This window comes from Polyodon spathula, chromosome 14, assembly GCF_017654505.1.
Source record: "Polyodon spathula isolate WHYD16114869_AA chromosome 14, ASM1765450v1, whole genome shotgun sequence".
NCBI lineage: Eukaryota > Metazoa > Chordata > Actinopteri > Acipenseriformes > Polyodontidae > Polyodon > Polyodon spathula.
In genome coordinates, this window is record NC_054547.1 from 18,559,750 (window position 1) to 18,631,838 (window position 72,089).

Here is a 72,089-nt window from a genome sequence, read left to right on the forward strand (position 1 = left end):
GATAAAGTTCATCCATACGTGCTCATGATAGATGACTTATGTCTTGAGTAGTCTGCCGCCTGTCCTTGTGACTGTGGCACCTGCTACCATGACTCTTTCAAATGCTGTTATAGCTTTGCCTTTCCGCATTTCAATTAGACAATTTGCGATTGTGCTGCTTTCACAGCTTTATAGCAATAACAGCTTTATTAGTGTACAGTGGGGGTGTCCAGTTTGATTAACCACATGATAAGTCTAATTTACCATTTTTTTTTTACAAAACTAAATCTGATAAAATTTTTCCTTTTAAAATGTGTATATATATATATATATATATATATATATATATATATATATATATATATATATATATATATATATCATCTATATGTCGAAGTATATATGATATATATAGTTATAATGATCCAGATTTTTTTAGGGATCCTTTAATATTTCTAACTTCAGTATAATGAACCCTTCTTACAATGAATCCCCTTTTTTAACGATCCAAGCAGCAAGAACCATTTTTTTCAGTGGAAATTAGCTCTTTCAGAATGATCACTTTTAAAAAATCTACCCAGATAAAATAATCTCGGTAATGAGTGACATTGAACTTTCTCCAGTGTGAATGTGTTATTTTCCCAGTGAAAACAAAGACCTTGGTAGGCTATTCGAAGGTAAGGCTGATTCATAGATAACCTGTTGTAGTGCAAATCATGTGTGACGCATGCAACCATCTTCACACAAACTGCAACCATAGCAACAGTCATGAGGATGTAACAAGATTGAAACACGGTGCATTGAGAAAAGCAAGAAGAATATCAAGCAATCTATGCTGTATATGTCTTTCAAGAGAAAGGGCATGTAATTACTGTATTCAGCATGTAATAGGCTTTTCACACTTGCACACCTGAGCTGAGCTGAGCCAAGCCAGCACACATCACTGTTCAAAGTAGAAACTGCACTGTGGAACGTGATGTCAAATTCAGTGGACACAGGCGCACAGAGGAGTGGTGTGGATTTGTTTTGAAAATGGATCACAAGGTCGTACTGTCTGAAACAATAAAGTCTACCAAAAGATTTCACAGGAATTGAGAAATATGGGACTAAACCACAGCACCAGTGCTTAATTTGTAAAGAAAGTGGTGCCCGGGATGCAAAAATGACAATAATACCGCCCTAAGAACCGCACACTCAAAATCATAACTAGTGTTAGATGTTTACGTTCACGTAGTCTACATCATATACAATAGGTGCAGAAAAATTAATTAAAGGCAACCGCAGGACAAATAATAAATAAAAAAAAGGCTTTATACATGTTTTGTTATATTTAAAAAAAATAATAATTAAAAAGCATTCAGAGGATGTCCAGAAGGACATTAAAAAAAAATAGGCACCCCAACACGAACATTGGTTTCCACAGTCTGCACTATTATCAGCGATGTGTATGCGACAGAAGCCTCTGACAGATTATAAAAGCGATTATTTAAATTTAGGCTAGGTAGTTATCTTAGTATGTTTTTATTCCCTAATAATTAAATTCTATTCATTTAAAGGTAAGTGAGAACCTGATTGTTATTTTTTTTTTTATTGTTTTGGTTTAATTGAGAGGAACAGTAGTTCCTCGTTCAAGTTAGAAAAACTCGTGGGAAACTACCATGAGTCTCTATACAGCTCCAAGAGTTTTGCTGTTTTCACCATGTTGCAGAGGCAACACTAAATCACTTTGAATTACCATCTGTACCAGTACCAAAAGTCTGAAACTATATCAAATGTGAAGAAATAAAAATGTAAATACCTTTTATACACAATGAGATATAAGTTGTCAAGCTAAGGTAAAATTGTTATTCTCTTTCTTCCTCCTCTTCAGTTTACTTTTTTAAGTATGTAGTGATTTTTCAAACAGAAAAGCTAAATAATTGAACATATGCCAATCATGTGATTCGACATGTTGGTCAAGGCAAAATAAACCAGGGATCACAAGTAGTTTGATATCCACAACACTTACATTAAACAATTTATTTATGTTTTAAAACAGCAGAAATATTTTTTTTTTTGTTGAAATGTGTTAATTTTTTAAGCTTACATCTGTGCTTGTCCATCTTTTGCTGAAAACCTAAAGGTTCTGCTTGATTCTAAAAATGCTATATGTCCTGTTTGAAAATATCTAGTTTCCTGTTTGGTACATACCATAGAATGGAATTGTACACAAGAGTGGCATGTAGCTTCCTTGTCTAAATCTCTGATGATCAAAATCTTTGATGTGTGGTACATATAAACAAGATGCTCGCAGGCACGTTTATCATAATACATGTCTGACTTATGGGACACACTTTAAATTATACAAACCGTATTCACAGATCTACAAGTACACAGTCTCCTTAAAATCAATGTGCTACTTACTTTTTGGTGGAAATGAAGGAATATGAAATACAGTCCATTTTGTACTGTAACCACATGGAGCAATTGTAAGTACATTTTGTTGTATTATGTGTACTGTTGGTGTTTTTTGTATCGGTTCTGCACGCTGTTTTTCACTCACCTGTTTCTCTGTATTTTCCTTTATATTTTTGTGATGAAAATATGAAGGTCATTGTACTCCCTGTGCTAATGTCTAACAAACACAAGCAATGTTCACAGTGAAACAGATTGCTGCACTGCTGGCTGTTCATCAGCGGAATGCATTTGAAACCTTTTGTCTACTTTTGTGGCTGCATATTGTAGTAGAAAAGTAACAAGGTGACACTAAAACAGTTGCTAGATTTAGGTAGCCACTTAGCTCTTAACTGTGTTCATTAGATATTCCATGGGAATGATCCTAGATAACATATAGTGGATTTAAAAATGCAAAAGGATGACTTTATTTATTTATTTCAAACCATAATCAATTAGGTGGTAAGGTCACAGGAAGGGAAGGTTGTTTGTCAAGAAGGAAGCAATAGGCACACAAAACTCTTGCTTTAAAATAAAAATGCTGTTGTTTATGGCTGTTTATTAGTTAAGATCAATGACATTGTGAAAAATGCCCCTCACAGTCATTTGATCTGTGCGTTACAGCTTTGGGATATCTTTCTCCAGCTCTGTAAATTGATTATTATAAGGATATAGCTTGCTCTGATACATTCAGTAGATGGTGTACCTACCAACAACTCCAAATGTATGAATTCACAACAGCAAAATAAACATTCTTTAACACTGACATTTCTATAACAAAATACAAAAGTTAGATACTTTACGCATTCAATATGTTAAAAAGTATGTTTCCACCATTCCACCAAACAAATTATACATTTAAGCAGTGCTTCATTTGTGCCAGGACATGCAGGGGCATAGCCCTGGCACCTCTTCAGTTATGAAAGTTAAAAATCTCATACTATTTTTTGCTCTCATGCATTTTCTTAAAATTCTCAACACTGTTTTATCCATTCTGCAAGTTTTTGCGAGCGCTAAAGACAGACAATCCTCTGCCAGGTAAGTTTTTTTTTTTTTTTTTTTTTATATATATATACACAAATAAGCTTACTTGATTTGAAAAACATCTTAAACTATATAACCAAATGTTTACACTACTTGGTTTGATTGAATTAGTGGTACACAACAAGCTTCAATATGAAAGCTGAACATTAATTTAAATAAAGAACAACAAGTTTTTAATGAACAAAAATATAGTAGCCTACATCACTAAAGTAAAAACAGGATTCTGCTATTTTGAAATACCACCGCTTCAGATTATAACTACTGCTTAAAAACAACATTTTATTTAGGGTTGGTGTTGAACTTGTGTGTCCAATTACTAATAATAATAATAATAATAATAATAATAATAATAATAATAATAATAATATTTTTTTATTTTATCAAAGTTGGCCTTCCTGAGTCCTCAGAATGTCTTTCCATTTTTTAATTTCATTTTTATCTGTTTATATGCAAACCCTTAACAAAACAGAATAATAGGGTGTATACCCCCTCCCCAATCAAAGCTGGGATGGCACATGTCCTCTCTGCCTTGTTTTTCATCTTTTTTCTTTGTTCTGATGTTGTTTTTTATTTATTCAGGGTTGCTGAATCTCAATGATCTCAACTTTCCTCCCAGTCCTCATTGGCCAATGTAACACTATCTGTGGGTCAGCAACTTGGCACAAGCATGTGTATTTGAATTATTTCCAGAACATTTCTGAGGAAGAAGCAGGTTAACCTAATAAAATAACTAGAGGGTATCCCTTGAGTTTTGCACATACCATACTTTGAAAACAATCAGCTGTCAGCAGAAAACTTTCACTATAGATTATTAGTTGTCCATGCCAATCAAGTTTGAACAGCCTTTGGAGGTTTTAGGTGAAAATGAGAATTTGTATTTATGGGAGACATACAGGACACTGGAAAAAGGTATTTCATACATCGTTCATACATTGTTACCTTGCTCAGTACACTTGCTAAAAAAAACAAACATAATATTGACATTCCTGAATAGATAATGGCTACTCTTTAAATATATGCAAAACATTTTAAATTAGCAAGCCGTGGTCTAGTGTATTTTTCTAGGAATGAAAGACAACTGAGAGTGCAACATTTATTGCCCATTACCCAACACGGAATATACTAAATATTTTGGAATCCCTGAATAGATAATCATCCAGTCTTTAAAAAGGATTATACATTTTAATAAGATAATATCCACACACTGGTACAACATTCAACTACCACTGCTGTGCGACAACAAGTATAATTGCTATCTATACTAATACTACCCTTTCCCATAGTAGATGTACTTTGATATTAAACTGTAGTCATTTTGGATTTAAGCTTTATAAAGTGGTTCTTGCTGTGTGTAAGAACTGCACCTCAGAAAATGCACAAGGTAAAAATGAGTCTCAACCAAACTCAAAGAAAAACACTAGAGATTAATTAAAATCCCTCAAACCTGGAAAGCCTTTGTAAGTGATGGTGTTTGAAATTTACAATTGCTGTGACCCAAGGTCTCATTTAATGTTAATAAGTGTCTGTTCAAGTTCCTTTGGCTATGTTTAGAGCTCCCAGTAACACAAGGGCACCGGTAGATTGATGGCATCTTCAATGTGCCCAGCAGGTAATTCTTGAAAGCTTTAAAATGTGCAGTGAAGTAATGAAAGTATTGCATTTATTTACTGTGTTGGGTCAGTGAAATCTGCTTTTTCCTCCACTCCAAAACAACTTGATGTATATGTCTGAGGGGACAGAGTCAGCAATGTGAGGCTCGGAAGAATTTGCAGCCTGCTGGCAGGTCTACAGAAGCTGCTGATAATTGACACAAGCTTAAAATGAGAGCCTCCATCATTGTATGACTTTGATGGTTTTGTCCATGGGTTGCTTAATAGCAAACTGCTACCACATGTTCTCAAAGGAAAAACAGATAGCATACATTTTGCTATGTTTGTTTTGACTTTAGATTCTATAGTTCGCTCTTTTGTTATAAATATTAAGATGGATCATAGATATATTGCAGAAATATTGCATACACACACTTTATGTTTTTAAAGAGCAGTTGGTGTTCATCTTCACCCCTTATAACCTTATAAGACATTTCTTGCAGCATGTTTTGTGTAAGGCTGAGGCGATGCATCGTGTCGTTTGACAACTATCGATAGTCAAGCCTGTCCATTGTTTTAGTGTAAAGGGTTTAAGCAAAGAAAAGCTTTTATTTTTACAAAATTTGGAATCTTCCATTATTTTCTACATTAAGCGCAGAGCTTCTCTGCTCCTCTCAGGTCTTCAACTGAGCTCACCTTCTCCCCTCTGCCCTGCCCCCTGTAAGAGTTTACTGATAGGATTGGATCTGTGCAGGAGTTAAGAGCATGTGCTACAATTACAAATACTGTATCGACTGAGCTTCAATGCCTTTCAATGGCAAGAAAGAAAAGTAAAGAAAGTAATGTTTGGGATACTCTGGTAACAATTAATTTGCATGACCATTTAGAGATCCAGAGGTCATGCTAGCCTTTAAAAATGTGCATTTGTAAAAAGCATACCATCTCAATATCTGCATTTTCAATCATAACATCTGCGTTTTTACATATTGTATCAACATATTTACTTTATTTTCCAGTGTAAATATTTCAGATTAATGAAGTTAACATGCAAAACAGTACAAAGTACAAATAATGGTATAGAAATAGACACAAAGACAAGTTCACTATGAAACGTTTTCTTTTGAAAATTCTCCATTCACAACGTAAAAATCAGTCTTGTAGAACATGTACCAATGTCTCTGCGGGTTTTGTATTTTTATAATTTAAAAGTTATTTAAATTTTCCAAAAATGACTGGTGCTCTTTCCAAATCAGTCTTAATAATTCACAGGAACTTCCATTAAAATTGTCATGTTTTAGAAGATGATCCTCACATAAATGAGAGTGTTTGCTGGGCTGCACTCTGTTCTGACACTCAGCTAAAACCCTGTTCTGCTGGTACGTGTCATAATTGCAATTGCTGCAAGATTTGCAAAAGCAGGAAAGATGTCAGAATAGTGCTCAATAAAAACCCTCATCCATGGTCTTAAAACCATGATTTTTGAGAATGCATTTTACTTGTATTCTTGGCTGAGTCAACAGATAAGATGCTCTGATCTAGATTAGTGAGTCACTACCAGGGATGTGCGCAGTACGGTGGCCCTGAAGTGCAAAACTCAAACACAAAAAGAAAGACTCAAACACAAATCAAGAAACACAAAAACAAAAAGATGCAAACACAAAAACGCAAACACAAATCAAGAAACACAAAAACAAAAAGATAAAAACAAAAAGAAAAACACAAACACAAGTCAAGAAGCACAAATACAAAAAGCAGAACACAAACACAAAAAGACCATTCATTACGGAAATGCGTCATCTCGCACCCAGCCACACGTAAGCATGTCTGCTGAAGCCAGGTAGAGGGAGTTTCAAAGCCGAAGGTAAGAACACATTATTATTATTATTATTATTATTATTATTATTATTATTATTATTATTATTTTACATTAGGCCTTACAATTTACGTTAGTTATAGGCCTTCCTAATCCGTTAGAAAAAATATTAATTATACCCAATTATAATATTCCTGCTCAGTCAGTTGAACATAACTGGCTTTACTCGGGGTTATGTATTTTAATACAAAATACTGTTAATGGACTTTCAGTAACAGCATTCTGTGTTTTTTTAGATTGCCATGTATTGCCCACTGAAGCAATCTCAGTGCAGTGAAATGTTTTGCTGTGCTTGTGAAAAGTCTGTGCAGTTCCTGCTTGAAACAAGCACAGGTGTAGAAACACACCAAGCACTAACAGTGTTCCCGAGGACTCACCAGGCAAGAGTAATTACTGTTCCAATGTAGTTTAAAATGGAATCACTGTATTTTCAATACAAAATGGTTGTTATATGCTTATGGATGGTTGTTATAAATGTAACCCTTCAAAGTTGCTCTTTAGGAAATATGTGGGGTTTTCAGCATTTTTATAAAGGTGTCTTCAGAGACAATTACTGTTCTAGGCACCTTTATTTTTTGCTGTCAAGATGCAGTTTTAAAATAAATAACAATTTTCAACACCAGAAAGTTTTAGAACTTTTTTTTTTGGGGGGGGGGGGGGGGGGGGATAAGATTTCCCCCCTCATTAAGATAAGGTTGGAAACTTATAGACACTTCTATAAGCACCCTTTGGAACTTATAACCTTTGTCAGTCAAACATTACATGATTGTAAACATGTCTAAGGTTAGTCGGTGAAGAAACCCCCAGTTTCTTGGGGGCTGAAAATCTTCGCCAACGAAAGAGAAGTCTGGTAAAAGGTGTTGTCACATTCAAGTCTGGAAATCTTTAAAATAGATTTATTTATAAATCTTTATAAAATATCTATTTATATGAATATTTATATGAAATATATTAATGATATATATATATATATATATATATATATATATATATATATATATATATATATATATATGTGTGTATGTATATATATATATATATATATATATATATATATATATATATACACACATATATATATATATATATATATATATATATATATACACATACATATATATACACACACACACACACACACACTGAACAAAAATATAAACGCAACTTGCAACAATTTCAAAGATTTTACTGAGTTACAGTTCATATAAGGAAATCAGTCAATTGAAATAAATTCATTAGGCCCTAATCTATGGATTTCACATGACTGGGAGTACTGATATGCATCTGTTGGTCACAGATACCTTAAAAAAGAAGGTAGGGGCGTGCATCAGAAAACCAGTCATTATCTGGTGTGACCACCATTTGCCTCATGCAGCACGACACATCTCCTTCGCATAGAGTGGATCAGGCTGTTGATTGTGGCCTGTGGAATGTTGCCCCACTCCTCTTCAATGGCTGTGTGAAGTTGCTGGATATCAACGAGAACTGGAACATGCTGTCGTACATGTCGATCCAGAGCATTCCAAACATGCTCCGTGGGTGACAGGTCTGGTGAGTATGTAGGCCATGGAAGAACTGGGACATTTTCAGCTTCCAGGAATTGCGTACAGATCCTTGAGACAAGGGGCCGCGCATTACCATGGCACGACAATGGGCCTCACGATCTCGTCACGGTATCTCTGTGCATTCAAATTGCCATCGATAAAATGCAATTGTGTTCGTTGTCTGTAGCTTATGCCTGCCCATACCATAACCCCACCGCCACCATGGGGCACTGTGTTCACAACGTTGACATCAGCAAACCGCTCGCCCACACGACGGCATACACACTGTCTGCCATTTGCCCGGTACAGTTGAAACAGGGATTCATCTGTGAAGAGCACACTTCTCCAGCATGGCAGTGGCCATCGAAGGTGAGAATTTGCCCACTGCAGTCGGTTACGACGCCGAACTGCAGTCAGGTCAAGACACTGGTGAGGACAACGAGCACGCAGATGAGCTTCCCTGAGACGGTTTCTGACAGTTTGTGCAGAAATTCTTTGGATGTGCAAACCCACAGTTTCATCAGCTGTCCGAGTGGCTCGTCTCAGTCGATCCCACAAGTGAAGAAGCCGGATGTGGAGGTCCTGGGCTGGTGTGGTTACACATGGTCAGTGGTTGTGAGGCCGGTTGGACGTACTGCCAAATTCTCTAATACGATGTTGGAGGTGGCTTATGGTAGAGAAATGAACATTAAATTCTCTGGCAACAGCTCTGGTGAACATTCCTGCAGTCAGCATGCCAATTGCACACTCCCTCAAAACTTACCACATCTGTGGCATTGTGTTGTGTGACAAAACTGCACATTTTAGACTGGCCTTTTATTTTCCCCAGCACAAGGTGCACCTGTGTAATGATCATGCTGTTTAATCAGCTTCTTGATATGACACACCTATATATATATATATATATCAATTTGAAATCAATATGATTTCTATTTGGCATAATATAAATCATATTTTCTTAATATTTGTGTTCTTTAATATAATATTGACTTTAAATCTGTTTTGGTTTTAACATGGTTAGAAACCAGTGCCATTCAGTCACCGACTTTGGAAACATTTCTGCAAGTCAGGAATCAAAAAAAAAAAATGGAGAGAGACAAATACAGTAAAGGGAAAAATAAAAAATTTGAACAGAACAAACAAGTGCAGGTAATTTATTAAAATACTGAATATAATAAATGTTGTTTATTTGTAAACCTGACCTATTTATCTTTTCTTAATTTTTTTCTTGCTCAAGATATCTGTTGGAATTATGCAGCAATGTCTTCATGACTTAAAGGCCCAAAGACGGAAGTCCCTATTCCAGTCGTCATTGATCCCTGCAGCTCTCAGAAACAATGTTTAGCTGCAGCTGAGAAAAAACTAAAAGATTTTAACAAGGATATGTCTGATGGCCCATACGTGCTTCTATAATCTGAAGGAAGTGAAATTGTGAATATTCCAGGAACGGACACACCTTTCACTATCCAAAGATATAAGGAGGCAGTTGGAAAGCCCTACACATGAATTACACTGTATATTTCAATCCTGGAAGATGTGTGTATGAATGGTAAGTGTATGTTTAAATATTACAAACAAAATGTTTAAAAAGGGAAGTTTCTTAGATTCCATTCAGAGTAAATTAATTAATTATGCTAAAATACAAAATCTGGAATATAAAGCCCACACTTTTTAAATTTCCAAAATATGGTGATAATGTGGTAGGTATTTAATTCTGATGAAAGCCAAATTTCTTTAAGTATTTTAAAGGAGATAATGTATTCAAACTGAACGTGAAATCATTTTATAAGGAATGGTGCTGACGACTTTGAAGTCATTATAAATTGTACATATCAAACAACCTTGGATACCCTGGTATGTTTATAAAATTGGATATGGTACTGTACATTCATTTTCTCTAACACTGATTAATAGTTTTGTATATTTTATTTCTCTGTAGCCATTAGAAAATCCTAAGGATTCGAGTACACCAATTCCGCAAACAAAAGCAACTATAGAAAGGTATGTTTTTATACATTATTTATCAATACAATATTATTGTTATTGCAGACATTTAGCAGACACCTGTATCGAAGGCAATACTACTACACTGTTTTTTGAATTAGTGTACAGCTCCATAGTGCACATTTAACAAACACAAATATATTGCACATTCTTTAAAGTCTTAAGTGAACGATATGTATTGTTGGTATAGGCACTTAGCAGTGGTGAACAGCTATATTTACATGAATTATATAGCTTTTAATTGTGCTGGGAATTAAAATTCACTAAAATATTTATGCATTTAATGTGACTGGGTTGTTTAAACACGCTTTGCAAGTGAAACAATAAACCTTGTTTTAAGTTGAAGAAGGATGCAAGAATATTGGAACCATGAAATGGTGTAAAACACAACTTCTACAGGTAAAATGATTTACACAGCCTATTTTAGCTGGCTTTTTGTTGGTCAAAGAAACATTTAAAAACTAATGTTTACATAAAACTTTTTTTATACCTTGCACAACCAAATATTTAAGTAGTTTACGTCTCTATTTAATGTTCATGTGTTCATTCCACTAACTCTTTCTTTACAGTTATTACACAAATGTGTATGCTCCAGTTGTAATAGATAGCAGAAGTTCTGAGTTAGAGGAAGACATTGATGTGGCCACAGCAAATGGGTATTTATATTTATCAAATAATGGAATGTCATTCTCTACATACCTTTTTTTTTTTATTTGTTTGAAGGACTCATCAGCTCATAATGTTTAGAAACATCACTATCATTATTCATAAATTACTTTGCTAAACTGGAAATTCCACGTCTAAAAACTACTTATCTTATTAACAATTTCATTTAAAAGCTAATTTATTTGCACAGACATTGTGTATGGCAGTGCTTGTAAATTATTTAATGGTCTAACAAATACCAAGTATTTCATTTTGACAGTGTAGGTAAATATTTTTTTGTTTTCTGTTTTTCATATTTTACAGAGCAGATGAACTGTTTGCTGCAGACATAATTTCAAACCTTTCATTAAACATTCAAAAGTCTGCCTGCAGCAGGTTCATCATTAACAGAGCCATGTGTGGGATGGAGCCATACGTGGTTTTAAATGGTCAACATATGATCCAGCATTTGACATGATGGTGAAGTTGACAAATGATGGAAGGCAATCTGAGGAAGCTATTGACACTGGTGGCCCCAAAAGGGAATTTTTGTCACTCCTTATGGCTTGCCTTAAAGGAAGAAGAATATTTGATGGTCCGCCGAACAGCAAGAATCTCACTTTTGACAGTGCAGATAAATGTTCTTCCGTTTTCTTTCCTATTTGTATATATGTATTCTAATTTGAACCCTATGTTTTGTAATCAGAGTTGTACTGTGTCACGTCTTCTACAGTCATTTCTCAATTCAAAGGTAGGCAACTATTTATTTATTTATTTATTTATTTTTTTTGTAAAAATATTCTATTTGCAATGCTAGAAAACATCTTCCATGTGCAATTAAGTTCAGTCGGTAGCAATAGACGATAAGATGAGGCCAGAATCATTGGTTACTGGGCAAACCACCTGCTAGATTCTGAAGGTTATATATACATATTGTGAGTTTATAGAGTACATGCATATCTAGAGGTTACAGACATAAGTAATTAAAGCAACATGTAATGCTGAAAAAAAAAAATGTGAAAACAATCTATTAGTAACCTACTTATTTTTTTTTTTAAGTCTCAAGAGTTAAATTATTACAGAATATATGTTACATCCAGATTAAAATAAGGAGTTGTAGTTTATTATTAGGTGATTATATTTATTAGGTAACTTAAAATTGAGTTCTAAAGCATTGTCATTAATCATTCCAGAAGAAGATGATGGTGTGTGCCTCCAGGATATCCTCATGTTTATCACAGGACTCCGATCACTTCTACCAGCAGGAATTCAGCCACGCCCATATATTGACTTTGACAGGTCATCACCTTTCCCAGTGTCAAACACATGTGCAAATGGTATTAGACTTCCTGTACTCAACATTTATGAAGAATTCAAAACAAATATGGATTTTGGAATTCAGAATTCAACTGAATTTGGTTGCACATAACCATGTGTTTAAAGTTTATGTATCACCCTTTGCTCAATTTTGTTTTGCAGGGTTTAAAACTATCTGAGGGTTTTCTGCTTTTGAGCAAGTTTTTCATGTGCTTAAGGTCAGGTTATTCATTTGTCTAAATCCAGGTTACTCCAAATTCGGCCCTTCCAATTCATTCAATTGCACTCATTTGAAACAACTAATGCCTAAATTGTAATGTTGATCCAGCTAATTATGACTTTGGTAATTTAACTGGTTTTCACAAAATTCAGCAATATAGTAGATTGGAAGGACCACAGGTTGAGCATCTTGGGTCAAATATAAAGAACTAACACATGCAACTTTTTTTTTTTCATCAACCACAGCTTGTTCTACTGAAGACTAAAACTGAACATTCAGTCTTCATCTTGTAATTGTACATGCTGTTTTATTTTATGCCATTTCCTGGGGTTATCTATACCTGAATGTAAAATTTAGCAATATAGTTGTTTTTTTTAAAACTATGGTCCCTGAAAACCTTGACTAAAAATAGTTGTCAGCAATATTGACGTTAATTATCCAAAGCACAATTTCAGTTCATAAATGTATTATAAACCTTTCTACAGTACTTGAGCTGATGGTAATACTTTATCAAACATACAGTAAACTACCTATAGCTCAATGGTAGATATCTCACACACACACAAGTACTTTTGTTGTACACTTTATAAAAGAGAAGACGGTTTTCATTGTATAATCTGTTGTATTCCTCACTTTTTGCTGCTCTTTGACTTTATTTTTTGTTGCTTCCCTTAACATAAAAGCTGTAGCTATGCATAGCAATATTATGATGTCTTGGATGCTGTTGTGCTGACATGGAATACATTTTGAAATGCATGTAATAACAGAAACTGTTATTTGGTTACTTTGATTAGTGAGAATAAAAGTGAACATAATCAAGATAACACAGGCCCTTCGCTCTTTTAGTTAAGGCCCCCAGGGCATAAGAATGAAGTAGTTGTTTGGTATTTTTTCAGGTGCCAGAAGGTGAAGACAGACTCAAACATTAGCAATTTTTTTGAGTTTTACATAGTTGTCCACTGCTGATTTCCAGCTGTAAGGTTGTGCTGGCTTTGTGTTTCTCTGAAATACTGTTGCAGTTCTGATGTGAACTCTTGCAATATCTCCACTGAAACAGGAGATCCACAATTCCTTCTATCAAACCTGCAATAGCAACATATTAAAGGGACTATAGCAAAATACTATATTATACTAAACTTAACAGTATGTGGATGTGCAGACTGTTGTGACCTTTCCCTTTCTGTCCTACATCAAGAAGTCATTCAATCCTCCTTTATTGTGCTACAGCTAAAATTGTGCGGGACTGTGTCTGTGGAGATATGCACAAAGTTGACTGGGTTTTCTATTCCCTGTTTGCATTCTATGTCTGTTCAGAAGAATTGGAATACAATGTGTGTGAAATCTATTTGGCTCTAGTCTTTTGTTTCAATTCCAAATAAAACTATTATTTTATAAAATGAGTTTCCAGCCCATCACTAATAGGCTCCAATCAACGAGAGACGGATTCATGCAGGTTTTATGAGTATCTTTCAATTGCCAAATGCTTCAGATCAAAAATAAAAGGTTAATCTTACAATTGTCTAAATTAGTTCAGTAATTAAGGTGATCTGAGGTGAAACGAAAAAAGAAGACCCTGTGGCCCTTGAGTGAACCTGACCTTTTTAATAACGTGATTTAGTTCAAAACGAAAGAGCCACAAGCTTTGTCTGTTCGTCCTGTCCTCCTCAACAGAGAGAGCAATTGTTAGAGCTGCCAGTCCCTGCTGTAGGAGAAGAAAAGTACAATGCTGTGCCTAGAGATTACGTGACCGGACATACAAACCTGTAAGGTAGATTGTACAACACATGTCAGTATGCCTGATGGACAACGGGACTGTCATGAAGCTCCACTAGTGTGCATGTTCTACATCTGTTTGCACTCGTCAAGGTCATTTTGGAAGGCATCCATGAACGTGAAATGAAGCAAGCACATGTGTTCATGGCTGCCATTAAAAAGGTCATTCACTAGATCCATCCAGAATTGTGATCTGAAATAAGTGAGACTTAATAATAAGACTTAATTACAGCTTACATAAATAGAGAGACACTCCAAAGTTTTTTAGAATAACAAAGACTATGTACAATTCACAACCTGAATCTGCTTATATGTTCACAGATAAAAATGCATATTTATTATATACAATTATGTATTATATACATCTAATATATACATAAACAATACAATACAGAATACATTACTTGAGCACTGAAAACAATGTAAATAATACCTCTTACACTGCCCTGGCAGAATAAATTGAGTACCGGTGACATTGATATCCATAACACAGAGCACCTATTTGGGTTGTTGCTGCAAGTGTGATATGGCTTGCTCGCTAAATATCACACATGGGTCTTATAGAGGAAGCGATTATGTTTCAGAATATCCCCTGATATGTAGCAAGCAATCCATGCGGGGAGTAAATTGGGCAATAAACATGTGCACCCACATCTAATTCTCACCCCTACTTTTAACCAAGCAGTCTTTATATAACCAAAAATATATAACCAGATGGTTTTTTTAAGTTTCTTAAAAATACAAGAAGTACATTGTATCTTATTAAGTGTTTTCTTCCAAACTTTTAATCTGTTGTGTGTAGGCTTCACTTTTGGAGGACATCACAAGACATTCAAAAATACCTGGGAGTTTAATTCCCCAGATGACAGTCAGCGGTATTTCAAAATACAGGGGTAACCAAACTAAATAATAATTTGATTTAAAATACTGCACTACAAACAAGCAACTGTCACAAATGGTTAATTATTGTATGAAAGAAACATGGCTAATGTGATAATCCACAAGTTAAAATAAATACATAAATAAATACCTGTGTTTTCTGAAGTATGACCACCAAGCTTCTATCTGCTGGTTTGTTGTCAAAGAGCCATAAATATGACCTGCAGATCCAGCAAAATCATCTGTGTGCACTGACCTCAAAGCATAGTAACCATTTTCAGTGCCACAATCCGTTTTTAGACGCATGGGAATTACTCCAAATTCTGGAACACACTGCACATAATTATGGATTATTATTGGTTGGACTACATACTAGCCACATTATCTTTCGTGAATACCCATCTATACATCCACTTATGGCCAGCCCATAAGGTTTAAGTTTATCACATCCGTCTACATGCCACTGTGACGGAAAGATGAGTTCTGGTGATGAATCTTCCTCCTAACCTGTGAGGGCGCTAAAGAACGGGAGGAGAAGCATCTGGAAGGGCTGGCCTGACAGTTCGTTTCCGGGTCAGGGAAGTGGGTCAGCCTGGAGGGAAGCGCGACTCTGTTGTAAGACCGTATTGATTTGAGAGATAAACGAGAGGCAGCTGCAAGTAATAAGGCAGCTGCAACCGTTTATCTCGATATCATGCGGGATTACATATAGGGGCCAGGGTAACGCTGGTCTTTTCCTTCGTTTGGGTTAAACGCTTGGAGAGAGAAGGAGCGAGAGAGGAGCTCTCGTTGTTACAGAGAATTACGTGTTGTGTTTTGTTGTGTTTGTTTGTAATTGTCTGCGTTTTGCACCACCAGACAGTTAACTCACCTGTCCGGAGCTGTCGACCAGGGTCAGCACAATCCGGATCACCACTGCACGGAACCGTCACGAAATACAGTGTCTTCACCCACCACAAGCACGTCTGCACTCACCCAGGACTGGTGACCGTGTGTTCGTTTTGTTCGGGACTGTGTCTGTGTTATTGCTATCCCCGTGCTTTACACATTGTTGTGTATAGCCGGGGATTTATTATTTAACGGTCACCAGACCTGGATTATAAATAAAAGCACCTTTTCACTGGAAACTGTTGTCTGCCTGTCACTCCTGCATCGCATCACCGTTATACCTGTTCCCCTCCACTAGCCACTTTGCCACACGTGGTGTCAGAACACGGGACTATGGACCGCAACGCGCTGGCGGAGTTGCTGCAGGCACTGGAGACCAGACGGGATGCAGAGGAGAGACGGAGGGAGGAGCGCTATACGGCGCTCATTGAACGGGTAGGGCTGATCGTTGCTGCAGGAGCGACCCCTACCGGAACATCATTGATGTCGGCCCCGAAGGCACGGGCCATGAAAATGACGGCGGAGGATGATCCGGAGGCATTTTTGGTGGCGTTCGAGCGGCTGGCAACCGCGGCGGGATGGCCTCGGGAGTTCTGGGCAAGCCAGCTAGGACCTTGCCTGATCGGGGAAGCGCAGGCAGCTTACCAAGCCCTGAGCGACCAGTACGCCACTGACTATGACCTAGTCAAGCAGGCTATCCTCCGTCGTCTCAACATCACCGCGGAGACCCACCGGACGCGGTTCCGCGAGTACCGGAGAGCCCCGGAGACACGCCCCAGGGTGGTGGCACAGCGGTTGTGCGACCACATGGTCCATTGGCTGACCCCAGAGAAGAAGACCGCTCAACAAATGGGGGAAGCCATTGTGGTGGAACAATTCTGCCATGTGGTCGGCGCCGAAACTCAGGCGTGGGTACGGCGCCACAACCCTGACACCCTGGAGGAGGCGGTCAAATTGGCCGAAGATTTTGAGGACTCTTTGACGTCAGCCCGGGTCGGGATCCTGTCAGCCCCTGCCCTGCTCAGGAACCAACCTCTCCCTCCCTCTCCTCCAACACCACCACCATCACCCTCGGTCCCGGCACCCAGACCTCCCAGACCGCCGACCCCGTTGGGCCCCCTTGCCTCCCCCCCATGGAGACCGAGGATGGCCCCCAGCTGGGGTAGAGGTGTTGCCCCTGCCCCGTTGCCCTACCAGCAGCGGGACAGATATTTAACCTATGCCCCCTCTGTCCCTCCACTCTGTTTTAGGTGTAACCAGCCAGGACATAGGGCCAGGTCATGCCCCGCTGCTATGGAGTGTGACGTGGCTGCATGCAACTGGACACCTGGAACGGGTAAGCAGGGGGAAAACGGTTGGGAGGGGCCCTGTCTGATTGACGTGGTTTTAGGGAATGTGAAAACCCACGCGTTAGTGGACACAGGGTGTGAGCAAACCTTGATCAGGACAGCTCTCTTGGGCGGTATGTCGTGGCGGCCACAAGGTCAGGTGGCCATCTCCTGTATCCATGGAGACACGGCGGCATACCCCACCCTAAAAGTATATTTATCGGTAGGACCGATAAAACGTCACCTTGTAGTCGGGGTGGCGGAAAGGTTGCCGCACCCAGTTATTCTGGGCCGAGACTGGCCAAAATTCAAAGAATTGGTGCAAATAATGGCAGTCTCAGCCACACACGTAAACGTGGCAGAAAAAGGGAAAAAGGAACGGATTGGTGATGTGTTTCCTTTTCATCCTGAAATGTTTTCCCCTCTGTTCCGTCCTAGAAAAACAAATAAGGAGAGACGGACCGCGAAATGGGAGGGAGCGTCTTTGAGACAAGGCTGGGGTCTGGTGGGAGAGTGCTGTAATGGTAACAAACGCCAGTCGAAGGGAGTGGGAACGCAGTGCGACCGAGAGAGCGAGGTTACTGGGCCGACTAGGGCAGAGGTTATTCCAGCCCCTCTCAATATACCGGACCCGTGGTACTCAAGCGCGGACCTAGTGTGGGGCCAAAAGAACGACCCGTCACTGGTGCACGCTTGGGGGCAGGTCCGGTCCATTGAAGGTAAGGATGTTGATGGCGCTGGGCCGCTAGTATATCCACATTTCAGTATAAAGGGGCAATTACTATATAGGGTAAACCTAGCCGCGGGCACAGGACAGCCTGTAACACAATTATTGGTTCCCCCGTCTTGTCGGACCGAGGTCATGAGGCTGGCGCATGATATCCCTTTTGCGGGGCACCTCGGAGCCGAGAAGACGAGGGAGCGAATATTGGCTCGATTCTATTGGCTCGGTCTTCATACTGATGTGTCGAAATATGTAGCCACATGCCCAGACTGCCAGCGAGTAGCGCCAGGTCGAGTGCGCCCCGCTCCTTTGGTCCCACTGCCGATTATTTCCACTCCTTTCGAGCGCATTGCAATGGACATAATGGGCCCTTTGCTACCTTCTGACTCTGGGTATACGCATATATTAGTAGTGGTGGATTATGCAACGCGATACCCAGAGGCAGTTCCATTGAGGTCCACTAGTGCAGCTGCAATAGCCACCGAGTTAGCGCAGATTATGGCTAGAGTAGGGATCCCCAAGGAGATTTTGACGGATCACGGAACCAATTTTTTGTCCAATACGTTACAGCAGGTGTACAAAATATTAAAAATACGTCCCATCAGGACGTCCGTTTATCATCCACAATCGGACGGTTTGGTTGAACGTTTTAATCAGACCTTAAAGTCGATGCTGAGGCGATTTGTAACACAGGAGCAGAAACATTGGGCATCGCTTCTTCCCTACCTCCTTTTTGCGGTGAGAGAAGTGCCGCAGAGTTCAACGGGGTTCTCCCCCTTTGAGCTCCTGTACGGCCGGCAGCCTCGCGGCATTCTCGACCTGCTGAGGGAGGGGTGGGAGGAGCACAAAGGCTCGTCTAAAAATGTAGTGAAGTATGTGCTCCTACTACGAGATCGGCTGGATTTGGTCGGTCGTTTGGCCCAAGACAACCTCAGATCGGCTCAGCACCGACAACAGCAGCATTACAACAAAAATGCACGGATTCGAACCTTTCGACCAGGGGACAAGGTAATGCTGCTACTTCCCTCATCTGAATCGAAACTGTGTGCTAAATGGCAGGGGCCGTATGAGGTGATTCGGGCTATAGGGAAAGTAAATTATGAAATTAGACAGCCCGATCGCCGAAATGAACGTGAAATTTATCATGTCAATTTATTAAAGCCCTGGCAGGCAAGGGAGGTCTTATTTATAGCCCCAGGCAATATGGAGGATGATTTAGGTCCCTGTTCAGAGACCCCGAGCACAAGAGCGATTTCTATGGGGGAACAATTGGTTCCGGATCAGCAAAGAGAGCTGCGTAAGCTTATTGAGGAGTTCAGCGATGTTTTTTCTGACGTGCCCGGCAGGACAAACTTAGTTGAATATGACATTATCTCTCCACCAGGTGTCACAGTGCGAGAGAGACCGTACCGGATCCCGGAAAGTCGACGAAGTGGCGTTCGCAAAGAGGTATGGGATATGCTCGAGCTTGGGGTGATTGAGCCTTCCAGGAGCGAGTGGTGCAGTCCAATCGTCATAGTGGCTAAGAAAGACGGCACCAACCGCTTCTGTGTGGATTTCAGAAAGGTGAACGCTATTGCTAAGTTCGATGCATATCCCATGCCTCGGGTCGACGAACTTTTAGACAGACTGGGAAAAGCGAGGTTTATTTCCACTCTGGACCTGACGAAGGGATACTGGCAAATCCCTTTAACCCGCAGCTCCAGAGAGAAAACCGCATTTTCAACACCAGAAGGGCTGTTCCACTTTAAAACCATGCCGTTTGGGCTACATGGTGCGCCCGCTGCCTTTCAGAGACTGATGGACCAGGTTTTACGCCCACATCATGAATATGCAGCAGCGTATATTGATGACGTGGTGATATACAGCTCCACCTGGCGAGAGCATTTGGCTAGGGTTGCAGCCGTTCTTCAGTCTCTAAGGGCAGCCCGGCTGACAGCTAACTTGAGGAAATGTGCGTTTGCCAAAACAGAGACTCAATATTTGGGATTTTTAATGGGGAATGGAAGGGTGAGACCTGTAGTCACCAAAATCCAGGCTTTGGTTGATGCAGCGATCCCCAAAACCAAGACTCAGGTGAGGTCACTACTGGGCTTAGCCGGTTATTACCGCCGCTTCATCCCCGAGTACGCCACAGTGGTTAACCCGTTAGTCGACCTCACCAAAAAGAGTGCTCCAAATTTAATTAAATGGTCAGCTGAGTGTCAGGGAGCGTTTGATACTATTAAGCGTACACTTTGCCAGGCCCCCACTCTTATTACTCCAGATTTCACCAAGAGATTCATCCTCCACACCGACGCATCGGATGTAGGTTTGGGTGCAGTCTTGTCCCAAAAAGTAGCTGGAGTAGAGCACCCGATATTATACCTCAGTAAAAAAATGTTACCTCGGGAACGCAACTACTCCGTAGTCGAAAAAGAGTGTTTGGCCATTAAATGGGCTACTCACTCTTTACGATACTACCTGCTGGGACACTCATTCGATCTGGTCACAGACCACGCCCCACTCAAGTGGTTAAGCACAATGAAGGACAGCAATGCCCGGATAACTCGGTGGTATCTGGCATTGCAGCCCTTCATGTACCACATGGTACACCGTGCGGGGAAAGACCACCAAAATGCGGATTATTTTTCCCGGGAGGGGGGAGTAATGGGGAAGGTAGATTTAGCCGAGTGTTCCTTCGGCTCCACTCTGAGCGGTGGGATATGTGACGGAAAGATGAGTTCTGGTGATGAATCTTCCTCCCAACCTGTGAGGGCGCTAAAGAACGGGAGGAGAAGCATCTGGAAGGGCTGGCCTGACAGTTCGTTTCCGGGTCAGGGAAGTGGGTCAGCCTGGAGGGAAGCGTGACTCTGTTGTAAGACCGTATTTATTTGAGAGATAAACGAGAGGCAGCTGCAAGTAATAAGGCAGCTGCAACCGTTTATCTCGATATCATGCGGGATTACATATAGGGGCCAGGGTAACGCTGGTCTTTTCCTTCGTTTGGGTAAATGTTCGGAGAGAGAAGGAGCGAGAGAGGAGCTCTCGTTGTTACAGAGAATTACGTGTTGTGTTTTGTTGTGTTTGTTTGTAATTGTCTGCGTTTTGCACCACCAGACAGTTAACTCACCTGTCCGGAGCTGTCGACCAGGGTCAGCACAATTCGGATCACCACTGCACGGAACCGTCACAAAATACAGTGTCTTCACCCACCACAAGCACGTCTGCACTCACCCAGGACTGGTGACCGTGTGTTCGTTTGTTCGGGACTGTGTCTGTGTTATTGCTATCCCCGTGCTTTACACATTGTTGTGTATAGCCGGGGATTTATTATTTAACGGTCACCAGACCTGGATTATAAATAAAAGCACCTTTTCACTGGAAACTGTTGTCTGCCTGTCACTCCTGCATCGCATCACCGTTATACCTGTTCCCCTCCACTAGCCACTTTGCCACAGCCACACATAGTTTGGACCCAAAGAATGATAAACTCTCCTAACGAATCTTCGATTTGAACGTCCTTCAACCCCAGATGGATCTAGCTTAGACAGAATATTCATAACAACTTCTCTTCTGACTGTCAAAGAGTACTTCTACTTCAATACCCTGTAGGTGGCTCCAGCAAGAACAGAGACCTCCTCGTGAATCTGCTCCTGGCTCATATTAAACTGGAAATTTACAAGACCAGGAAGTGCAAGATGATCGGGGAGGGTCTCTTTGACTCTGGGGCCATATTCAGAGCCCTTGTTCGATCCCAGGTTAAGTTGGAGCACACCCACGTGGAGTCTGCTGGCGCCATGGCCACCTTTCTCGAATAGTGGGCTCTAGGGGGCATGATCTGTACCACCTCCCCTTTGGTTTTGCTAATTTAATTTACAGTCCTTTTTTCTGTTTTATTCAGTTAAATTAGTAAAGGTCTGTCCTTTTTAGCACTCTCAAGGGTGCTAATTTGAATTTTTTTCCAGCTGTCTTTGGACAGCTGGTGTAGTCCGGGCATACGGACCTTATTTATTTATTTTTTTTCTTCTTCAATATCTGCCACATTGTCCGATATCCAAAATGCTGACCTGGGCCATTGAGCTCTTCCCTTATTGCAGCATGGTACTTCTGATAATGGGGAATAGTTGCTACATCTTGAAAATCCAGCATTTTTGCCTTAAAGTCTGTAAACTCATGAGAATGTTATGCTTTGTTTTAAGGAACTCCAAGATAACTTCATAAGTATAGCCTTCTGTGAAATATTTGAAAAGGAGATCACTTTTTGGAATTTCCACAGAGGATGGTGCTACTGGAAAAATAGATGAAATGCAAATTTTAAAAATTCAGTAGCATTACTACAATTATTTATAATGCATGTACCTCTTATGAGGTGAAAACACTAAAATCCTGTCCTGTCTCAAAAGCATCCAGGTGACAAGGGAGCCAGATTGTCACCCTATCAATAATGGAATAATAGTGAATAATATCAAAATAAAACAAATCATGATGCAATAAAATTGAATTTAAACATGTACATAATAATTAAACATTCAAAGTTTTAAGAAAGGAGATAAATTACCTGGATCAAACAAAACACATGAAGAGTTTCTAGATACAATGTTAAACTACATTGGAACAGTAATTACTCTTACCTGGTGAGTCCTCAGGAACAGTGTTAGTGCTTGGTGTGCTTTTTACACCTGTGCTTGTTTCATGCAGGAACTGCAAAGACTTTCCACAAGCACAGCAAAACATTTCACTGCACTGAGATTGCTTCCACAAAATGGGCAATACAAGGCAATCTAAAAAAAGCACAGAATGCTGTTACTGCAAGTCTATTAACATCATTTTGTGTTAAAATACACAACCCAGAGCAAAGCCAATCACGTTCAACGGATTGAGCAGGAATATGCCAACTCCTATTCATATAAATAGACTTAATTGGGTACAACTAGTAACTGATAACAACATGAATGAAATAATAATAATAATAATAATAATAATAATAATAATAATAATATCGTTATGGCGGCCGTTTAAGACATCATCTCCTAAGGGTTGCAGGCCCTGACCACAGACTGTCTTCGCTACTCCAAACAAAATCAACAACCTTGTGAATAAGATAACTAGGTCAGAGAACCTAAAATATACTCATTAATTTCCATTTTTAAAACAAAGCTTATACTAATATATAAACCATTTGATACAAGGTTACAATGCACACAATGCAATTATTAATATAAAACGTTTTGCCTAGAAGACACACACAAACTACTGTATTGCTATTGAAGTTTGCAATGTTGAACAATAGATTACATCTCTTGCTTGACGTTGCAGTCTTCTATAGTAATACAATAGTTTGATTCACCATACAAAAAGCTTTAGACAGTGATTTTCAAAAGATCTGAAAACTCAGCAATCACACAGCCGAACTTTATCGATTAATATTTTTTCTAATGGAATTAGGCCTATAGCTAACGTAAATTGTAAGGCATACTGTAAAAATAATAATAATAATAATAATAATAATAATAATAATAATAATAATAATAATAATAATAATGTGTTCTTACCTTCTGCTTTGAAACTCCCTCCACCTGGCTTCAGCAGACATATGCTTACGTGTGGCTTGTGTTTTTATTTTTGTGTTTGCATCTTTGTTTTTGTGTTTCTGGACTTGTGTTTCTGTTTGTGTCTTTCTTTTTGTTTATGTGTTTCTTCATTTGTGTTTTTCTTTTTGTGTTTGTGTCTTTCTTTTTGTGTTTGCGTTTTGCACTTCAGGGCCACCGTAAATATGGGATACTGAGCCCACCACAGGTTTTTATTTTATTTTTTTTTTAAGAGGATGCAGGGGGGTAGTGGAACCATTTTTACATGTTTCATTTCATAAAACTAATTTACAATACAAACAAAATGATAGGATAGGGATGAAAAGGGGAAAAGTTGTCTTTTACATATGCGTTTTACATAACCCACTGCTGTTAATTGTTTGCGTTGTATTAAAATGTCCTGTGTAGTTTTTGTCTTGATTGATTTCCAGTTACTCTGACTGGTTATGTATTAAAACAATTTTCTTTTTGTTGGATTTTGATTTGACACCCAACTGGTACAAATCAACACGAATAAGGTATATATATATAATTACTACTGTATATACACAGTAACCACAGCTCCACATGCATACTGTGTTATATCATAGCGTTATAATGACATATCATAGTGAAAACATAGGCATCGTCCCAGCCTTAGTTTGGTGAGTAGGTCACATTATGCTAAATTCAGAAAGCTTTCACTCCAAGTTTGCACAAATGGTTTTGTTTAAGGAAATGTAGAGATGGTAAAAAGAATCTGTCTAAATGTTAAGTTTGTATCAATGTCTTCAAACTGGGAATGTTCCAGAACTAGCAAAGGGACAACGCATTGCTGTTTCACGCAATCCAGGGAACTGGGAGTGTGTCGCTTGTAGAAGCAGCTGTATATGCTCTGATTAATATTCTGTGTGAAAAATAATTTGCAATGTAATAAACGGTCATCAAAATCCATAGACATATTGACACTTTTATTATAGCCTAAAGCTCCTTTTTTATTATTCAAAGCCACAACATTGAACAGCATAAGGAAACTGTTTGGAGGTGTATACGGATGCAGAATTCTGATTCCAAATATACCATAAGCAGATGCGGTCAGCAGTGAGATACACCATTTAAAGGGCTTGTGAAATTGACTGTCCAAATCAGGCTTTAAGTGCAGATCATTAGAAATCGTTGCATATTGTAAAACATTTGGAATACATCTTAGGTTTCTTCTGTGAAAGGTCTAATTTGCACTTAGGTTTTAAGCGTTTTAAGATTCTGGATAGCCATGTGGTGTGAATGATTATGTGATCTGATCTAAGCTGAAAACTGGTAGGACACTAGAGTTTAAGAAATCTAGTTTAAGTCATACGTTCTTCCTAAAATAATATTATTTTGGTAGGAATATCCAGAAGTATTTTTGTTAAAACAATATATAATTGTTTTGTTTTTTTTTAATAACAATACAGTCAAACATTATTAAATGGTGGCCCACATATCTATCTAAAATTGGTCTTTAGAGAGTGATTTTAATAGTACCGAGTCAAAACAAAGAAAACATGTCTATTCTGGTCTAAAATTCTAACTGCCATGAAATAGGAAAGGTTGTTTTTAGACTTGATTCACTTTGGCAAAATATGTTTTTTAAATGTTACAAATTGTATTAGTCCACAATAGTCTACAAAATAATGCAATAACAGTTTCTGACATAAGTAACATGATATTTAAAGATATAAAAAAAAAAATTAACTGGGGGGGGGGGGGGTGCTTTCGAGCGTGGGCTCTTATTAAGCTTTTACCAGTAAAATGGGGCGCTAATATGAATAAGGGCAGACAGTCGAGACTGGGTATCATATCGAGCATGTATGGCATGTGTTTTGTTTATGATAGGTTTGACCGTAATTAGCTTCTTATGCAGTGTTGGTTTTAAACCTTTAATTCCACAAGTATTTTTGTATGGATTAAAGCTTCTACACATTACGTATATAACTAGACCCATTCTGTGGTCCAAACACACAAAACACACAGACCAGGTAGGGCTAATGTATTGCATATGAAAATGTTCTCTTTTGATGATGGATTGTGAACACACTGTACTACAGAGGGTGGCAAAGTATTGTATCTTTGCACCTTCATGACACCGACATGTTCAAATAATCTTGGACCAAGAAAAAAAAAAAAGGCCCACAGTTTTTTAATAACCAAGGCTTTGAAGACCATGTTCTGTTTAGATTGTGTAAACTGCAGCTTCCTTGTTACCTTATTACTCCAGGAAGTGATAATACACAAGGAGGTAGCAGTTTAAACATCCTATTCAAAGTACAGTGCACCCTCTCTATAACGCCCTTCATTATAACGAACGATGCCACCTCAGCAGTTAATTCAACTCTTTTGTCTTAATAAGAAGCATCTGCTGTGTAACTGCCTCTGAAAAGAAGATGGAAACTATCGTTTTGAAAAAAAGGAGTAACGCAGGCATATCTCTCATGTAGGTTGTCAAGTCTAGCCCTTGCCTTTACATTCAATTGAATGGGCTGAAATGCCAACTCATTACAACTTGACAGCTTTATCTTTTTTAATAGTACATGTTATGCATAATCATTAGCCATGGTGTCAAAACAATCTAGAAAATGAGGTACTATAGAAAAGCCAGTTGATTAAATGAGGTTCATCTATTGTAAATGACTTGGTGCACCGTTTGTGGCTCTAATCAAATTTGAGATGGATGAGTGTGAGGGAGTCTGTTCTAATCATTAATTTAGCACTGTTTAATGCTTGTTGTGGATGCCAAATAATATTATGTGTGACAAGAGCAAATACAAAGCTAAGAAGAATACAATGTGATGTATTACTAAGATAAGTCACATCCTAGCACTAAAATGAAAGCCTACAGCGGCAGCACTTGATACAGTTCATTTGATTCTCATCCATCAGGTTCAGTGTCAGAAACTTAAAATAATACAAAGCCTAATGAATACAAAGATGTGATTTACAGCTTTTTAAAGACAGCCAGGGTGATATCAGTCTAATTCCTTTGATACAGAAGTGACGTTATTTATCAATTTTCTTTTTGCTTTACTGTCCCTGTAAATTGGCCACACCCTGGGGTACAACTGCATTCAGGTGAAATATATTTTCCTGAGCACACAGTGAGAGAGCTTTATAATAAACCGTGGATTTGGGAACCGGTTCTGTGTTGTGCAGTGTGTGTTAGGAAATATTCATTTGTTTTTGTGGAGACAGGGGAATGTTATCCTAAATCAGGGGCAAAACAGCCTTTGTAATTGGACTAAATAAACAAAAAATTAATCAGAAGCTTTCAAGACCTCAAAGGTCTCTTCTTTAAGGGGAAAGTAGCAAAGCGAGATTGATGTCAAATACCTGAAAGTAAATCCAACCCATATAGCTGTACAGCAGATATACATTAGACATTACCTTTCTTTCAATTTCATACAATTGTTATTTAACTTTTTAAAAATTCTGTGGCTATTTTCAACTTAAAGAGATTTCTTTAAGTTCAACTTAAAGAAATTCTAAATAATAAACTTAAAAGCTACTGTATTTAAATGTATATGTCCTCATCCCAATTTTTGTAAACTTGCAATCAGTCCATTATGTAAGTGTTTCCAAAGTTATGTAATAATGAGCCCACAGATTATGAAAAAAATCTAGAAATCACAAGCTATACAGATAACAGAAGACAGATTGATAGTTAGGAATGCATGCGACTGTGAACATTTTTAAGTACATTATAACCATTTATTACAAGTACGTCTGGACCTGCTTCTAGGAATATTTAAATGAAAGTTGGGATACTTTTCTACATGTTGTTGTAGATTAAGTAATACTGCCAAAAAATGTGCAACAAATATGAAGACTGTTTGACTGAGACCCAGACAAATATTTCCTTGAGTACATAATTGACTTCCTGGTAGCCATTTTAATGTAATTTTATGCTTTAATCATATCACATTGTTTTTAAAGTAGCTGCAGTCTGTGCTCCTTAGGGTTTTATGTTTTCTTGCCAAACAAACACATTATTAGTATTCAAGACAGATTGATTTATTTTAACCTTTTGTGGCTTTTATTTGTATAAGATTCATTAATGTCATTAATACTGTCAGTGAAACTTTCACAAATAGTGTTTATTGAAGATAAGAAATCTCAGTAGAAATCCTTCTCCACACGGAGGCCTAACATCTGGTTATCATTGTCCTAATTTGTGAAGTAATGAGATGCTAATTTCACTTCTCATATCGTACGCATGAGCAGACAAAGACTATGCAAAACGGAACTTTGTGACAAAACTAATACATAAACCATCAAGCTAGCGGTAAATATTCAGCAATTTGAAAGAAAACAATGCAGATAATAACAAATGGCTTTGTGGGATTCTAGCCTGTGTCTTAAGCGTTTTGTGTTCCTTTCTAATCCGGTTTTAGAGAGGTACTGTTAAGAGTGGGGCTAACAAGCAGGTTAAAGTTACAGTTAAAGTTGCAAGTTACAGTATTTATTCATACGTGCAATATGTCTGTGGTTAACATAAACTAAAAATCGCAAGCATTGTGAGATGAGGGTCTCCACTCCTTATCTCAATTTGACAATATCCTAACTTTTTTTTTTTTTTTTTGTTTTTTTTTTTTTTTAAGTGGAGGTTAAAAAAAATGGGTCCAAAAACGGGGAGGGCCAGTTTTCTCCCCAGTTTAGTGTGCCCAATTCTTATCTGTATCCTCGGCTCACCGCTCGCAACACCCCCTGCCGACTCGGGGAACGGAGGCTGGAGCACGCGTGCTCCGAAACGTGCTCCTGCCAATCCATCATTTTTCATACTGCAGGTCCACATTGAGGCCACCAGACCTATAGTGCCGAAGGACATCACAGATCTGTCAGCTTTACCGTGGATAGGGATAGGGTTAGGATTACAGTGGTTAGGGTTAGGATTACAGTGAATAGAGATAGGGTTAGGATTACAGTGGATAGAGATAGGGTTAGGTTTACAGTGGATAGGGATAGGGTTAGGATTATGGTGGATAGGGATAGGGTTAGGATTACAGTGGTTAGGGATAGGGTTAGGGTTACAGTGGTTTGGGATAGGGGTAGGGGTAGAATTAAGGTTAAGGTTATATTGTGCAAAAAGATTTACACATTAAAAACATTGTAACTATGCATAATAATATCGTTATAATATGTAAGTACACATGCACCAGTATTTACTAAGTAACTATTATGTAAATACATAGTAATCAGAGACACCTAAAAGTCTTTTTTAAATTGTAGTAGTTTTTATAGTTTAATTGAGGGTTGGCATAATGTAATTATCACTCTAGCATGGACACAAATGAACCTCATTAAAAAAAAGATGTATATATATTGTTTCTTCTACAGGAGGAGATAATAACCAGAGTAAAAATAAAGTGGTTTATAGAAATTTAAAGAGTGAATTGGCGTTGACACCTCCAGCAGTGTTATGTGATTTTCATGTCAGTCCCAACACTTTTTATCATTAGCCCTATCTTCTGCAATGCCATTAAACAACCTTATCAGAGGTGCCATGACTACAAGAAAACTCAGCAAAAAAGTACATTTTAGGTTGCAATTTGAATAAGGGGCAGCTGCATTGACATCCAGCATCAAACAAAAACACATAGCAGCTGAAGGTGTCAAGAAAAAGCTGAGAATTGTAACAAATATTTACTTGTTTCATATTGTACATCCAGCAGGTCTATAAAACAGGTGCACAGGTTTACAGCAATTAGATTAATTTAGGAGTGTAGGCAATAATCACTTCATAATTGCCTGTAATGGATTTTAAATTGACTTTCGTTAACAGCTTAACAAATATCTTCAGCTGGCAATACAGCACTGTAACTAACATGACCAGTTGATAGGACAAACTGCTCATTGCTGACAATTCCATTAGTGAATTTGATAGTTTTAGGATTTATGGGCTAATTATAATAATGTTATTAGTATGTGCTAAGGCATATACAGTACCATTATATACACTTGTTACTGTGGATCATTTTGATTTTAGATTACAGGTAAAAGTGGATACAAATTTAGATTGTACCAGAAGTTTATTTCTTAAAGTACTGCCATTTTCTCTTTGTTATGCAATAAAGGTTGATGATCTGAACTGACAAAATTAGGAAGAGCAAAAAATGTACTCTACTGCTGTAAAAAAAAAAACAAGTGCATGAACAGCAAATATTTCATAATTGGACAGTTTCTACCAAGGATGGTTATGACAAGGTCAGCTGGATCGAGTTGCCAGCTTTGGTTTTTTCCTCGAAATTTATGGTAAAATGATAATTATTCACTGGCAATTTTTAGAGTACATACATAAAATTGACACTTTAAGGTCAGTATCTTGAACTCTAAAGGATGTTTTTATTAACTTAGCTGTTAGTAGCCTGAGGCTTTGAAAATAAACCTTATTTTTATTCTGCACCAATAATTGTTGTTGAAGCTGACACCCTGGGATCCTTCAAGAAGCTGCTTGATGAGATTCTGGGATCAATAAGCTACTAACAACCAAACGAGCAAGATGGGCCGAATGGCCTTCTCTCGTTTGTAAACTTTCTTATGTTCTTAATTACATACCCCAAACATGTTGTTTTATTTTTTTTTAAGGATTTTGTATAGCTTTTGTAATTTGTGGCTATGAAAGGTCTGAACAATATTGGTGGTCTTTAAAAAAAAAAAAAAAGTTTCTTCTGTCACATTCTTCTAGTATTTCATGTTTTGACATGTATTAGCCAGTCGATAATCAAAACATGTAACACAGAGAATGTTTCTCAATGTATTCAGTGAAATGAGTTGACAAAATGATGTCAGTGCATATGCCTTAGATTTGTCTTCTTTGTGTCACTTCCACTATCACTCATCAGCATCTTCCTGCAAGCAATCAGGCCCTGGCCCTCCCAGGAGAGCTGCAGTATCTAAACATCTTCCTTTCACTGTTTCATGGAGACAGACACGTGACCACAGACATTTTCACATGGTTTCACTCACAGCACAATTTTAAACCAACACCATATTTCTTAAGCAGTAACTTTCCATTAGATTGTTACCATCTAAGTTTGCTTGGATTAGAATTGCGATTGTGTAAAAGGGAAAAAGCACATCTGTGGCTTGAAAAACAATTGATAATTTAGCTGTTTGGGAGTACTGTTAATACATACATACATAATTTATTTCACGTGAATCCAAAGTAAAAATAAATTGTTACATTTAGTAAAGAAAATCTTGATTATTATGACCAGAGCAAGCAAAGATATATAACAGCACAGCCGGAACACACACCTGTGCTTCCCTAATTGTATGACTCACCCTGCACACCACTTCGTTGTGCCATTACCAGGTGTGCTTTTAAGAGCACAATTGTAAAACGAGAAATATTTTAGTGTGCAATAGGTCTTTCATTGTAGTTCAAATTAAAAACACTATTAGACCTACACTAGCTGAGGTGTACAACTTTACACAGTCAATTTGAAATCAATTTATTTTATGTATTTATTTGTTTTTACAGTGTACAGTAAATAAGACCAATAATCATCTTAGCTTTTTCATTGACCCCAGGATCTCTGCAAAACTAGGTTAGTGGTTGGAAATTAGTGATGCTAGACTCTGTGTCTTTCATCTATGTATCTGATACCATGTGAGAAGAAAAATCAGCATTATCTTTGGCACAGGGTTTTTTTTTTTAGGAAAAGGTCACACTAAAATATCCTTGTTTTGTAATGTAATAAGCAATTAGAATACATCTGTAATGATCGTGTAACAACTCCTATGCTATGTTGCCAGAAGGCAATTTTATCTTGACACAGATACATTCATTTTACTACAGTATATGAAAGGTATAAAGATTCTACTCCTGCTTTGTAGCAAATCATAGTCTTCTGTGTGGGTGTAAACAGCAGGCTGCATTAATAACTATGGACACAAAGCAGTCTATTTTTTTCACATGAAAGAGGACTACTGCAGTTCTGTGAGGCTATATTATTGTATGTTCTCACCTATTTATCATTGTCACTACTGAGTGTATTTTTTCGGTCCTGAGACAAAGTGCTCAAAGACACAGTGGTTAAATGCTGAAGTATCCGATTACAAATAATAAAGACAAAATTGTATAAAGATTCCACACAATCACATAGCCACTCTAAATCGAGCGGCTCATCAATCCTGAGGCAAATATTATGTTTCTCAGACAGTCTAACCTTTTTCTTCAAAAAGTCTCTTCACATGAGTAAGGGCTGGAATAAGACTATTCAATAATGATTACTTATTTAAAGTGAAAGTCAGTTATACTGCAATCAACATATCCACATTAATTGCTGAACACAAGTATGCATTTCCCAAGAAACTTGATCTGATTACGTTGCCTGTGGAAGGCTAGTTCAAATTACAAGCTAGTTCAAAGCAACCACCACATTGCCCTATATATATATATATATATATATATATATATATATATATATATATATATATATATATATATACACACACTGAGTGTACAAAACATTAGGAACACCTGCTCTGATGAGGTGAATCCAGGTGAAAGCTATGATCCCTTATTGATGTAACCTGTTAAATCCACTTCAATCAGTGTAGATGAAGGGGAGACAAGTTAAAGAAGGATTTCTAAGCCTTGACACAATTGAGACATGGATTGTGTATGTGTGCCATTCAGAGGGAAAATGGGCAAGACAAAAGATTTAAGTGCCTTTGAACGGGGCATGGTAGTAGGTGCCAGGTGCGCCGGTTTGAGTGTGTCAAGAACTGCAACGCTGCTGGGTTTTTCACGCTCAGCAGTTTCCCGTGTGTATCAAGGATGGAACACCACCCAAAGGACATCCAGCCAATGGCAGGCCAGTGGTCAAAAATGGCTCACTGATAAAAGAGGCCAAAGGAGGCTGACACGAATTGTGCAGAGCAACAGACGGGCTACAGTTAGTCAACTGACAGTCCAGTACAACATCGGTGCCCAAAAGACACATAAAAGAATGAACAACTCATCGTACCTTGACACGAATGGGATATGGCAGCCGACGACCTAACAGAGTTCCACTTCTTTTAGCAAAACACAAGAAACTGCGGTTGCAGTGGGCTAAGGAACAAAAACACTGGACACTGGAGGATTGGAAAAACATTGCCTGGTCTGATGAATCCCGGTTCCTGCTGTTTTACCCTGATGGGAGGACTAGGGTATGGAGAAAACCACACAAGTACTTGCATCCATCATACCGCGTGTCAACATTGCAGGCTGGTGGTGGTGGTGTGATGGTGTGGGGTGTGTTTTCATGGCACACATTGGGCCCCTTGATAAAAGTGGAGAAAAGTTTGAATGCCACAGGATATCTGAACAGCATTGCCAATCAGGTAACCATTTTAGTGGTCTTTTATCCTTAGTCAATAAAACAACAGTGCTCTCTTGTAAAGGAATTAAGAAAACATGGTGAAACTAAAGGTCCTCCCTAGATGACAGAATTAAAGTTATTAAACTTGTAAAGACAGTAAGTGCCAGAAAAACTGCTGAAAAATTTGACACTAGAAAGACGCAGATACAGCATTTTGAAACGGAAAGAACTGGGCTTGAAGTGTGTTGTTTTTTTCCTGCTAATTTAACAGAATGTTCTCATAATTAGGATGTAGTAGCTTAAGACTTAAAAGCAAACCGATAAAAGGAAAAAAAAATTGAAGCCATACTTAAGAGTAAGAAAACAATGAGCACGGTAATCGAAAATGATCTTATGATTATGCTGGCGTTGGTTTCATGATGCAATGAGTCAACACGTACCTGAAAGGCAGACACAGGCTTTGAAATTTGCAAAAGATTAAAACATTTTGTGTGACCTGAGACAGGCAAGCATTCATTACTTTCACAAAATAATTTGTTTTGTAAATACATTATCTAAATGAATGTTATTAAATTACATCCTTCCTTTTGTTCATATTACATCTTCTGGCTTTTACAGTGTATGCAAGACATACCTCATTACAGAAAAGCGTGTCAGAGACAAATAGAAACTTCATCAGTTATGGGCCCTCTTAAGAGACCACTTGTGTTAAGAGGCCACTATTAGACCGTGCCTTGAGTGGTCTGTTAATACTAATACTGGTTTGTGTGTGTGTCTCTCTCTCTCTCTCTCTCTCTCTCTCTCTCTCTCTCTCTCTCTCTCTCTCTATATATATATATATATATATATATATATATATATATATACACACACAGCTCTGGAAAAAATTAAGAGACCACTGCAAAATTATCAGTTTCTCTGGTTTTACTATTTATAGGTATGTGTTTGGGTAAAATGAACATTTTTGTTTTATTCTATAAACTACTGACAACGTTTCTCCCAAATTCCAAATTAAAATATTGTTATTTAGAGCATTTATTTGCAGAAAATGACAACTGGTCAAAATAACAAAAAAGATGCAGTGTTGTCAGACCTCAAATAATGCAAAGAAAATAAGTTCATATTCATTTTTAAACAACACAATACTAATGTTTTAACTTAGGAAGAGTTTAGAAATCAATATTTGGTGGCATAACCCTGATTTTTAAGCACAGCTTTCATGCATCTTGGCATGCTCTCCACCAGTCTTTCACATTGATGTTGGGAGACTTTATGCCACTCCTGGCGCAAAAATTCAAGCAGCTCGGCTTTGATGGCTTGTGACCAACCACCTTCCTCTTGATCACATTCCAGAGGTTTTCAGTGGGGTTCAGGTCTGGAGATTGGGCTGGCCATGACAGGGTCTTGATCTGGTGGTCCTCCATCCACACCTTGATTGACCTGGCTGTGTGGCATGGAGCATTGTCCTAGTTTAGAGTAAGTCATTACTAATGGGACTCTTTTGACCTTTTTATCTCTATTTTTATAATCAAGAATATCATGGGCCCGATATTTGAAAGGGGTATGTACGTCGCAAAAGGCCGAAATTGTGCCAAGTTGCCATATTTTAGAGGTCCTTTTGCACCTCACAATCCATTCTGCGCTATGCATAAATAAAATGTATGCATCGCGTAATATAGGGGGAGTGACCGACAATATGTGTGATCCTGATATATTTGAAGGTATGCGCCAAGCACAAAACCAGGTTTGTGACGCATAGAATAAGGATTGTAGAAGGACTGCGTTAACTCCGCGCACACTACCATTCCAGCACTGACTAGAAACAGGCAACAATGGGAAACAGCAACCCCGACATAGGCGAAGATATGCTGAAAGGGTGTACCGGCCTCGGCACACATATGAGGAGCTCAGCAATGAGTAAATCGTGTCCAGGTATCGTCTCGACTCATCTATGCCACGCTGCATGATGACCTGGCTAGAACAAACCTGCGCAGTCATGCCTTGTCTGAGCAATTGGTAGTGTCTGTCTGTATGTGTATCCTGGCTACCGGGACCTTCCAGAAGGTAGCAGGTGATACAATGAGGATCGCCCAGTCAGCCATGTCTGCCACCTTGACCGGTTCATAACCGCGTTGCTGCGGTGTGCTGAGGAACATATTAAATTCCCCAGTGCCAGAGCAAACAGTGAAGAGATAATGTGGTGTTTTTATCAGGTCGCGCACCTGCCGTGCATGGTAGGTGCAATTGACTGCACCCATATTGCTATCAGGGTACCTGTTCCAGTTGTCCTGTTTTATCAGGATTCCAGTTGTATTCGGAATAGTGGGAAATCTGAATAACTATTCCATGCCATGTAAACAGAGTATTTCCGAATGAATCTGTCCATATTGTAGATACCAGTATTCCGAAAATGTGATACCGAATACCCATCGGAATACTAGCCCTTCTAGACACCTTATTCAGAAAACCAGTTTTTTTTCTAGATACACGAGTCGTCGTTTAAAAATCTATAATATATAAGATGATGGCTTGTGTGCCCAACAAAAACTTTGCAAAAACTGCACAAATATATTGGTACTTGTATGACCCTAAACTGATTGCCGACTATGCAATATCTTCCAATTTGTTATCGTCCTAGTTTTTTAGTAGATCAACAGTCAATACCTGGAAATATATATATATATATATATATATATATATATATATATATATATATATATATATATATATATATATATAATTTATTTATTATCCTTGTAGTCAAATTGAGATTAAAACCTCTTTTACAATAATCAAAATACGCAAAAGTAAGTAACTCAACTACTTAAAACAATTACAACTCTCAGTCACGAAATCATGCAGTTTACTCTTAAATTGCAATAAAGATGTCTGGGTCTGCAGCTTTAGTTTGAACTGGAACTCATTCCAGGACCATGGGGCATAATAAGCAAAGGATCCTTTACCAGCCTCAATATGCACATTTTGGATTTTAAAATGCAAAAAAGAATGAGATCTGAAGCTATGGTTACTATGGGAAGCTATAAGGTATTCATTTAAATAAGTATATTCATAAAATTTACATCGAATAGCCTTATATACCAGAATATACCAGAGCTTCAACTTGCGTAAAGCCAAATAAGTTCAGCCTACCAAATCGCATAATATATAATGATGAGTATTAAATCTTGTATTTGTATTGTACCTCAATACTGCATGATATAGCGAGTCCAGTTTACCTAAAGTTGATGGTGATGCAAACCTATATACTGCATCACCATAGTCAATTTGCAGCAAAGACATACAAGCAATAAGCCTCTTTTTTGTTTCCATAACATATATAACATGTTCATATCATAGTGACGTTTATAGCGTATTCCCATGCCCAGCAGACGAGTTTGGAAACATACACTCACCTCTCCCCAGCACACTGCCTTCCTTCTGTTCCTTTAATATGGTCCTATTAGCATATGGTAATGCATTGTTAAATAGAAACATGAGATGCAAATGTATTCTAGGTGGACATTCAATATGCACATAGCGCAATCAAATTTGAATTGGTCGAAACCACTAATTCGTCTGAATATAGCAATATCTGCACCATAACTACGATGTGCTAGTTCCAATAACTGAGCACCGCTGGCTCAAATAGTGTCAGAGTAACAGTCTGCTCTGGAGTTAGATACAATAGTACAAACTTACAATAGTACAACTCCCCCCCCCCCCCCCCCCCCCCCCATCCACACACACCGGATGGGAGGATCAGTTATGTGTTTTATCACTGTATTGATATGATGGACAGCGGTAGTGTGTTTACATATACAGTTATATGTGCTCTTCACTGCTCCACAGCCATATCGGCATCCAGCGTGTACCATCAAAGTATGGAAATGTAGATTGAGAGAAGGATGAAGAGGGAAAGGGAGTCCTGCCTGTTATCTTTGCTGTGTGTTGCCTCACATCTGTAAATTAATTGTATAAATACGTCATACACCCATCTTGTGGCCAATTGCTTTATTTGGCTATTCCATAGATTGCTGTGCATTACGGGTGAGGGGTGGGCAGCTGCAGTTAAGGTTTTCCTAAAATCAGACCGGTGATACAATCAACCAATCAAAGACCTGTATTTTCTCTGCAGCAGTAATCATAAGTTAGCTGAGGCGGGACAAACAGTTCTGTTAACTGTAATTTCTGAACATTTTTGGGGAAACTAAGTTGCTAATTGTACAGAGACTGTTCATTTATTGAGAAATCATAGTAGGCTACAATTAACATTTTAGGAGCGTATTACAAAATAATGGCATAACGAAAAAAATCCATTTCAGCGACACTCCCACACAAACTGGGCTTAATCATAATGTTCAAATGGGTGAGTAGAATGAATAACACAACACATTTCTGTGTATTGTGTATATAAAAATGTTTGATTGATGTTTACTTTGCAGGTGAACGAACTCGTTACATTTACAAATCAGAGAGTGTGCTACCACAGTAGACTTTGTCACGGCACGACTTATATATATAAAAAATATATATGTCGGATCAGCTGGCCTTTAAAGAAACCTATATAGTATTTCCTTGTGATATAATACTGTACGTATAATAGTGGTGTTATCAGTACATTATTTTGAAAACTCGGCGCCTAGCTATGAAGCCAATTGTGTATTTGAATGGTCCTGTATGTATGTATGTGTGCCTGATATATTGTGTGGTCTCGTCTGCTGTCATATCGGTACATACTGTGGCGACACAATGATAGCACCTTGTCGGGGAAAAGTCATTGCTAATGGTGACTGTCCATCACTCTGCATTCTCGCTTGGCTGTTGTGTGCAGTTGCTATATTGGTAGTGAATACTCAGACGGTTTTGCGGGGCACAAACAGATTTGCGAATTGCTCAGAAAACTGCTATATTCCAATGTCTTGCAACTACTTTGTGCAGTTTTGGAATATCACTCATTTTGTGCCAAAGCACTATTTTTTTGCGAGGCACAAATTTAGCGAGGGGATTGCGCGAAGATTGAAGATCTGGCCCCATCTCTTTTTAGTTTATCCACTTTTCTTAACTCCGTACCTATAATTCTTTCTTCGTATCCTCTTTTTTTTAAGATTTGTTTTTAATATATATTTGTTTTACATAGTCACTTTCTTTTGAACATATTCTTCGTATTGTATTCTAAAGGTTCTTTTTCCGCTTTTTCTAATTGTTCTTCCCATTTCCCCATGTATGTACTGGCAAAATGCATTCCTAATTTAGATCCTATTGCTGTACCATTGTTTTGTTCGTAATTCTTATCAAGAAATGTATAATAACTGTTTTCATGTTCAGCACCTCTACTGTTGTTATTGATTTATCTAGTCTATTATCTAATGCTTTTTGACAAGCTCTAAATTTTCTTTACAAGGGGCACTTGGATACAAGGATTTTACAGTAATATTACTGTCAAGAAATAGCACTGTAAAAAGCTCCCCAAGTGATCACAATTACTCTAGAAGGCCTATATAATTACAATGGCTCAATGACTGAAATGGTCAAAGGCCTAGTGTTGCTTTTTATAAGCATTATGAGGAATAAGCTAAAAACCTAATTCTATTAATTCAATTTGAGACGTACATTTTCCTAAATGCTAATTTCCTGTATGCCATTGTTCATTTAATGTGGTATATATGTTTGAAAGCAGGTGATACAGTGCCTATAGGAAGTATTCACCCCCCTTAGACGTTTTCACAGTTTGTTGTGTTAAAACCTGAAATCTTGACGCACTTAAATGGGATTTTTTTTCCTTTGATTTACACAACCTACTCAACACTTTCAATGTGTGAAAAATGGGGGGGGGGGGGGGGGGGGGGGAAAGAAAACAAATCAAATCAAATTAAAAACCTGAAAAGTCTTCATTAGATATGTATTCACCCCCTTTGCTATGACACTTCTAAATAAGCTCAGGTGCAACCAATTGCCTTCAGAATTCATACAACAAGTTAAATGGAGCCCATTTGTGTGCAATAAAAGTGGTTCACAAGATTTCAGATTAAATACACCTGTTTCTGTAAGGTCCCACAGTTGGGTAGTGCATTCAAAGCAAAGATACTACCATGAAGACTAAGGAGCTTTCAAAACAACTCCAGGATAAAGTTGTGGAAAGGCACAGATCAGGGGTGGGGTATAAAAAGATTTCAAAGGCATTGAATATCCCTTGCAGCACAGTCAAGTCGATCATTAAGAAGTGGAAGGTATATGGCACCACCCAGAATCTGCTTAGAGCAGGCTGTCCTCCCAAATTAAGCAGCCGGGTTAGAAGGGCATTGGTCAGAGAAGCCACCAAGACAACTCTGAAAGTCCTACAGTTAGATATACTTATCTAACCAAGACATTTTTTTTTTCATTAACTGTTATTTCACAATAAAAATTATTTTGCCTCTTCAAAGTGTTGAGTAGGTTGTGTAAATCAAAGGAAAAAAAATCCCATTTAAAACCATCAAGATTTCAGGTTGTAACACAACAAACTGAAAACGTCCAAGGGGGGGTGAATACTTGTTACAGGCACTGCATATATTGTATTTTACCATGGTTACTGTAAATTACTGAAGTATTAATTACTGGTCATAAGTAATAATTCTTAAAGATTACAATGTTCTTAAGGTTCAAAGGTGTAAAACATATATAATATTTACTTTAGAAAAAGGTTGTATATATATGTAAAGGTTTTAAGCCATGTTTTTCAATTTCTTTTATATCTTAAAAATAAAGTTAATTGAATATTTTATGCATTCTTTTTAATGTTTGCCAAGTTTTGATTTTTTTTCTTCATTTTTATATGATGTACTTTTTATAGCTTTTTACACTTTTGGCACCATGGCAACAACCACATCTGAGCAAGAGGCACAGAGGGAAATGTTTCCACATGGAACCTGGTATTTGATAGCCCAGACGTACAAGTGAGACAGCATTTGGCATTTACCCCAAAATAGGAAGCAATAAAGTCTGTAGCTAACCAATGGGTGATAGATAAGACCTGTCATCAATTTGACATGGAGTACACCTAGAATGTCAGCCTCTGTAGTGATGAATGGATCTGTCACTGAAAATTTTACTTAACTTAACCCTTCCTCTTCAGTGAACATTCTACCTGTTTGAGTTGTGACTTTCAGCTTGTGTATCAGAACAAATGTTCACCAACGGTACGCTGGATTTTACCTTTCTAAACAGTTGAGAAACAGAAGATTATTAAGAGAACAACGTTTTCATTCTATGAGGAAATATACCCTATGATTTACCTAGTTGTGAATTTAAAATGTTTGAAATATACTCAAAAATTCAATTTACTTTATAAATAAGTGTAATGCAGTGTAATGCAGTGATCTCTTACCTAAAAACTGTAAAAGTATCAGTGGTAGCCACTATGCTCAGGAACAAGGATCAGAAAGAGTTTTATAAATACTGTGTATGATTTTCATTGTACACCAAATTGTTTGACAGGTGCTGTGACAGAAATACAATGAATCTTGGTTGTAAATCTACCTCCTGACCTGTGATGGTGTTAAATAGCGAGTACAGAGTTCTTTTGATGGGCTGGCCAGACAGTTCTCTCCCTGGGTCGGGAAGTCAGTCAGTCTGGATGAAGGTGAGACTCTGTTGCAAAAACATAATGACCCCGGAATGGAAACGATGTAGCCATCGCAGACTGTAAAAGCAGCTGCAGTCGTTTACCAAGGGGTCATCCGTAACAGCATATAAGGTGGATGGAGAATCTTAATCTGTTCTTTCGCTTTGGTTAAGAAATATAACCCGGAAGGACCTGTGCAGTAAATTGTGAAATATCGTGAGTGTTTATTTGTCTTGTCTATAATAGTTATTTGTGTTTTCATAGATGGCTAACACGTTCCAGAGCTGTTGCTAAGGACCAGCACTACACTATTGTCACTCTTTAAATTATATCACACCACGAGCACTACAGCGCGCACCCAGGACTGGTGACCATGTTTGTATATTGTGGGAGAGATACCTGTGTTTATTGTTTGGGACTGCAACCCGTTATTATTAACCCCAGGAATTACACATTGCTGTGTATTGCCGGGGATCATTATTTTGGTCACCTGACCTGGATTATAAAAAATAAAGATACCCTTTTCCATACCAGATTACAATCTCTGTCTTTTTTATTCCTGAACTGCATCACCTCTGCACCTGTACACAATCAACCACATTGCCACACGTGGTGTCAGATAACGGGATCACGAACCGCAATGCACTGGCAGAGCTGATGGAGACAATGGATAGCAGATGTGAGACAGAGGAAAGAAAGAGGGAGGCATGCTACACTGTGCTCATTGAACAAGTAGGGCTGGTGTTTTCCACAGCACCAGCTCCTCCATGAACACCAACAATGTTGGCACCGAAGGGTTGGGCAATGATGATGTCGGCAGAGGATGACCCAGAGGCTTACCTGGTCGTGGGAGTTCTGGGAGAGCCAGTTGGGACATTGCCTGATTGGGGAGGCTCGTGAGGACCTCAACAGTGCCTGTTATGACCTGGTCAAGCTGGCCATCCTCCGTCATCTCAACACCATGGCAGGGACTCTGGGTATGGTTCAGGGAGTACCAAAGACCCCCAGAAACATGTCCTAGGGTGGTTGCGGAGCAGTTGTTTGACCACATGGTACACTGGCTGACCCCCAAGAAGAAAACCAACCTGCAAATGAGGGAAGCAGTGGTTGTGGAGCAATTCTTCCATGTGGTTGGCACCAATACCCAAGCCTGGATATGGTGTCACAACCCCCACACCCTGGAAGATGTCGTGAAACTAGCCAAGGACTCCCTGGTCTCTGCCTGGACAGGGATATTGTTGGTGCCTGCCTTTTAGAGCAGCCCCTCCTCTCTCTCCTCTACCACCACCATTACACTCAATATCGGGATCCAGACCTCCTAGATCTCTGGCCCCTATGGGCAACCTTTCCTCCTCTTCTTGGAGATCAAGGTTGACCCCCAGTGGGGGTAAAGCTGATACCCCAGCCTCATTGCCATACTGCAACGAGACATGTGTTTAACCAATGTTCCCTCCTTCCCTATCTGTTTTAGATGCAACCAACAAGGGCACCAGGCCAGGTCACGCCCATTGGCAATGGAGTGTGATGTGGCAACATGCAACTGGGCATCTGGAGTGGATAAACACGGTGAAAATGGTTGGGATGGTTGTTAATGCAGATTTAGGCAAGGTGTCCACCCACGCATTAGTGGACACCGGATGAGAGCAGATGGAGGTGTGTCATGGCAGCCACCAGGCCAGATGTCGATCTCCTGTGTCAATGGAGATACAGCGACATACCCCACCTTAAAAGTACATTTATCAGTAGGACCAATAAAACGCCACCTAGTAGTTGGGGTAGTCGAAAGGCTACCACACCTAATAATTCTGGGTCGAGACTGGCCAAATTATAGTGAATTCGTTAAATTAATGGCAGTCTGAACCGCACACCTAAACGCAGTAGACAAAAAGAAAAAGGAACAAATTGGTGAAGTTTTTCCTTTTCAAGCTGAAATGTTTTCCCCCATTTGGCATCCTAGAAAAAACAAATAAAGAGAGAAGGAATGCAAAATGGGAGGGAGCATCACTAAGACAAGGCTGGGGTCTGGTGGAAGATCGCCTGGATGGTAACAAATGCCAGAGAGGGCGAGGTTACCGGTCCATCTAGGGTAGATGCTACTCCTGTGGTACTAAAGCACGAACATAGTGTGGGGCCAACATAATGACCTGTCACTAGTGCACACTTGGGGGCAAGTCCAGTCTATTGAAGATAATGATGTTGATGACAGCCTGTAACACAATTATTGGTTCCCCCATCTTGTCGGACTGAGATCTTGAAGTTTGCACACGATATCCCTTTTGTGGGGCACTTCGGAGCTGACAAGACAAGGGACAGAGTTCAACAGGGTTGTCTCCCTTCGAGTTCTTGTACAGCCAACAGCCGCGCTCGATCTGTTGAGAGAGGGGTGTGAGGAGCACAAAGGCTAATCCAACAATATAGTGAAGCATGTGTCCCTACTTAGAGATCGCCTGGATTTGGCCCGGTTGGCCCAGTTTTAGTGCCTAACACAGCTCATAAAAATAATAAAAAAGTGCAAATTTGCTAAACATTAAATATACCGATAGCAAGCATGTCAACACTAAAGTGTACAAACACAGCACAGTATAATATATGGTCTTGTTCACTGCCGCCAGATGACGCTGTTTTGACTAATCTCTGTTAAGTTTATTACATGTTAAGTTTATTTATACAGTATATGTATGTGTATGTGTGTACTATATATATATATATATATATATATATATATATATATATATATATATATATATATATATATATATATATATACCGTATTACTTCAATTTGGCACCTCTGCATTTATTTTAAATTGATCAAAATAACTGCGGCCTTAAAATGAGGGCTCCGATTATACGAGGGCTGACTTTATTAATAATACTATGCTGTACAAACGGTGCAATATTTTATTACATGATTTAAGGCATTTTAGAAATGGCGTCGTCACAGGCTCAGATCTGCAGCACTATACTCTTGTGTGTTGTTGCTGCTTGAATACCGTACATTTACTGATAGTTAACAAGAGTCTACTAGGTGGGAGTGGGAGGTCAGGGGAGTACTGTACCAGTGAATCGGGAGTGTGTATTGGTTGCTATGGAGCGGGACAAGAAGAGGAGAGAGAACGGTAGTTAAGTGTGATGCAGTTGTTTTTCTTAACGAAAAATATTACCTCTGAATATTGGTTTGTTTCTGTTAAAACTAAACTATATCCTACTCGGTTATTTTGTTTTTTTCTCACTGTAATTTACCTGCTTGTTTGTAATTTCTCTATAAGAGAAACCAAAACTAAATTGTCTCATAGATAGTAAGCAAGTTATATATATATATGTGTGTGTGTGTGTGTGTGTGTACAGGAGTAAAATTACAATTGAGTAAAAAACAAAACAACAAAACAACTAAACACCCTACAAGAAGATATCTTCGGCCAGCTTTCGGATAGCGCTTAGTTCCTCTGTGTTTTCAGTTTTCACCATCAGCAGGATGACAGGCTTATATTCATGGCAAACAGCGTGTAAATAAATTGTGCACATTGAAAAAAACTGACTGTATATAATTTGCGCTGCTTTGGAGTTTCAAAATGAACTGTTATTTAATGAATATTTAACAATATTCAATAACATTAAAAATAAATAAACAAATGATCAGTGATGTTAAACGTAATTTTGGAGTAAGGATCAGCTAGCGCGTATGCAATTTGTGATAAGCAAATCAAATTATTATTATTATTATTATTAGTGAAAGGTAGATGGTACAGTAAAGCCACAATGCATGATGCTGCCGCTGTTACTGAATTTTAAAAAAAAAGTTTTTTGTAAGCTCATGTCTAGTTTATATAGATTACATTGCAAAATATTGTAATCTGTTTGGAATAAATATTTTAATAGCACTCCTGCAGTATGATAAACTTGCTTTAGGCTTGTTACGAATGTTGTGTTTTTTTTTTGGTTTGTTTGTTTTGTTTTTTTTTTCTCTTGAAGCGACCCAGGCATAATTACCCCTTCCATTCAATTGTGGTGCAAAAGCTTTTACTGAACTGCAATGATATTATAATAATAACGTCACGGGAAGATGAATGGAGGGAAAATGTATGGTACAATCACAGATATTTACTAGAATAATTATATTTTGTGTGCCCAATTAATCGATTCTTATTTTGAGACTTAGCTGACAGCCCTAGTGTGTACCATAGGGTGTACATCCAATCCGCAGAATGTGGCAAAAGCACAACAACAAAAGCAGGAACATCTTCAAACACACCCTTCCGTACATAGTGCCCGGTGGAGTTAAGAGACGTCAGCAAGCAAGGTTACTTTAATAACATACTTTTTTTTCTGTTTTTCCAGTGCGGCGCCCTCACTATATTGTCCTCTGATCCACCCTCAATTATCAGTATATAATTTCAATATGTTCATTAAAATGAAGGGTAAGTGTACCGTTTAAGCCCACCAAATCTAGTTTGAACCCCTTTTTAGATATTTTTATCTCAGGTTTTCTACAAGAGTGGTATAAATGAAAGATTAATCATTCATTTGCTGTTTCATGACTTTATATAAACTCATATTATTGTTGACAAAAAAATAACTTTCAAAATATGAGCTAAATCTGGACTGGTCTTAATAGGGACAATATACCATTTAACCATTTACTGTTTCCTTTTTTAAAATGGAATCACAGAATCGCCACCTGAGCATATATTATCAGTGATTAAAGCCTGGTTTTCGAACAAACTGATTATCGCTCACCGATACTGTATTGGTATAAGAAAAGTGTGCTTTTAAAAAAGTAATTTCAGCTTTCAATCATTTAAAATATGCTGAAGATAATGTAAACAACACCAAGCTACAGACAGGGAGTCCCAAGCTTTAAACGTGTTACTGTTTATAAATAAGAACTCAACTTTATTATGAATATTGTGTTATTATGTTTTAAGCAACATACTACAATAGTGTTCATTATGGTCATTGTTTGTTTAATAGTTTTAAAATGTTTGGTAAAACGTGACCTTTTGTTTGACCTCGTTAGTACAACCGGCCCCTTTTGCTAATGACATCTTTAGTCAGGGTCGTATAACCAAGGATAATCTCCACATTTTTGTAAAATGACTTTACACTTACTTCTAAAGATGTATCGTGTTTCAGTAAATTCAAACGATAAACTTTGCTTCCCGCACAGAGGGAGAACAGAAACGTAAAACGCCATTAAGTGGGGTTGGCATTGCAAGCGAGATGAAGGGTGGTTTCACAGTTCCAATAGAGTGACAGTTTCCTAAGCATTATTTGTGAATGCTTATTCACCATTGCTACACCCTGTCAGAAAGTCGACCTTGTTGAATTTTTTCATTTTTTCAAATTATCATAAAATCACAATTTCCAAGATTAAATATGCTACTATACCCCCTGGGCACTGCCAATAGGGTCACACGACTGCGATACTGCATGCCGATTGGCTCGGTGGATGTTGGATTTTGCTAAATTAGAAGCCTGTCATATAAAGAGTTAGGGAAAGAAACGATCATTTGAGTTGTATGTAATGTGGTGTATATCATGTTTTCAGGACAAAGGACAACATCAGAAAGGCACTGTGAGATGAATGATCCTGATTTTAGCTCAGTTTTGGTGCGAATGGCATATATCGCATTTTGCATCAGGAAATATATATTCCAGGCAGGTAAACAATAAGGGCATCTTCCCCTACAATCATGAATCTTATAAGAAAACTCACCTGGGTTTCAGAGCTGGGAAACTTTAGAATCCAAGCTAATCATGTCCTGGGTTCAAAAAACATAATCGCTTACTCTCTCATTTTAATTTTCAGAAATTACACACACTGTTTTCAGGAGACCAGCTACCACATTCATGTCCAGGATTCAAGGACCTCATATTTTACTAAATCAATCATCTTCTAACATCAAGATCTCTGAATGCACAGTCAATCTCATGAAAAAAAATGGTCTCACAAAACACCAGAGCCGCTTCTAACACAGGGTGGTAGTCTTATATCAAGTATTGCTCCATATCATATTCATGGCCTTCCGAATCTTCCATCACAGAATTCATTACTTATTGCTTTTTAAAACGCAATCTCTCCCTTTCTACCATAGGCCAATACTTGTCAGGACTACAGTTTCACTCTCGCTTTCTCGGAATCACTATCCCTCCTTGTGGCAAAGTGGTTGGTTGTGTACAGGTGCAGGAGTGATGCAGTGCACAATAAACAAACAAGGAGAGTTATAATACAGTTGGAAAAGTATTTTATTGTATAAAGGTCTGGCGACCAAATAATAAGCCCTTGCCTGCCAGGGCTTTAATAAATGTATGTGATCAGTTTCACGTTCATTACGGCAATCTGCCATTATAATTTCATAATTCACCTTTCCTATAGCCCAATTCACCTCATATGGCCCCTGCCATTTAGCACACAGTTTTGATTCTGATGAGGGAAGTAGCAACATTACCTTGTCCCCTATTCGAAAGGTTTGAATCCGTGCATTTTTGTTGTAATGCTGCTGCTGTTGGTGCTGAGCCGATCTGAGGTTGTATTGGGCCAAACGACCGACCAAATCCAGGCGGTCTCTTAGTAGGAGCACATGCTTCACTACATTTTTGGATGAGCCTTTGTGCTACTCCCACCTCTCTCTCAGCAGATCAAGGATGCCACGAGGCTGTCGGCCGTACAAGAGCTCGAAGGGGCAGAACCCTGTCGAACTTTGCGGCACCTCTCTCACTGCGAAAAGGAGGTAGGGAAGAAACGATGCCCAATGTTTCTGATCTTGCGTTACTAATCATCTCAGCATGGACTTCAAGGTCTGATTAAAGTGTTCCACCAAACTGTCCATCTGTGGATGATAAACAGATATCCTGAAGGGACACATTCTTTTATATTTTATACTCCTGCTGTAGTGTGTTCGACAGAAAGTTGGTTCCATGATCAGTCAAGATCTCCTTGGGGATCCCTACTCTAGCCATAATCTATACTAATCCTGTTGCTATTGCAGCAGCACTAGTGAGCCTCAGTGGAACTGCTGCTAATTTTCTGCCACGTTTACATGTGCGTTCAAGACTGCCATTAATTTAACCAATTCTCTGTAATTTGGCCAGTCTTGGCCCAGAATTATTGTGTGTGGTAGCCTTTCCGCCACCCCAACCAGTAGGTGGCGTTTTATCAGTCCTGACGATTAAATATACTTTTTAGGGTGGGGTATCTCCATGGACGCAGGAGTCACCTGTCCTTGTGGCTGCCACGACACACCACCCAAGAGAGCTGCTTTTAATCAAGGTCTGCTCACACCCGGGGTCCACTAATGCATGAGTTGTCACCTTGCCTAAAACTGCATTCACAAATCAAGGCCTCTCACAACCATTTTTCCAACTCTTACCCGCTCCAGATGCCCAATTGCACGCTGCCACATTTCACTCCATTGCCCATGGGCATGACCTGGCCTGGTGCCCCTGTTGGTTGCATCTAAAACAGATAGGGCAGTGGGAGGGGACGTTGGTTAAACATATGTCTTGTTGCTGGTATGGCAACAAGGCCAGGGTAGCAGTTTTACCCCCGCTGGGAGCCAGCCTTGACCTCCATAGATTCCAGTGTTGAGGGTGGTGAAGGAGAGAGAGAAGTGGCTCAGCTGCTCAGAAGGGCGAGCATCAACAATATCCCTATCCGGGCAGAGACCAGGAAATCCTCGTAATCCTTGGCCAGTTTCATGGCGTTTTCCAGGGTGTGGGAGTTGTGGCACCATATCCAGGCAAAGTGGCTGGTGATTGTGAACAGGTGTAGAGGTGATGTAGTGCAGAAGAAATCACAAACAATTGGAATCCAGTAGGAAAGTGGGTTTAAATATAACTGTGCGGCATAAATAACAGTTATAGCAGTTCCAAATCATAAACACAAATATCATCCCCACAATAATACTAACACCGTCACTAGTCCTCGGTTCATGCGGTAGTGCTCGTGGTGGGTGATACAGTTTATTTGGTGACAATTTTGCAGTGCTGTTCCGGGTTAGTGCTGCCCCTTGGCGGCAGCTCCAGAATTTGTGTTTAGCTGTCTAGTAATACACAACAAGACAATTACAGACAAACAAAACAAAACATTTACAAATGTCTCTATTATTTCTCAGAGTCTCTCACACAATCCTTACAGTTCAATAGTTTTTAAACCATGACTTGGTAAACGATTGCAGCTACTTTTTATGATCTGCGGCTGCCACATCATCTGCCCTCTGGGTCAATGAGTTAGTGTACTGAAGCTCCATCTCTTTTCTACATGACCGACTTCCTTTTAACCCTCGGAACGAAGTGTCAGGTCAAGTAGTCCAGAGTATTCTGTTCCCGTTACTTAGTGCCCTCACAAGTGGGGAGGAAGATTTACCACCAAGAATCATTGTCTTTCTGTCACACTCCTCCATCTCACCTTCCACCGAAAACAAATGCTACTCAGTGGGATACAACAAACTCCTTCCAAACCTTCATCTTCCTTAGTTGCCTATCACTAAGGAAGTCCTGGAATACGTGATTAACACTATACGCTACGGCTGCTTTTCTCTATACAAAGATGCTCTCCTTGAAGCAATGTTCATTTTGACCTTCTGTGGATTGCTACGATGTGGCGAAATCATGTGCTGGTGTCACGGGAAATAAGTTAGTTGGGAAATAAGTTAGCATTTGCCTTTTTAAGCCTTTCTACGCATGCATGAATACTAGAACTTAAAGGTAAGGTTAAGCTGTCAACATTTTCGGTCTGTGAACTATAATTCATAACAGACTGTTATTGCGATTTTTCCAATGTGTCTAGTATATTGTTTTTGTCAGGACCTTTATTAAAAGCTACATTATATGTGTTAAAAATCGAAAGCACGTCGCTGTAATATTAATAACATGTTTTTCATATTATTATTTAATAGGTTAACTGTAAATATAGGTTTTAATAGGTTAAAATGTAAATACCTCTTATACACAATGAGATATAAGTCCACAAACTAAGGTATAATTGTTATTCTTCTTCCTCTTCTAACGTTTTTTATGAGTATGTAGTAACTTTTCAAACAGAAAAGCTAAATAACTGGTCAGGTAACCATCATGTGATTCCACATGTTGGGCAATGTCAAAATAAACCAGGGAACACAAGCAGTTTGATATCCACACCATTTATATTACACAATTTATTTATGTTTTAAAACAACACATACTGCAATAAAATAATAAAAAAAAAAAATATTTACCATTGTTTGAGGTTCTGGTGGATTCTAGAAATGCTCTATTTCCTGTTTGAAAATATCTACAGTAGTTTCATGTTTGGTAGATACCATAGAATGGAACTGTAAACAAAAGTGGCATGTAGCTTCCTTGTCTAAATCTCTGATCTCTGATAAATTGTAGTTCCTCGTTTAATTTAGAAGTGTAAAGTCGTTTTACAAAAAAATTTGAGATTTATATGTGGTTACGACCCTGACTGAAAATGTTATTAGCAAAGGGAGCCGGTTGTACTAACAAGGTCAAACAATAGATCACGTTTTACCAAACATTTTAAAACCAATAAACAATGACCATAATGAACACTATCGTAGTATGTTGCTTAAAACATAATAACACAATATTCATAATAAAGTTGAGTTCTTATCTCTAAACAGTAACACGTTTAAAGCTTGCGACTCCCTGTCTGTAGCTTGGTGTTGTTAACATTATCTTCAGCATATTTTAAGTGATTGAAAGCTGAAATTACTTTTTTTAAAAACACACTTTTCTTATACCAGTACAATATTGATGAGAGATAATCAGTTAGTTTGAAAAACAGGCTTTAATCACTGATAATAGGTGCACAGTGCAAATAAATCACATTTTCTGTTAAATTATAGTGTGGATGCTTCACAAGCAGAACTGTTATTGCAGTGTTTAAAAATATAAAATCCATTTATACAAAATCTTCCAGCTTTCTTGAAAAGATCTACGTTTCCCTGTTTTTTCTTTTGTATTTGTTTTGCTCTCATTAGTATATATAGTAGATACAGCGTCCATTAGTTCTTGCAGATTCTACTGTACTTGCTGAAGTGGTTTTCTACCACTTCTAATGAAAGTGCCACATCAATCACATTGAATATAAAAGAAAAATTAAAGGTTTTTTTTTTTTTTTTAAATGCAATTCTCAAGTCTGCAAAACATAAAAATGCGTAATTGTGGTTTGAGACTGGAAGATGAATAGTTACCATACACAGACATGATGGAAAATACTATAAAGTGACTGCATCTGTATTTGTCACCTTTTCTTTTTATATTTTAAACTCTTTTATCCAAAATCCATGGCCGAACATATATTTAAGAAAAACAAAACGGTGCTCAGTTTTTCTCAGTGCTGTAAAGGAGCAGCCCGGAAACGTCCACTCAAGGAACTAAACCACTCTGCTCCCACGCTCCATATACAAAGTAATCCTCAATCTTTGAGACATGTCAATTAAAATATTATTATTGAGAAAACTAATCAACCCAGATATTAAATGATCAATTATTGAATTGTTCCCACAGCTGAGACCTCAGTCAGAACTGTGGCGCTTGCAGAGGGGCATGGCCACTGGACAGTGTGTTCTTTTTGTGTGTGTGTGTGTGTGTGTGTTCTGTGATTGGTTGTTTATGTTCTGTTAATGTTCATTGTTAGGCACTCAGGACCTGCATGGCGGTGCTAATACCCTTCATCCTAGCCCGCAAAAGGATGCTCACAGAATTGTTCCCGTAAAGCACAACGTCGAGTCTGTGATTTTTCATGTGAACAGCACCTGAGAGTGGAAATAATTGTAGGGGGGGTTCGTGTAGGCTGAGAGACAATAACAGTGTATCTGTTCATTTGTATCTGTTCAACTAGTTTACCCACTTTATTTACCACTACACCACTGGTTTTGCTTGTTTACAATAACACATAGTAGATTAAACAGCAAAAATTAGCTGATTTACTTTTAATTTAATATGGATATTCAGTTCATTGGTGAAGAATCTACAGCCCTGAACTGTTACATTACAAGATACCTTTCAAAACCTGAGAAGAGTTTTGCCCTTGGCATCATCAGTGACATCAGCTCAAACAAGTCTCTGGCCAGCAGATTGTGAAATGTTGCACCCGCAGCTTGTCCAACACAAAATGTGGTGCACTTGAAGCAGCAGACAATCTCCTAGACTTACATGTCTATGGCACAGATCTGCAGACAACCATCAAGTGGATTGATGTATCAAAGGTTTCTAGCCACCGGCTGAAATCCAAGGAACACATTGACATGTTAGCAAAATAAAATTCTGACTCAACCGACATCTACTTTCCTTCCTGGATTGATTCATACTACCCAAAATGTCTGGAGGCTCTGCAAGACATGATTTCATTGCATGGCATGATGTGGTGACAGAGAAGCCTAACATGTTTCCATTGGGGTAGATCAAAAAGTGAAGCACACCCTTAATCAATCATTACCATTACAGTGTACGAGACACTGACATTCCTATGTGGAAGCCTCCCATCCTGGTAGGGATAGCATTCAAAAAGCTATGGCATATCAGGATCAACTACAACAAATAGCTGCAGCTGATGAGGAGTTAACCCGACTAGTAGAGCAGAAACAAAAGGGTATAAAGGCTGAAGAGGACAATGAGCTTGAAACAGAAGAACCTGAAAATCAATTTCACTTTGCTCCTCTGCAGGCTGCAGAGGCAATGGCTGAATTCAGAGATGTGGTGGCACAACCTCTTCTACAAAATGTAGAAGACATGCCCAAGTGCCTTAATAAAGATCAGCAGAGAGTGTTTGACCACATTGCCAAAAAACATTGGAACAATAAACTGAAACAAACTCCCCCATCTTCTGCATGTTTGTGTGGCACTGGAGGCACAGGTTAGACTTTTCTCATTCAAACTGTCACAGCATGGGTGAAAGAAAGCCTGGGAAAAGAAGTGGCAATCACAACACCCACTGGAGTTGCAGCTTACAATATCAATGGGATGACCACTCACAGATGACTAATGCTTCCAGTGGAACATGATAAAACACTGGTGTATCGTAACCTTTCTGATGAGGTACTGCAATACCTTCATACAGACATGCGAGATGTGACCCTCTTCCTTATTGATGAGGTGTCCATGATTTCCAATTTCAACTTATTGTACATCCATCTTTGTCTGTGTGAGATTTTCCAAACTGCTAACACAGATAATGGCTGCTTTGGAAAAAGTCAGCATCTTATTTTTGGGGGTTTGCTACAGCTTCCACCTGTGCTTCAAAATCCACCACATGTGCCACTTAAGAGGAATTGCACAAACTGACTGGCTCCATGGGATCTGTGGAATATATTTGCGTATGATCAGCTGGCACTTAATATGCGCGAGAAACAGGACAGAACTTTTGGTAACATCCTTAACCGTGCCCGACTCGGAGCCACCAACCAAGTGGATCGCAGATCGTTGACTTTATGGTTGTTACCTATGGAAAGAGGAGATATCCAGCAACAAAAACCTACGTCATACCTACTGTAGATGCCTGTAACCAGATCCAGACTGCTGTGCTTGATTGTATGCCTGGAGAGGACATTCATCCTATGGACTGTGGACTGCTCTTGTAACTTCCAGAGAAATGTGCTGAAAAAAAATAACGCCTACAAGGCTGACTGCCACCAGTCTCATTAATGGGGCTGTGACAGGCAGTTCAAAAATAATAATTTTATTAACAAATGAACACACAATAAAAGGGCACAAGGGCCAAAACAAATATATTTAAACACAAATAACAAAACACAAAGCAAAACTTACAAAATAAAAGTTTCCAGGCTGGGTGATGCCTTCACTGGAACAGAAAATACAAAAACAAAACAGCAAACCGAAAAAACAGTAAGAACAACCATCAGCTTGCTTCCTCAGCTCCCTCCTCCCCCTAATGGGAAGCTGAGGCCTCCTTTTATGTCAGGTGACGGGGTGCTGATTGCTGATTGATCATGAATTACTCCAATCAATCCCCAGCCACCTGAGCACAATAAACCCAGGCAGGCAGGGGAATTTAACCCCATCCCTACCAATCTATTCAGGGATATCTAGAAAACACAAGTATGGTCAAAACAATAACCATCAGTGGAGTCACCCATACTTTTGAATGTTTACGCTCAAAGTTCGAAATCATGGGCAGAGTCTACATTGTTCGAGAGCACTTCCCAGTCATTGGTGCTCATGTAATCACCATTCACAAATGCCAGGGTATGACTATAAAAACAGTTATGATGGATCTTGGTAACTGCATTTCCTCCTAGTTTCATTGCACTTTCCAGAGTTGCATCCTTAAGCGGTGTCCACCATATCAACTTTTTTAACCCCAACTACATTAAGGCACCTCAAACTGCAGTTGCAGAGTATAGTAGGCTCAGAGGGATTTATTGTCCTAAGTTGATAAGCTTGAAGGAGACCAACACGCACAAGAGACACAATCTAAAAGATTGAGTGCATTTCATTCACCAAGCTATCATTAATGTTTAGGAACAGCAAAAGCCTCAATCTTCTAAGAGAACACTTGCACTTACACATCCATTCAGAGGCTTAAGCACCTCATGCTAGGCAAATGCAACATTGCATTGCCTTCTTCACTTGTAGCCTTTGAAGGATTCGTTAAAACAGAGTCAACAAGAAGCTATCAGGAGCTTTGTTCACAACTATGATCACTTGCCATTCACTACATCTCTACCTACTTTGGATATTTGTCACTTCTTAGGAGTGCACTTCTATAGAGGTGAGCAGCAAGATGTTGCAGAGTTTCTCACCAAATTGTCTGAAATTTGTCCTGAAGTATCTCGCACGGTTTCAGTCACAATAAATCATGACATTCTATGTACTAGATGTAACTACTGCTCATCAAACTGACAGGTGTTGCATGTTTACCCTCTAAATGTATCTACAGGTACAGATTCCATGTGCTTGGAAGAATTCATTTACAGAAATGATAAATGGGCAACAATTCTTGGTAGCCAATGTAGGCAATGCAAAACTTCTCCAATCATGAAACGTGAACTTATTCAGTCAGCAGGAAGAATGATTGCAGTCCAAACCAGACAGTACCATTACAAAGCAACACAATGCCAAGCTACTGCTGTGCAGAAGAGCAAAATTACTGTGGACAAGAGGAATGACCAGTTATCTTCCATTATCATACACCATGGACAGGGTGTTACTTCAGGACACTATGTGTCTCCTCTTGCTGTGGGTGCTACTGGAAAATGGGTGCATGCAAATGATGCACTCATTGAAGTCAAACCATGGCCAACAAATGCAAAGGACTTAGATATGGCCTTTTATGAAGAAATCTAATGTTTACAAATGCCTTACATTGGCCTAAGTTTGTTACACTTATATAACAAGGAGAATAATGTTTTTTTTTTTCATTATTAAAATGTGTTAGTATACTACCCTTTAGCACTGACATGTATACTTTTTAACCATTCATAATATTGTGGTTTTGTATCTAGGTAAATATCAGTATATTAATACCTACCAAAACAGACATATTGTTTTCACCACTCATGGATGTACATTTGCAACTAAAACAATACAATGTTTACGCTTTCAATATTGTTAAAAGTCCCTTCTACCATTATTTTACTTTGAAATCTTTTCTCTTTTCTCTTATATTACTCTACTTATTACTCTCTTGTCTCTGTCTGTTTACCATACACATTCTTGAATAGCTGTCCCTCACTTTATTCATTATTTGATCAAGTAGAAAAAGAAGCAATATATATTATCAATATAAAATAACAAAAAATGCAGCAGCCATTTAAGGTGGTGTTACCAAACACAAAAGCCCAAGTTAGGAGAAGCAATTGGGGCAACCTTGTCAAACATCAAGCAAATAGGCACACTTTGAAAGGTGCTGGGGCCCAACATTCACATAATTGTTACTTCTAACTTGGCTTCTTTTTTTCATCGCTCTTTGTACAACTTCAATGGCATTGTGACCATTAACTTATCAGCTCAAAAGTCACATTTGCAACAAAGAACATTGACAATGCACAACCAAAAAAAAAACACCCCAGCCCTGGCTCTGCAATGCCTGCCCCATCAACTGTCACTTCCCATACACTTACCTTACACTCTCATTATCCCTTGCACTCGTTGCTATTATTGGTCTTGTTCATCATCTTCATTGTTGGATACTGTTTTGTGTGGAGGGGACCAAAGATGCAGAAATACATAGAAGGTGAGGACAATGAACACTTTTTAACAACATTTGAGCGGATTGCATTGACATGCAAATTGACAAGGGAAGACTGGGCCATATATTTGGTACTGCTATTGACTAGCAAAGTTAGAGTGGCGTATGTCTCTATGGACATGGAAGACACAATGGACTATACAAAAGTTAAAGAGGCAATTCTTGAAAAATATGAAATAAAGAGACTTACAGACAGCAGTTCAGGTCCAACACAATTTTAAAAAATGCCAAAAGAACTCCATGCATGGCTCAAAGATTTGTATGAGGAAGTGGGTCTGTCTCACAATGCACACAAAGGAGGAAATTGGAGAATTACTTATCCTGGTGCAGTTTTTGCGAATGGTTAATAATGAGATCATAGTTTTGATAAAGGAGCATGACCCATGTACAGCAATGGAAGCTGCGCAACTGGCAGAGGCATTCATTACCGCATGGAGAGGTCCCAAGAGAAGTTTGGAAGAGAGAGAGTACAACACACTGGCCCAAGGCAAGTCTGGGGATGGTATGGTCAGTGGTCAAATAGTTTGTCCTGTTGTCCATAGTTCCTCAGCAAAGCCAATAAATGACATTGTTATTTGTTATCACTGTGGTGGGAAAGGTCATATTAAGCCTGAGTGTCCTCTTAGGAAGTCTAAGTCTATTAGTTTGTGTTATGTTCCACATCCAAGTGAAGTTAAGAATCAGGGGGTGATCAGACCAGAAACCTTGGTTATGGTGGGCATTCATGATAAACAGTGGTAGGTGTTGGTAGATACTGGCAGCAACCAGACTTTAGTTCAGGAGAACTGTGTGGCTCAAGAGTTGGTGAACTGGGAAGGGAAACTGAGGATAAGGTGTATACATGGAGATGAAGAAATGTATCCATCAGCAGATTTGTATTTGGATATAAATGGGTAAACTTACATGGTTACAGTGGGGGTAGTGAAAGTGTTACCACATCCAGTGATGATAGGGCAGGATATCTCTATTCTAGCTGAATTGCTGCTACAAGTTAAAAACTGTAATGTTGTGGTAACAAGATTGCAGGTGAGAGAGAAACCGGTAAAAGATCATTCTTGGAATGCATTGCCTTTTTCCAATGAGACATGTAATCAGTCTGAAAGCCAGAGGCGCCGAGAAAAGTTCAAAGGTACACAGTTAAATGAGGCACTGCCAAGTGGAAGTGAAAACATGATATTCAATTTAATATTGTAGAGTTGCAGAGGGCATATGCCACTTTGGAGTCATTGTATAAGAGGACGGTGCATAATAATGTGGGAGAAGTAACGGGAAAGATACATACTTAAACAGGACATTTTTGTATCACAAAAAGTGAAGAGGGAGAACAAATAGTTGTGACAAATGCTCTGCGCTCAAAAGTGCTTGAGATGGGACAATCAGTACCATGGGCAAGACATTTAGGGCAGAATAAGACTTTGGTGAGAATTGCTCATCGTTTTTATTGGCTGAGAATGTATCAAGAGATTGCTTGGTATTGTAAGACATGTCCTGAGTGTCAACTGGTTGCCCCAGGAAAGAAAGGAAACCACCCCTTATACCACCCCCTGTTATTGATGTTCCCTTCACTTGCATAGCTATGGATATAGTTGGGTGCTTAGAACACAGTAGATCGGCTAAACGATTTATTCTGGTAATCTGTGATTATGTCACAAGATATCCGGAGGCTTTTCCCCCGTGTAATATCAAGGTTAGGCAGGTAGCTAATGCTTTGTTGAAGTTGTTTTCAAGGGTGGGCATTCCCAAAGAGATACTTACGGACAAGGGCACTAATTTTACATCAACATTACTGGGTCAGGTGTATCAATATTTGGGGATAAAGAGCCTTAAGACCACACCATACCACCATCAGACTAACGGGTTAGTCGAGAGATTAAACAAAACTCTCAAGAACATGCTGCACAAGTTTGTTTCAGAAACAGGAGCGGACTAGAACCAGTGGTTACCCTACAACCTTTTTGCCTACAGAGAGGTCCCACAAGCTTCAACCGGCTACTTACCATTCGAATTGCTGTATGAAGACAGGTGAGGGGTCCACTTGATGTGCTCAAGGAAGCCTGGGAAGGAGAGCAGCCTCAACAACAGGTCAACATCCTGTCATATGTTCTCCAAATGAGAGACAAGTTGAACCATATGACTTCAATGGTTCAAGAAAATATGGAGCAAGCACAAAGAACTCAGAAGAGCTGGTACAATCATGCCTCTTGGAACCGAACATTTGCTCCAGGCCAAAAAGTCCTTTTGCTGTTAACCACCACATAAATTAGTCTTCTGGCCAAATGGCAAGGCCCATATGAAGTGCTGTGGAAATTGGGACCGTCACATATGAGATTGCGATGCCAGAGAGAAGAAAGGAAAAACACATTTTTCACATAAATTTATTAAAAGAGTGGCTATTACGGGAGGAGTCAAAGAAAATTCAGATGTTTGTTAGAGACATTGCTGAGCAGGAAGAACAACCAGAATACTTACCGACAACACACAAACAGTCCACCAGGGTTGACTTATGTCATCTTTCAGGAGTACTGCAAGAAGAGCTGGCAGTCTGTATTCCACAAGGGTTGTTTAGTGAAGCTCCAGGGCGTACTAATCTGGGAAGGCATCATATTCCATTAAAGTTGCCTGGTCCAGTAAGACAACCCGGATACAGGACTCCTGCCAAGCTGGTTTCTGTGTTAACGGAAGAGGTGAAGATCATGAAAGATCTAGGAGTCATCGAACCATCAAGCACTGAGAGGAGCAACCCTTTCGTGTTGGTTCCAAAGAAGGATGGGAGCCTAAGGTTTTGTATAGATTTTAGGAAAATAACCGCCTTTGATCCATATCCCATGCCAAGGATTGATGAACTCGGTGAACTAAATATCTCAGTAAGATTGATTGTTGGCCTCTCTGTGGCTTCTCTCCCAAGTCTCCTTCTTGTTTGAGCTCTGAGTTTTGAGGGACAGCCTTTTCTTGGCAGTGCCTGGGTGGTGTGATGCAGCTTCCACTTCCTGATTATTGATCCAACTGTGCTCACTTGGATATCTAAGCATTTGGATATTATTTTGTACCCTTTCCCTAATCTATGCATTTGTATTACTTTATCTCTAACTTCTGTAGAATGCTCATTGGTCTTCATTTTCCTCCACAGACAACATTGCCTTTAAGTTCTAAGATCTGTGCATGCATAGAAAGGCTCAAAAAGGCAAAAGCTAACTTATTTCCCAGCTAACTTATTTCCTGTGACACCGGAACCAGTCATTCCTCGGACCTCTGCATAGGATATCTCTCTTCAATCCCAGGTCATGTACTCTTTACTTTTAAAACATTCAAAATCAGACTGAGAAAAGAAAGGTATGCATGCTTATTTATCCAAAACACATTGCATTATTTGTCCTGTTTCTGCTCTTTTCAGCTATTTGTCACTGTGTCCGATGGCCAGCAACCAGGATACCCTGTTTCTCATCGGGGAAGGGATAGTCATGTCCAGGAACTGGTTCTAATTATGGACTATTTGGCGTCATTATTTTAGAACCCGGAGGAAGGGTAACCCTCTGCCATGGAGTCCCTAAAGTTTCCCCCTGTTTCTGGTGAGTAGGGTTTTTTTTTCCTTACTTGAGTGCTGAGAGATTTAGATCTGCAGGGTGGGGTGGCTTAGGTCACCTCATTCTTTTGGGGGGGAAGGTGGTCTGAGTGCCACTTGTCCTGTCGCTTGAATTCACATCCATCATAAACACATATCATGCTTGTCAGTATTAGGTAGCATCTTAGCTCCTTGAATCAGGCAAGACCAAAAGGTAAATCATGCACTATTACAAACAAGACATCATTTTATCATGCATCACATCAGACTAGGCTACTGGTCAAGTGCATAATTAATTTTACACATTGTCAATGGACATTACCCACGTTTCTCAAAACATGGGTGATGGTTAACTATGCAAACAATTGGCCACGGCCTTATATATTTTGAGGGAAGGTGGCCCCAAGTGCCACTTGTGATTCTTAATCACTGTATTGCATTCATCTTAGCTCGGCAAGCATACAGTGGCTCTCAAATGTATTCACCCCCCTTGGACTTTACCACATTTTTTTGTATGGATTTAATTGGGGGTTTTTGCCACTGATCAACACAAAAAAGGTCCATAATGTCAAAGTGAAAAATAAAATCTACAAATTGTTCTAAATTAATTACAAATATAAAACAGAAAAAAATTGATTGCATAAGTATTCACCCCCTTTTCTATGACACATCTAAATAAGCTCTGGTGCAACCAATTGTCTTTAGAAGTCACATAATTAGTTGAATTGAAGGTGTTTTCACATGATTTCAGGTTAAATACACCTGTCTCTGGGAGGTCCCACAGTTAGTTAGTGCATTTCCTAACAAAAACTACATCATGAAGATGAAGAAACATTCAAAGCAAATCCAGAATAAGGTTCTTCAAAAGCACCAATCAGGGGTAGCATATAAGAATTTTCAAGGCACTGAATATCCTCTGGAACACAGTAAAGTCCATTATTAGGAAATGAAGAGAATATGGCACAACTGTGAATCTGTCTAGAACAGGCCATCCTCAAAAACGGACTATTCGGGCGAGAAGGGCACTAGTCAGGGAGGCCACCAAGAGGCCTATGGCAACTCTAAAGGAGTTACAGTCTTCCATGGCTGAGCTGGGAGACACTGTGCATATGGCAACAATAGTCTGGGTGCTTAAAAAAACTGGCCTTTATGGGAGAGTGGCAAAAAGAAAGCCATTGTTGAAAAAAACCTGGAGGAAAACCTGCTGAAGTCTGCAAGAGACCTGGGACTTGGGAGAGGATTCATCTTCCAGCAGGACAATGACCCCAAACATACAGCCAAAGCCACACTGGAGTGTCTTAGAAACAAAAAGGTCAATGTCCTGGAGTGGTCCAGTCAAAGCCCGGACCTCAATCCAATTGAGAATATGTGGAAAGAGTTGAAAATTGCTGTTCACCAAAGGTCCCCATCTAACTTGACGCAGCTTGGGCAATTTTGTAAAGAAAAATTGCAGTGTCCAGATGTGCAAAGCTGGTTATCCAAATAGACTCATGGCTGTAATTGCTACCAAAGGTACCTTTACCAATTATTGACTCAAGGGGGTGAATACTTATGCAATCAATTATTTTCTGTTTTGTATTTGTCCAAGGGGGGTGAATACTTTTGAGAGCCAATTTTGGGGCAGCTATCGAGCTCCAATGGATAAGGCCATGGGCCAAATTGTAATGTAAATGTATTATATATCTGTCGGCTATCATGTTCACGTCGGGCGTAACTGTTTGCCAATTGTTCATGTGCCAATCAGGCATATCTTTCACAATTAATAAACTGTTATTTTCTTCTACTAAGTGGATGTCTCCTTTCTGAACTGGGCTATTTTAACTGTATTGACTGGTATAGTGGTACTCTTAAGGAAATTTGTGCTGTTGAATATCAATACTGTGTCCTAACCTGACATTTTACAGAGTAAGCAGCAGACAGATGCTATCAGCCTAAACCCCACTGGGAAAAGCAGTTGGCGTCTATCAACTTCCTAATGTATGCAGAATAGGATACAGAGCTGATGTAGAATAAAGTGATGCATTGTCATACAGCAAAAAGTATATAGGAGTATGATTCTAAAAGTCATTGTCACTGTGTAGAACAAACAAAAGCTTACCTGGAAGATGGGTTAAAGTTTTTTTTTTTTAAATATAATGTATTGTTGTAATTATTGTTATTAAGAATGTATTGTACCGCATATATAAGCGCAGTGGTTTAGTGGGGGTGAGAGAGGGGTGCTTGTTGGTTCATCAGGAGTGGTGACTTAGGCAGTTTAAACATTGTAACTAGTAGAATCATTTAGAGCTTCCATGTTCCGAAGCCTGTGTGTCACAGTAAATAATGGTGGCAACAGCAGTGCTAGGGGAGAAGAAAGTGAAACTGATAGTTTGTACCTCTGTGCCTGAAGCGGTTTGCCTGCAGTTTGTATTCTGTGTAGCTGTGCTACGAACTGTTTGTACCCTGTGCTACAGAATAAACATTCTATTTATCTATGTACGTATAATGCCAATGCCTGAGTCGCCAATGGCTTCCTGCCTTCAGTTGACGTGATTGTGGTGGAGAGCAGGTTGCAAGCTTTTCCACCTTCAAAGGCATGCACAATATAGTCATGTAAATAGATGCATATGCTTATGTATTGGGTAAAAAACAGCCCTTATTAGTCTTCAGAGTAAAGGGCTTTCAAAATCAGCACTAAAATGTGTCTCCATAACATGCATCTTTGTAAACATTTGCCCTCATGTTATATTTATACTCATCTTCCGGAGCACTCACACTTGGACTCATACATAATAACCAAAGGAGTAACTACATTTACTACTCTATATCCAGTTAGCTATTTTCTGGTATAACAATAAAAAAAAAAAAAAAAACTGCGGCGGTGCTGCAAAACTAATGATGTAACTTCAAGCTTGGTTTGTGTGAATGTCTTTCGGAAGGTGATTACATAAAGTACAGCACCTAAGTTATTCCCTATCCGATTGCAAAATGCAATAAAGTTTTTCAAGAGATATGGTATGCACTGTATGTATTTTCAATTAAGTGCTTTATTAATGCTGTACTGTGTTTGCTAATGCAGTGGGGTGTTCATAACACATCTGAAAGCTTTATTGCACCATGAGTCCAGGTATTCTATTTGGTATTAGCTGGTATTCTATTTACCCTGAGATAATGTTTTAAAGTTGACAAATTGTGTTAAAACTGGTCCTGCCAATCAGTTTTATAGTAACCATCATCAAGTGATGGGATCAAACCTGACATGCCAGCTGAGTGTAGCTTACAAGACAACGTCTTTTCGGTGCCATTTAGCCAGTCCTCACAATCACTTAACTGCTCAGTGCATAGAGGAATGCGCCATGTTCCATTTGCTGCTTCATTAGGAATCATACTGGTGCCAATTTACTAGATGAGCTAAGGGGTTGTTACAATACCATTTGGCATGGTACAATTTTGATTAAAGTGGCTTTCACATGCAGGCATCTCTATAATGTAGCTGTGACAGGGGGTTTTGTTGCGTGTGTGAGTGATCACTGGATAAGTCGGGACACAGAATGTTGCGCTTGACACTCACAATGGTAGCTCACAGGGGAGGTACATTAAAATGTACAAAAGGCAAAATAAAACACTGTCCAAAAACTACTACTCTGCTAACAAGTGGAGGGCCCTCTTCCTATACAGATTAATCCCAACCCCGAAAGTGGATATACACACAGTTGCTGGCGGTTCTGGCTTCTTCTCCATGATCTGTGGTTTCGGTCTTACAGGTTTCTCTTTGTTGGTAGCATGGACGCTCTCAATTCCTGTGACTGATGGCTGTTATGGATTTTCAGCAGCAGCACTCTGAATTTCCATTGCTTTGCAGCAGCCCCAATCTGTAGCGCAGCCTGTTTTTCAATGGTCATGGGCTCCCCGGGGCACACCTCCCCAGCCATTCAGGGACTTCCGATCAGCCAAGCCCCAGCTGAGCCTCCTTGTTCTGTTAATTGAGTGACAGCGCACCTCTCGTTGCGTGTTCCAGCTGCTCCTGCAGTGACTCGCATGCGCGGAGGAGCCAGTGACAGGGCAGGTCCTGTCACAGTATCATACATTGGTTTTAAACACTTTTGTACTGAACATTTTATTTATTGTTTTGTGTTTGGTTATATTGACCCCTACGTCTAAATAATTTAATGCATTTGTTTGTGTGTAACTGGAGGGAACAAATACCAAAATAGGGAAATGGAGTCGAGATTGAGCCAGAGTGTGAGTTGTGTGTTGGGGAACGGGAGAAAAGCACGCCAGTGTTATACCAAAGAGTGTAATAAAAGTGCTTGATTAATTTGCACATGCCCAGCTTTTTTTCCTGCCATCTTTGACTCTTGTTTGCCAAAAGGGGTCACACTTCAATCTGAACAAATTCAACACATCTTTCATTATTATATAAGAACCTGTTGGTGACTATCTCAACCTTCATATATTTATTTTATTAAAAGGTTTATTATACCTTTTTTTTTTTTTAATAAAAATATATTTCTAAAAAAGTGTCAATGAGAACTGTTTTTGCACCCTCACCACATGACTGCACACACAGAAGGTAAACAGACAGTTTTCTGCTCCACTGCAGCAGTAAATGCACTCATTACATTGTTCTCTGATCTTCAAAAACAAAGAATGTAAAACAATGAAAATATCAAATCAATACGGTTACACAATATATTGTACATTATTACTTTATTATTACAGTTATGCTGGAGACAATAGTTGGCACCTAATGTGCGCTGTTTGACACAACACAGGGACCTAAGCAATAAGACTACCTTTGTCATTGCATTTATTCTGTTTCTTTTTGTATTTCTAACTGTGTGTAGTTCATACACTTGTGAAAGTGTTAGGAGGTAAGATTATGAATATTAGCACTTTTGTATGTCATAATAAATATAGCGCAATTGGTGAGCTTTGTTTTTGCCACCATTGCCCTGTACAGAACCATTGTATTGCCATTATACTGCTTCTGCTTTGCCACTGAATAGTGTATTATGTGGCAACAGGTTACAATAAATGTTAATTGTGTTTTTGAATTTCACTGAGGTAAAATAAGCAAACAATAATGTTTTATTAAATGGATTTCTAGTGGAAGGCTTCGTATTCTGAACTGGTAAGGCAATTACCTTAGATAGCATACGGTTTTGCATGTACTTCTTTATTAATTGCCTTAATGCATCTGAATTAATCCATATTTCATGCAAAGGTTGTAATTTTCTCTAATTACAAGCTTTAACATTATATAACCGTGCTTTGGAATTATTTTATGCATTCAATAATATGGGTTTTGTCATTAAGTATTAAATAGGCATAATTTTAATAGATTATGTTTGTGATAAATGGCCTTGGAATTAATAAAATAATTTAAAAAAGCAATTCCTTTTCATTCATCGAGTTTAATGTGAGTGGTTCTGCTTTTGTTCTGCTTTTGTTCTGCTTTCGGTGACACATGCAGTAAAGTAGCCTATAGGAACTGCAACAGTCACTTCTCCTGACTAACAGCTGAAGTGGGGAGGTAAACAACAAAGCCTGCTTTTATTGCTTATATATTTTTAAAGTTTTATTCTAGATTATCAAGGTACAAAAGTTAACAAAGAGAATGTCCCTCCCTTTCCCTTGCCCCACCATCCATTTGCACCCAGCCATTCCACCCTCCCAAAGTTTCAAAACATAAAAAGTAATTTGGGTTCTAAACTAAGGGGCAGGAAAGGGAATTGAGACAGAACAGACAGATAGAAGACAAAAGGGAGAAAAGAGGAGAGGGAGAAAAAATACAAATACAAAATAAGGTGCACCTCAGCGAGTAAGTGCAGGCAGGTTGGTGACCCGAATGAGAAGCAAATTTAAACTATGCCAAGGACTGTGCTTCTAGTTGCTTCACAAAAGACAGGAAGGGCTGCCAAACTGATCAGAATTGTTAACTGACCCCTGAAGGGTGAATTTTATTTTCTCCAGTTTTTAAACTGCATGAGCCCCCTAATTCAATGAACAAAAGAAGGTGGGACAGCTTCCCTGTAGCTCAACAAGACCAAATATCGAGCCAAAATAGTCATCATAAACCATCCCAAATATTGCTGACAGAGGTGACCACTCCAAGGGACGCTGCAAGATTTGGGAAAAGTGCCAGTAGGAGACTACCTCGGGGCAGGACCAAAACATATGAAAGGAGTGGCTGGAGCCTACTTACACCTATTACAGGTTGGGTCCAAGTCTGACTTAATTTCGGACAACCTAACTTTGTATATATCAACCTAGCTGTGTATATATCATCCCCAAGGGCTAGAGTGGCATGCTCTACCACGAGACAGCTTATGCACCATTGGATGGTGTCCTCAGAAGGCATCTTAGCCTCACAGAACATGCACAAGTGGAATGCCATCACTATGACTATAAGATTAAATAAGTATAAAAAGTGGTTTAGAGAATATATAATACTGTTAAAAAAAACATTCAAGACCATTATTTTCTTACTTTTATTTATATTTGTGCATTTCTGAGTTGTCCTGTGTACCTCCTATGACCCTTAGAAGTACCCCCAGGGGTACGTGTACCTCAGGGTTAAAACCCCTGGTGTAGCTAATATAAATACAGTAAAACTTGACCAACAGAGGGTGACTGCAGGTGGAATACACTCAGAATAGCAATACAGTAGACCTTGGAAAGCATGACGTAAGGCAAGCTTGTTTTACTTTTACAAAATTACACGTAGGCTTAGCCTTCGTTGCCTCTTACGATGACAAACCACCGAATTGTAGTTTCTTTATTAAAATGTGTTATGCCTTGATTTTGTTATTTAGTTTTATGTCCTTCTCAATCCCAGACAGAAAGGTGGCAGAAAAGATGCCATAAACCATCTCATTTATTGTGTGTGCATTGGATACTTGAGAGGTTCAAAACCAAGCAGATCTCCTTCCTCTGCCATTACGTGGGCATGGTGTTTAAACACAATTAGCACTCTAAATATTTCAGATTCATTATTTTATGTTTATTAACAGGGCCCTATTCGCAAGCCATACATGTTTTAAGTGTCTGAGCTCCGAGCTGCTTTGTGCATGACTGCTCATGAAAAATTAGTAAATGATTGATCCTGCCCTAGTGGGACCTATTTTTAATACATATGATATTTAAATAGAGAAGCAGCCATTGACTTTGTAATCCCTTGTGCAACACTTGTCCTATCAAACGACGAGAAAGAAAAGTCAAGTACTGTATTTGTAAGGATGTCATGCTTATCTGCCACCATCCCCACAGGCATAGGCTGTCAATGTCTATAGCTTCAAGATAGCTGGCTTTCTGATATTGTTGTGCACAATCCCAGAGGGGAGCCTTCGGAAGGACTTTTTCATTCTTCCAAAGGCACAGATTTCAGCTGCATTTTACAGACTCCTCATTGCACAGTATAAACTGACTGGCTGCTGCATGGGCAGCAGCTGAAGGACATAAACATGTTGTAATAGGATCTGTCACAAACAATTGCAGATTTAAAAGCTCTTTTTACAGGTGGTTGAACAAAATGAATGACAAATGCATTAAAAAACACACACACATAAGTGCTACATTTATTTGAAATAAATTAGAACATAAATGCATTACTATGCACAGCAAAAAAAAAGATGATTTAAAAATGAAACTAAATGATTTTAGCACACTTTTTTTTTTTTTTTACTCTAACAGATAATAGTACAGTAACATGCTATGATACTGTAGTGTTGTGTAAAAATAAAGCAGACTCACACAAGCAGCGTCTTCGTTTTCCGAAATTGATGGTTTATTAATTTTTTTACAATGAACAGAACCGCTGTCAGCCACGGTTCACACCAAAATAATAAAACTCTTTAATTAGTATTTCTCTTAATTTGTTTTGGTTATTCTCCATCTTAGTCGTTTCCACTACACTTCACATACACAATCCTCCTGCTAGCTCGCCGGGCCGTTACAATACTATACAGTACCTTACCTATAGTGTACACACTTTAAAAAAAAAAAAATTACATTGTCTGCCGATCTGCTATAATTTCCGCTTGGTATATACTACTATAATCCATATGCTGTGTGGGTGTGTGTATACACACACAGCATATTAACTCTTTTTCAAAGCAAGAGTTGCAGAAGCACATAAAAATCTGAGGGGATACAGAATTCTATGGGGATACAAAAACACCGTCAGTCTCTCACTGGACGACAAAAATCACTCGTAAATGGAAGATTCTCATGATAAATCACTGATAACACATCGCTGGCGCTGATCATTCTCCTCCTGAGAATGCTGATGTAAAGTATAAAGCGGGCGAAGCTCATTTGCATACAAAGTCCAGATTTAGCTGGCCAGTTAAATATTTAATGATTTAACCATTGATTTAACCTTTAGTCTATTTATTCAGCACTTGTCAAGTGCGTCAGGTTTAAAATATTTTTTTTTTTTTGTTTGTAAAACAGGTTTAAAAAGCACTGAATCCCAAAAGGACACACAGTGCTGTATCTCCAGCCAAGCCCCTCCCCTTGTTCGCTTTATTTTTCACATACCTCTTTATACACGTGCGTACTGATAAATCCTCTCCTGATCACTTGTTTTGTCCTCAATAATGCGATCCAAGTCATTATTTTATTACTATAACATCTCAAAAAGCTCTGCAAATGTCTGTGATATTCCTTGAGCACAGGATGCAGACGTATCTCCTTTGGTTTGTCTGTGTTATCTCTGTGGTGTATGGGACTGTCAGATACGCCTTTTTCCGTCTTTATTCAGCTCCTATCGCTCTCACTCAGCCAATGAAATGTTTTCTCGGCTTTTTTCCAGAGACATACTCATGAAGAGAAGTAAGATATGTAAAAATAATAAAAAGATTCATTATTTGATAAGGATGTTTGCCATGAGTGCTATTTCATGCTTGCCAAACAAACTTGCTTGCTGTTAAATCAGCTTCTTTACTGAATGCCAAAAACAGCATCGGCTTTAAGTCTGATCCAGGAGGACGCTGAGATGAAAATGTATTGTGATTTAAGTCTGATCCAGGAGGACACTGAGATGAAAATGTGTTGTGATTTAAGTCTGATCCAGTTGGACAATGAGATGAAAATGTGTTGTGATTTAAGTCTGATCCAGGAGGACGCTGAGATGAAAATGTGTAGTGATTTAAGTCCGATCCAGCAGGACACTGAGGTGAAAATGTGTTGTGATTTAAGTCTGATCCATGAGGACACTGAGATGAAAATGTGTTATGATTTGTTTCATAATGAAGTTTGAGGTTGTTCGTGTTGTGCAGGCAGTGTGTTAGCGATTTGTTGAAGATGAGACACGGGTTTACCACTGTTTTCAGTGAAAACAAATTATTTCTCCCAGTCTGGTTTGCTCATGTCATTGTCTCCACAAAATGAACCAGTGAGCATGTGTCACCCAGCATTTCACCAGGAGCGCACTTGAATGCAAAAGAGCTGCGGTTCGGCCACCTCTGTACTAAATGATATTGTCTGGTGCAACTTTTATTTAATAATCAATTGTAATGTCATGGAAAATGAGTATCAGCTGTATGTGAAATTTAACTCATGAGTTGTTTTAAAGAGTATCTATTTTTATGCGACTGATCACATACTGGTGCCTGACTTATGGATATTTGGCATGTTTAATAAAGTCACCAGCAGGTATTACCTTTGGGGCAAGCCCGAGCAAAGTGAGTTAGCTGGAGATGTTACATTGCCAACCTTTAACAAACTCATTGCTTCAGGGGGAAAGTAATTACTTGTACACGCCATGGTGGTCAGTGCTTTACTGTCCACCTTGCTCTGACTTGCTCGGGCTTGTTCACATTGTACTCCAAGGGGCAAAGTATGCTTTTGACTGCCATTCATTTGGAAATGGTATAGGTCATTCAATTACATTAGCCAGGCAGTGTGTGACAAGAGGGAGAAAAGCATGTCTTCCAAAGACATGGACCACCATTATAGCAATCACCCTGGACGCCAACAAAAACCAGACAATCATTATAAAGAATGACTTCATGCAATTGATTATTGTCTGAATGTCTGCAGACTAATGTCTCGTAAATTAGCAGGGTAGTGCGTGCACCTTCATTTTACATCTAATGTCTTTTTAAGTAAGTTTTAAATGAATCTGTTAACACATGCTGTAAGGGGCTTTACCTTATTTTGTAAAATTGCTTTGTGATCCAAATAAGAGACTAGGTCAGGATGACATCGTTCTCAAATGCTGTCGTAGTATGGGTGGAGGGGTGGGAGGGCTGCACAGTTTATTGTAAAATATTAGTATATTGCAGACATGAATAGTTATATTGAATTTAATATAGTGCAACACTGGATGGAGCACTTTTTTTCCTTCCTGTGTATTTGGTGGAAGTTTGCATAGAGAAAATGTTTTGTACGAAAGGTTTTTCAAATTGGAAACTATAAAATGTCACATATTTGGAGTTTTTCTGATTGGTCTTGTGAGATGTGTGTGCATGCCGAAGATGAATGCATATTTGAACAAAAACATGTTAGTAAGAAATATAAGTTTATTTAAAGAGAAATGTATACATTATTTGCCCCCACATAAAAACTGTAGCCCCAAATTATGTATAGCATCAATCATGGCAGCTGCCACTATAAACATGGTTAAAATTGTAGAGTTTTTTTCAGTCTTAACTCTTGTGTCACTTTTTATAGTGGCTTAATGTTCTGTTATTTTTGTACAAGCGTTGGGTAAAAGCCATGTGTAACAGAGGACGGGGGGGATTCAATTTGGTAGACTGACCACACCAGTTTAACAAAGAGTATTAAAATTTTAAGTGTTCATTTTTTATCTAAAGGTCACCAACACCTATTCTTTTACTGTATATGCTAGAACCAAGTCGTGCAAAGCATCAATAATAGACGGTAACAATTTATAAGCAATCAGAATAATAATTTTGAACAAGGGAATTCACAGCACTTTTGTAAATTCTTCAACAATGTGTGATTTCAGGCATCAAAAGGGGTCCACAGAGCCCCCTGGTTCAGAACAGTACTAGATGCCTTTCATGAGCACTACTTGTCTATAAAACAAACAGACACCTACTCAATTATGCTTTTAGCCTGAAGATATTTCTACCAAAGTGGGGTTGCTTTATCTGTTTGTAGGAGATATTTCCTCCTCTATAGGCGGCGGGCTCTGGAACACACCTTACAATGTCTGGAAAGTTTCAAACGATTAATCCCATTGCACTAAACATAAAACAAATAGTCCCTGGTAACAGCTGTTCTATACAATAGAAATTAAAATAATTTAAACATATTTAACAAATTAGTTAAAAGGACAGACAGCTAAATCACAGCTGGAAGAAAGGAAGAAATCTATTACATAGTTTCTAGAGCTAATTTGCTGTTACTTGCAAGAGTCAGCTATTGAGAGGAACAGTAGTTCCTCGTACAAGTTAGAAAAAATTGTTTGAAACTACCGTGAGTCTCTATACAGCTCCAAGAGTTTTGCTGTTTTCACCATGTTGCGGCGGCAAAACTAAATCACATAGAATTACCATCTGTACCAGTACCAAAAGTCTGAAACTTTCTTACATCAAATGTGAAAAAAACGTAAATACCTGTTATACACAATTAGATATAAATCATCAAACTAAGGTAAAATTATTATTCTCCTTCTTCCATTTACTTTTTTTATGTGTATAGTGACTATTCAAACAGAAAAGCTAAATAACTGGACATCTACCAATCATGTGATTCCACATGTTGATCAACGTCAAAATAAACAGGGATCGCAAGCAGTTTTGATATCCACACCATTTATATTAAACAATATATTTACGTTTTAAAACAGCATATATCACAGAGAAAATAAATAAATAAATAAAAAATTACAGTGGATTGAACTTGGAACATGGCATGAAGAATGTTATCTTTTACCCATCGCCGAGTTGGAGCTTTTCTTTTCCTGTACTCAGTGTCTGTCACAAGTGGAAAGTTTTCACACTCAGGGGGTAGTAAAATAATGTCATTCTTTCCTCTCTGGCAGTCCCTTGTGTTGTGTTGTGTTATTGGAGAAAGACTAGAAGAAGTGGCCGGGGTTATCACAACTGCCTAAATAGATAAATTAGTTTTAGGTAACTTTGATGGATTACCTGATGAAGCAGGTAGGCAGCAGGCAGGTGAGAGCCAGAATGGAGGCACAGAAACAGATGCGGTTTGAACACACCGCACAGGCGCGCAGTTTTATTTACAACACAGACCACTTACGTGCACTACCAACAATGGTACAGAGGATATACGGCCAAGTGTACACAAAATAAAAAACTATAAATCAAATATGTGTTAAACTGGTGTGCGCTACTTCTAAAAGGAGGTTCTGTCATAGTCCCGATCTTAGCAATCAGCACCTAACTTTCCTTCACATGATTAACTGTACACTTCTACAAACATTATTGTACTGATGAACATATAATTACCTCTTGGTGCTTTTATACAGTGCTGCTCTATCTGATCCATTGCAAGAAGGGCCAGGGTGATTCTCACCACTACCTAAATAGAAACATTTGTTTTAGGTAGCTCATAACTACACTGCCAGAATAAACATCATCTTGTATACTGTATACACTCCTACA